A 72089-nucleotide genomic window follows, 5' to 3' on the forward strand; every position below is an offset into this window, starting at 1 on the left:
GACACATGCAATATGAATTTAGTGATTAAATGTGAATAGGTAACAAGGATAATCCCATGCTATACTTGCCTTACACACCGATCCTTCGGTAAGCTTTATTCTTTGATGTCTTTCTTCTTCTTCTGGATCACCACGTGTATCTCACCGACTGGACAATCGTAGAACACCACACAAACATCCATACACATACATGCATAGCATACAGTTGTATCTATATCAGAACAGTACACCAATCATAGAAAAAATAAGTAAAAGAGATTGATATATGATTCTACGCATCACTACGAACACACAGTCGCGAGAGGCACGCTAATCAAAGCTACGGTTGAAAAGTTACATCTACCGAGAGATTTGCGTTATATGTGGAAAAATAAACTATAGGCTTCATTTATGTTAACTATTTGAATTCATATACAAAAGATATTTTATAAATAATATAGATTATATTAAGTCAACTTTAGATTTGAATTATAAAACAAAAGTAAAACAAATCATATTTTATGTATAAAACCTAGTTGCATAATTATTAATCAAGATATGATTTAAACTATGATTTTTATGAAATAGTAATGTAGTAAACATCATTACTAATACGTAGATCTCGACGTTATGAAACAAACGCAACTTGAACGGACTATTTCAGAGTTGAAACGAATAAGTTACGATTTAAACAAGTTTTACTTTAATTAAATAATAGATTAAATCTACTCATGAATTTCAAGTGTTGAAAACATGCCCAACAGTTGTATAAACACGTAGATAACGTAAATACGGTCCTAACGCAATTTGAATGGGTCAAATCGGACTTAAAACGCAAAAGTTACGCATGAAATAAGGTTCAGTGGCATTTCTGTAAATATTTGAACTCATTTTTGAATTAAAACAATTAAAATTCTGAATTTAAATGCATTTTGGACTGGGCATACTATTTCTGGAAAACACAGGGTCTAAAGTGAATAAAAACAGGACTGAAAAACAATTCTTTTGAACTAATCTGGACTGCGGGTTTATTTCTAAAAACTGCAGGGGCTTTTCTACAAAACGGGCGTGGTTTGACTGTTGGCTGACCGCGTCGGCTGACCGTACAGCCACGTGGTGGCTTATGATGGGTGCGGTGCACCATGCGGGTGGTAGACGCGTGCTGACGCGGCGATGTGGACCGGGTCCACGGTCCGCGGTGGACCAGTCACTTAACCCGAAGGGGTATCTAATCGTGGCCGTTCATCGCGAAACCGACGGCGCAGGTGACTGCAGGCGATTTTCGGCGCTGCTCCTCATCTCCGGCGAGGGCACCATGGCCGACGGCGACCGGTGCTTGCGTGTACGGAGTTCTAGGCCGCCATTTGAGGAACGAAGAGCATGGGGAGGTGGAGAATCTCACCGCGATGCTTCTGGAGATGGTTGCGGCGTCCGGGAGGCTCCGAAGCGGGTCGTCGACGGCGGCCATGATCTAGAGAGAGAAGTGACGCATGGTTGAGGTTGAATCTGAGGAATTGAAGGTCAAAACGCCAAATCGACGATACCTACGGGCGTGTTGGGTCATGGCGGAGCTCGAGGTCACGTCGACGACGAGGATAGCGCTCAGGAGCGGTGGATTCACCGGCGGTAGTGAGTTGCTTGAGCACGAACGGAGAGGGGCAGAGGAGAGGGGAGAAGACGGGGGCTCGGTTGGGGCTTAATAGGAAGGCGGCTGCGGCGTAGAAGGAAGGGGAGCGGGGCGGATAGGTGGCCTTCCCTGCATGCTTGATGGTGGCGGCGGCTTGCCATCCGTGGCTGCGCCATTGATGGGCAGAGAAAGGAAAGGGGCATCGGGGAAGAAGGAAAGGAAAAAGGCAGGCGCGGCTGACGGATGGGGCCAAGTCGTAGCGAGAGGGAAAGGGGAGAGAGCGGCGGGCGTGTGCGGTGCGCGCTGACGAGCGGGTCCCACGGCGCAGTGAGGGAGCGGACGGCTCATGCGGGCGGGCGTAGACATGCGGTGAAGGGCCGGGGTGCTGGGCCGCGCGGGTGAGTGCGGGTGTGGGCCGAGCGCATGAGGGAGGGAAGAGAGGCTGCTGGGCTGGTTCCGAGGTTGGGCCAAAAAGGGCAGAAAAGAATATTTTTCAAATAAAAATCCTTTTCTATTTCTGAATTCTATTTCTTTTCTTAATTCAAAACCATTTCAAATATGAACCAAATCAAGCATAAATATGATTTGAAATATACTTTCTAATTCCAACATAGATGAACCAATTTTTGGTAAGTTTCCAAAAATAACTTTTTAAGTTCTTACATTTTCCAATTCCTTTTCTTTTTCTAATCTTCCAATTCTAAGCTAAATTCAAATCCAAATTCAAATGTAAACCAGTTGCAAATTCAAATAGAGTTTTGAATATACTTTTCATTTCCAATAAAAGTGAGCAAATTTTAGTAAGTTTTCAAAAATAATTTATACAACTTTTTAAATTCTTTTATTTCCTAATTTTCTTTTCTTTCCTTTCTTTTATTTCAAAGCCATTTTCAAACTCTTTTCAAAAACATTCCAATTTACTTTGGAGTTTTGGTTCAACACCATCCATCACAATAAATAAGATGCAACAACATGTATGCTCACACATGTTACTACCTTATGTTGAATTTTAAATTAATGAAAAATTTTATTTTTCTATATTTCATGTGCACAAAATTCATGAATAAATCATTTTAACTCGATTTCAAAAGAGGTAATTTTTAGGGTGTTACAATTCTACCCCCCTTAAGATGAATCTCGTCCTCAAGATTCAGAAGACGTTGACTAAGAGATGGGAATACTCTGTCCTTGGATTCTTCTTTACTTCCTCATGTAGTTCCATTGTCTTGATAAAGATCTACTTTACTTTGCATACCTATTGCTCTTACTCCAAGTAATTTGCCTAACTAATTCCAAAACTTTGACAAGTACCTTGAACAACTCTCCGATAACCCTAATCACTAGGCCATAATTCTCTTTTCTCATATGTTCACCTTTCAACAAAGTTTCCTTATGTTTTTGGTCCGAAAGATGATCTACAACCGATCTTCAAAACATTGATGATCTTGGTGAAGTTGCTCAAACTAGGAATACAACTCTTAATCCTTAGTGTCATCCAAACCTTCTTAGCACAATTCTTCATTGCTAAGGGCATCCACCATGACTTCGCTTCTCGAAGTGATAGCACTTTTCCAAGTCACCATCAATCTCATTCCAACGAGGATATCACAAGCTCAATACCAACTTGGTGAAGGTATCCTATATATTCTTATGATCCTCCTAGATATTACTTTTACCTTCAAGAAGATGGTACTTCCATGCATCGCAATGGATAACTCCAGATAATAGGGTAGTTCAACTCATGCTTATAAGAACACATCCTACACCTTCACAAGATGCATTATTGTAGATACAAAGCTCTTGTCCTGATCTGACAAAGCTAATACCTAGATTTTATGTCAACCTCTTCTTAGATTTCTTCAAATATTTGGCTAAGATCTCTTGATCCAAACTAACTTAAAAGCTTCTCCAGTAGCTCTACCAAAATCTTGATGATCTTGGATAAAACTTTCTTGGACTTCTAACCAAAACTCATTGAAACTCTGAGTTCTCTCTTACATCCTTGAGTACCACCACGCTTTCGCTACGCACTCTGATTTCTGTTGTGCAAACTTGAACGCATGATACTTTATCTTACCAATTCTTCCACTTGGCTACCCCCCTTAAGATGAGACAAACTAGGGGACACCAAAGTATAGCTTGCATCGTCTTGTGATTGTAGTCTATTGTTGTCCAGAAATTCCTCATGACTTTTGATCGTCCAAAATCAGAGATATGAACCGATAAAGATAGGCTGCTCTGAAGACAGGATAGTAAAAATAGTAGAACGATAACCCAACTATTTATTTCATTAATCCTTATACCTTAAACCTATAAACTAAATGAAATTGTGGGAACACCCAACAAAATCATTGCAATCATTACAAAGATGCAAAACAAGCATAACATAATGACAAATCAATAAAGCACTTAAAGATGCACAACTCATTCATCGACTCAACTTGCGATACTATCGTTTTTATTACATAAGGGGCACAACTCCTAATTCTTAAAAATGGCATGATTACAGGGACATCTCTCGCATGGGAGTGACACGTCATCCACTACATCAATTTCATCATGGGCTTCTCTTGTATTGTGTGTGTCACCATCACTTGCTGGTGGTAGTCCTGTATTGACCTAACTCTGGCTACCTCCATGGCATAATTGTTGATTCTTCTATGGGCAAGATTTAACATAATGTCCTTCCTGCTGGCAATGATAACACTTTCTCTTAGCTGGATCTTTAGTGATGTCATACTCCACAGAATTGTTGCTTAGAGTATTGTCATCTTGCTGACTCTATAAGTTCATCTTTGTTTGATTGGACCGCTTTTTAGCTCGCTTGATCTTTTGGGGTTGAAACTCCATGTAGGTGATTGTCCACCCATCTATGCATACTTCATGTGGAAAGATTGGAGTAACCTTAGCTTGAGAAACTTCCAATTCTTTAGAGTCTGAGTTTATCTGACCGGGGATTGGAGCTAGATGTGACGATGTAATAGAACTCGAATGTTGATTGCTTTCCAATTCTAACTCTAGTGAGATCTCCTTTCTCTTCTTATCCACATTGTCCTTCGGTACAGACTGAACACCTTTTCTATTTCTGAATTCTATTTCTTTTCTTAATTCAAAACCATTTCAAATATGAACCAAATCAAGCATAAATATGATTTGAAATATACTTTCTAATTCCAACATAGATGAACCAATTTTTGGTAAGTTTCCAAAAATAACTTTTTAAGTTCTTACATTTTCCAATTCCTTTTCTTTTTCTAATCTTCCAATTCTAAGCTAAATTCAAATCCAAATTCAAATGTAAACCAATTGCAAATTCAAATAGAGTTTTGAATATACTTTTCATTTCCAATAAAAGTGAGCAAATTTTAGTAAGTTTTCAAAAATAATTTATATAACTTTTTAAATTCTTTTATTTCCTAATTTTCTTTTCTTTCCTTTCTTTTATTTCAAAGCCATTTTCAAACTCTTTTCAAAAACATTCCAATTTACTTTGGAGTTTTGGTTCAACACCATCCATCACAATAAATAAGATGCAACAGCATGTATGCTCACACATGTTACTACCTTATGTTGAATTTTAAATTAATGAAAAATTTTATTTTCCTATATTTCATGTGCACAAAATTCATGAATAAATCATTTTAACTCGATTTCAAAAGAGACAATTTTTAGGGTGTTACACGTATGAACAGAGGTATAAGCCATGATGGTACTTACAGCAAGCAGTGGAGGTCGACTGGATCAATGCAACTGTACTTGCTGAAGAACTCACCAAGATCTACTCTACTCCTACTCCTAAGGGGTGGCCAGAGCCAAAAAAGTAAATGACTTGTATATTGGATTGATTATTGTCCTTTTTTACAATAGCCAAGGTTTGATATTTATACCCGGGCCCTGTGCATGACTCCTGTCTAAGCACGACTCATTACAATTTTTGAAACTAGAGAAAACATTCCTAATTTAAGATAACTTGGACTCTAATCTTTCCCTTTTTGTAGAGTCCAACATGTCTCGTCCTGGCGCCAATCATTACCTTTGTCATTATCCGCTGGCGCTATCTAAAGAAAGCCGATTCCAGTTTCGCGTTCAAATCAGCTGGTTCCGATCATGCAATTGGTTCCTTGATGACATGATCTTGGGAGCTTTCGAGTCCCTGTGACCCTTCTTCCAAATTTTTGTGTAAAGACATGCCCCCCAATTTTGGGATAAAAGAAATTTTATTCCAAAATTATCACGTCTGTGTCCGCGATAGGTCCGCAGTCAAGGGTAAAGAATCTTGATCTAGGGTCTACTGTTTGTCGCTGTCTATGCCAGTTTATGAGTCCATGCTTCAAAACTTTTATAAGAGCATCATTGCTTCACGGGCACTTGGATTCATCCTTCTAGGCCGGCTATAAAATGTCTATCTGACCCTGGCGAGACTGACTCAACAATTCAGCCATGTTGCCCTTCTATCTGCCTCTTCGAGTGCTCCCAACTCCGTTGGACCCTCCATGGTCTATCTTATGAAGATCTCAAGTGGTTAGAAGAATTCTTGTGCATAGGGTGATTGTGTCACTTATTCTAGCGCCTCGTTGAGCAAGAAGACCAGCCATTGCGGTTAGAAGAATTCTTGTGATATCACCTGAGTCTTCTCTCCATGCTCACAAAGCTATTCTAGTGTTTTGTGAGGGCTAGAATGTGTGGACACCTTCCCCTTGTAGCTCCTCCAAACGCCCACCGAGAAAGCCTCAGGCTTCTTTCCCATAGTTTCTCAATTTTCCAAGAAATCTGCTAAGCATATGTTAGGCGAGCGACCTTTCCTCTTCTCTGGTATAATTTTATCGATGGGCCGATGTGACTTGGTTCACAATGAGTTTTGCCCTTGTGGAGATTTGGACTCCCTTCAATCCAAAGAAGTCTTGGTGGGTTAATCTCTGATCAATGTATCCTTCCCACGATATTTTGTAATCTGGGGAAGCAATAAATTTGAGTCCGTTATCTCTTCATTATCCATCCCCTAAATTTCCGGAGTGTTGATCCATTTCTGTTTCTGATTTCAATTTCACACCTCCATTGAAATCTATATTCTCACTTTCTTGGGCTATATATACAGGCTACGACTATGGATCAAAAAACAACCCGCGTCGTCTCAATCCTTTTATGTCTTTAGTATATTTCTTGCCTTTTCATAGGTTCGAGGTCATGGAGAACAACAAGAGGTTTGCTGAAGAAGCCCTCAATGGATCTGCATCATCACGCCAACGCCTTCATCGCTAAGAGGATGCATCTTGGGGTACTCTCATTGCTTTGGATCAGAGGGCTGGCTCCACCCAGCCTTCAGAGTCATCTTTGGCACCAATTCACCGCCAGCTTCCTCGTTACTCAAGGTGACAGATCGATAATGATGATCTACTGGCCTCCATCGATCGGACTAACTAGCATCTAGCCAACTGCCTCTCCCTAGCGGAATCGGCTTTGGCGATGATTGAAGACCGATGCCCCCCAAGGTCGGTCTAGTGAGAGAAAGGTTGGCCAGGGCTGAAGCTACAATCATGGGTGAGATGTCTGCCATTATCTCTCTGTTTTTCTTAATTTTGCCCTCAAGATTTTTGATAACTCTTTCCTTGAATATTTTAGATCTAACTACTCAGTTGGAGAGTCTTCGATCAGCGGCGGATCATGCGGCAGGATTTGTCAATGCTAGGGGCGCCGTTCCGGTGGTTCACTTGCATGACATCCCGAATCATGTTAGGGAGGTCGCTCTTCATGGTGTTCGTCATGGCACTGAAATGGCATTGGCTGCTACACAAGCCTGTTCGGGCCTTAATCTTCGGCTTCTTCCCCATGGTTTTCCAAACGCAACATACCCTAGGGAGCATGAGCGCTTGGTTGAGGATTTTATGAGTGCCGCCAACTCTATACCTTTTAATACTCTAGCCGATGATATAGTAGGCAAAGTGTTTTCTGGCCCGTAGCTTATAATAGGTGACATTTAGCAAACAACCTCCTCTCCTTGAGTGATTTCCCTTTGTTTCGTGCTTCATACCCTTCACCTCGTTCGTGTTTGCTTTGCTTCTATAGGCGATACACATTGTATCGGCTTTTACTCCTTTGGGTTCATTTTTGCACTGAAGACGATACCTTTCTGATATCGGCTATTAAGGCTATCGACTGAATAGATCGCTTATTAAGTATTGATCCAAACGCTTGATCCAAACGCTAGGATAATATTTCTTTAAATAATTCCTGTTGATTGCTCGGCCAAATTCTTCCTCTTCTTTTAGTGTTTCCAAAATATAAGTATTACCAGGCGCACACCATTTGATCCAATAAGGTCCTTCCCAGTTAGGTGACCATTTGTCGAATTTATTGTCCTTTGATCTGATCAGCAATTTCACTTTCTAGACCAAGTCTCCTTCAGAGAATCGCTTAATCTTGACCTTTTTATTGTAATATTTCACAACCCTCAGTTTATTGGCTTCAATATTTTCAAGAGCACGCAGCCGAAGGCAACTCAAGTCTTCCAAATTGTCTATCATAAGATTCTTGTAGACTTCAGCTGACAAATCATTCTGTAGCGTAATACACCTCGATCCAGTCCGAACTTCCCAATGAAGAACTGCATTATGGCCATACACAAGTTCGTAAGGTGATGTTTTAATTGATCCATGGCAGGCCATCCTATATGCCCACAGCGCCTCATTTAGCGTCGAATGCCACTTCCTTGGTTGTTCCTTGATCTTTTTCTTGATCAGCTTAATCATAATCTAGTTGGATGCCTCTGCCTGCCTGGCCATTAGCCTGGGCATAGTAAGGGGAGGAATTCAATAGCTTAATTCCCATACTGGCAGCAAAATCCTTGAATTCTTCTAATGTGAACATTGTCCCTTGATCGGTAGTTATGGTTTGAGGAATCCCAAAACGATGCACAATGTGTTCCCTAACAAAATCAATCATGTTCTTTGAGGTTACCATCTTCAAAGGAATTGCCTCAACCCATTTAGTGAAGTAATCTGTTGCTACCAATATGAACTTATGTCCTTTGCTTGAAGGCAGAAAAATCTAGCCAATTAAATCAATTCCCCAATATCGAAATGGCCATGGTTTGATTATTGATTTCGTGGCCGATGCAGGCAATCTCTGGACATTGCCAAAACGTTGGTAGTCCTAGCACCCCTTGTAATATTCAAAGCAATCTTCTAGTATCGTTGGCCAGAAATATCCAGTTCTGCGAATAATCCATTTCATCTTATAAGCCGATTGATGAGCTCCACATATCCATTCATGCACCTCACCCATCAACATCTTAGCCTCTTCTTGGTTTAAGCATTTGAGCAACAACCCATCGATTGTTTTATAATATAGCTGAGCATCTAACAAAACATACTTAGCTGATTTATACCTTAGCTTTCTGGTAACTTTCTAAGACGGATTTCTAAGGTAATCGGCTATTTCCACTCTCCAATCATTACTTGAGGTTTCACTACTCAAGACTTCTTGAAACATTCGATATCCTGATGCACTTTGAGCTAGACGATTAGCCTCTTGATTTTGTGCTCTTGGAATATGTTAGAAAGAGATACGAAGAAACTCCTTGAGCAACTTTTGGCACTCATCATAATATCCTTTGAAAGTCTCTTCTTTGCACTCATACAGGCCGACTAACTGATTAATAATTAACTATGAATCTCCAAATACTTCAATTGCTTCGACCTTTGCTTCATGAAGAAGTTGAAGTCCCTTGAGAATAGCTTCATACTCCGCTTGATTGTTAGTGATCATTGGTTCAGTCAGAAAAGCAAACTCAAAACTTGCCCCCTGAGGTGAAATAATAATAATACCAATGCCACCACCCTGCTTGCATGATGACCCATCAAAGAACAGCGTCTAAGGCATCGGCTCTACATAACTAATGCTTGGCTTGTGATGTTGGGTGATAAAATCGACCATTACTTGTCCTTTGACTGCTTTAGCCGATTCGTACTTCAAGTCGAATTCTGATAACGCAAGAATCCACTTTCCCACTCTTCCATTTAGTATTGGCATTGATAACATGTGCTTAACCACATCAGCCTTGGAAACAACTGTATACTTGGCCGATAATAAGTAGTGTTGTAATTTAGTGCAAGAGAAATATAAATACAAGCATAATTTTTTGGTGGGAGAATATCTCGTTTCTGGATCCAGTTGTCTTCTACTCAGATAGAAAACAACTCTCTCTTTTCCTTCAAATTCTTGCATCAGGGCTGATCCAATGGTCTTGTCATCAGTCGATATGTACAACTTAAATGGCTTACCTTGCTGAGGAGGGACCAGCACAGGTGGACACTTCATATATTATTTTATCACTTCAAACGCCCTTTGTTGTATGTCACCCCTCTTGAATTCTTGATCATTTTTCAACTTCAACAAGGGAGAAAACGACAGGATCCTTTTCGACAAATTTGAAATGAATCTTCTAATGAAATTAATCTTACCAAGCAGAGACTACAATTCTGTTTTGGTAGTCGGGGGAACTGCTTCATCAATTGCCTTCACGCTTTTCTGACCAACTTCGATTCCTCTCTCGTGGACCATGAATCCAAAAAATTGTCCGGCTGATACTCCAAAAGCACACTTATTTGGATTCATCTTTAGACCATGCTTCCTCGTGCATTCTAGAGTCTCATGCAAGTTAGCCAGGTGTTCTTTGTACCCTTTGGATTTTATCATCACATCATCGATGTAGATCTCAACAATCCTACCGATCAACTTATGGAAAATGTAATTCATCGCCCTTTGATAAGTTGCACCGGCATTCTTCAGACCAAAGGTCATCACAACCCACTCAAATAGACCAATTGCGCTAGGGCACCTGAAAGCAGTCTTTGCTATGTCTTCCTCAGCCATGAAAATTTGGTTGTATCCTGCATTACCGTCCCTAAAGCTAATAACCTTGTGCCCAGCTGCTGCATCTACTAACATATCAGCTATGACATTGGATAACCGTCCATAGGTGTGGCTTTGTTTAGATCCCTAAAATCAATGCAAACCCTCAATTTTCCATTCTTCTTATATATAGGGACAACATTTGATATCCACTCTACATATCGGCATGGTTGGATAAATCTTGCTTCCAGTAACCTTTCAGTCTCCTTTTTGATATCATCAAGCATGTTCGGGTTGAATCTCCTTAGAGCTTGTTTAAACAGTTGATATTCAGGTTTGATTGGCAACCGATGTTCAACAATTGACCGGTCTAAACTAGGCATCTCATAGTATTCCCAAGCAAAGCAGTCTTTAAATTCCTTTAATAAATCAATTAATTCCCGCTTATACTCTGGATCCAACTTAGCACTTATGTACGTCGGCCTAGGTCTATCTCTAGGACCAATATATACTTCTTCTAATTCATCGGCCGACGTGAAGCCATGTCCTAGTTTGCCATCTATACCATCTATTGGATTATCCATTAATATGAATTTTCAAAGCCGACTGCTTGGATCGGCTGTTGGCTTTCATCATTGACTCTAAATTTTGATGGCAACAGAAAAGCCATTTGGATATTAGCTTGGTACGCCATACTTGAGGTTTACCGGATGCCCGAGTCTATTCTATCTTTTTATTCCTTGGGCGTTGCACCCTTCTCTTCTGGCTTCTTGTCAAACCTCCTGTACACCATTGGCCTTCCTGCCAAACATACTTTCTTTCGTTGCCTTCCTCTTTATGATCAGCCTAGTCCTAGTCAACAACTCTTTCCAAGCCGATCATGAACACTTTTATTTTTTAAGCGCTGATCCATGTTATTAGATGATATGCATCTTGAGCATGGATAGACCGGTGGCTGGTTTGAGACTGCCTATACTCCTAATATTGATTGCTATATTCTGGACAGTCATGTCTAGTAGGCAGCTTCAAACCTTTATTCCAGCAATGTCTGAAGAAAGGACAATTTCAATGTAATTCAGCTTGTTTTCTTTCATACCTCTCTTCTTTTAGTTGATGCTAGTACGCTTGATCCCTTAACCAACGCTGATAATCCTTTTCTTTCTGCCGCTGCCACTTATTCAATAGAATCTGAGATGTAACCCATGGCTTTGTCGTCTCTACTTTTGACGTCTCTCCCTGCTCGTATTGGCTCTTTTGCTCAGCACGATGTCTCCTAATCTCTTTGTACTCGCCAGCCGATATTTGCATCTTGGGATCGACTGTTCTAGCTTCTTTTGATTTGGTTGATGTTAGGACCTTAGTTTTTCCTTTGAATTGCCCAGCATCAACCATGTTTAGATCTCCTGGAAAGGATTATCGTTAACTTTCATTTTCCAAGGTGTATCAAATTTGAGCCTCCCCTACTGAATAGCCCTCTGTATATTCTGCCAGAAGATTCTACATTCGTTGGTGGAATGAGAAGTAGCATTATAGAATTTGCAAAACTTATTATTCTTTAATTGATCAGGGGCAACATGACATGACCATCGGGCAACTTGATCTGCCCTTTCTCAAGTAAGAAATCGAAGAGCTTATCTAATTTGGTGACATCAAAGTCATAGCTCTCCTCAACTCCTCCTCCCCAAGGATTTGACACCATCACTATCTTCTTGCCCCAATTCCACTCAGCCGCAGCAACCTCCTCTTCTTTGTCTTCATAGCCATCATCGATTGAGTATGGATCATAAGCTTTGGCTACTGTGGTACTCTTCTAGAACCGAGTATCTCTGCGCATACTCTAGAATTGGCTATTGAGCACTGCTATTCGTTGAGCCAATTGACCCAAGTTGTCAAATTCTTATCCCAACAGCTTTTCTTTCCACATCGGCAACATTCTTTGAACAGCTAAAGCATCTAGTTGATCATCAGCCAAGTTTTAGTAGAAGCACAAGTTCCTGGTTTCTCGGAACCTCTGTAGAAATTCAGTGTCCAATTCATTAGTCTTTTATCTTATAGTTGTCAGATCGGTAATCTTCTTTTCTCTAGTCCTAGTGTAAAAATATGTATGAAATTTCTTCTCTAGATCAGCCCAATTTGTAATGGAATTGACTAGCAATGATGAAAACCAAGTGAAGGCTGACCCTGATAAGGACAAGGAGAAGAAACAAACTCGATGGGTATCCTCAACTGATGCTTCGCCCAATTGTGTAAGATTTTGACTGATATGTTCTATCGTGCTTGTACTGTCTTGGCCAATGAACTTAGCAAATTCTGGGAGCCTATAATTTGTTGGAAGAGCGACCAAATCATACCATTCTAGATATGGGCGTTTGTACAAAACGGTCAGCCCTTTTGGCTTTAGACCGAACTAATTCTTCATCATCTCGGTCACCCTCAGCAGTAATTCATCAGCTTGCGGATTTGGATTTCTTTGCACCTGCTGACCCATCTGTGGATTGAAATCCCATGTGCCTTGGTATCCTAGATTTGGCATCATGTGAAGGGTGTTATAATCCGTGCCATAGTGATACCCTTGTGGACTCTCGATCTGCTGGGCCCTTTGCTGGCTTGCTGCTTGAAGTCTCTGATTGTAGATATAAGGATCTATATCTCTACAGATCCTTTGAATTGATGGTGCTATTTTTTGAGCCGACGACGGTAGGTGGCCTGATATACCGAAATTGATCACCTGGTTCTGACTTTGCCCCATCAGCTATTGCATATGCTGTACTGATGGTCCAAGATTGTACTATATCTGATTTGCAGTAGTTCCTTGAGCCTATTCAGATAAACCCTGAACTATCTGGACATCACCACTACCAGCTGGTGCTGCTTCTTGATTGCTGGTACTGACTTGATTAGTCCCTTGGGTTGATAGATCTGGAATGTTGTAATAAGTCGGTCCACCTTAACCAACTGAAAATCCATGAATCACCTCTCTCATGGCGTTGTGGAATATGTCCATGAAAGCTTCATTATGGCTTGATATGGCATCACGAACAGATTTGTCTACAACTTCCTTAAAGAAACACCATCTTTAGTTGTATCTGTTTGCCCGTGTAGTAGAACTCTTGGTAGTGGAAATTTCTAAACAATTGTGTTGTCATGTGCTTTGGTGTAGGACAATAAACATTTGTCCTGAAACTCTTCTGTAGCTTTGCTGATGATACCCTTATCCCCATCAGGTAGATCTTCATAATGAAGCATAAGGATGTCGTTGTTGTTGTGAACCACCATGATGATTGTGCGGTCTCACCGAGCGTGCTAGAAACGTGTGTCGACACAGAATTTTCATCCCATGCCGAGGACACATGCAGCAAGCCAGAAGGGTCTGCTCGATAGAGCTGTAGATCTGCCTAGCTTTAGCGCAGGAATGGTCGATCCTACGCACTCCTCCTGAGACGTGCCAGTCAATTTGACCTTGTAATTGATAAGGTGAGAAAGCTTATCAGTAATTAAGGGCAGAACTTGCCGGTGTTGCCAAACAGTCCTGAATGTGTGGCTCTGAGAGCCGATATGAAAGGAGATTAACTAAACAGTCGATTCCAGCATATTCATGAGAATAAATCGGTTAAAGCTCAATGGGTTGTATAAGAAGAATCGGTTACCATTCAAGATAAATGTCGTTATTTGAGTAGATATTAATCAATGGCAATAAGATGTCAACAATGATTAGTTTATGCTGAGCCAATGATTACAAGCAACCAAACCCCTTTTATATAAAGAAACAATTCAACACCATTTAACCGTTTAATAAAGATAAATCTAATAAACATATTAGATCTCATCTATCGCTATGACTAGTGGGGCATGAGGCAAAATCATGCAGACTGTAATACAATAATAAGATCATGGGGCTAACACATCTTTCAACCTATCTTTACTTCAATGGTCTTGTGATGCGAACTGCTAGTGAAAGCACTCGATATCGGCTAAAACAGTCGATTCAGGCATAGCGCACAGTTAAAGTCATGCCTTATCAGGAATAGATCTATCGAATAATGATCCCACTTGATGGTGCTAATAGTGGGGTGTGAGGCAGAATCACATAGGACGTGATAACGGCCATGGAATGGGTTTCGCTAGCCAATAAATCTACTCAAGATGCAACATGCTTTAACCGCACGCTATGCACGATCAAGATTGATGTAAAATAGCAGATAAAACGTAACTCATTGTTTAATGTACAGATTAGATCAGTTTTAGATTAACAAATGATGGGCTAAACAGGATATAAGGCCGATCTAGATCAATCCCAATCGGGCAGAGTGATATTGCTGTAATTTAGGTGAATAATGAAAGCAATAAGCAATATCTATAACTTAATGAATCTACCAAAGGTTGCCATTCTAAGGTAGAGCCAATAACTTGACCTTGATCTAGATCATGCAGTGGGGGTCGATCGGATCAATGCAGCCATACTTGAACTAGGCAAGAATCGATAACTAACTTATATCAGAGTCGCAGTGGAGGTCGACCGGATTGATGCAGCCGTACGAACAGAGGTATAAGCCATGACTGTACTTACAATGAGCAGTGGAGGTCAACTAGATCGATGCAACCATACTTGCTGAAGAACTCACCGAGATCTACTCTACTAATCCTCCTAAACGGTGGCCAGAGCCAAAAAAGTAAATGACTTGTATATTGGATTGATTGTTGTCCTTTTTACAATAGCCGAGGTTTGATATTTATACCCAGGCCCTATGCATGACTCCTGTCTAAGCATGACTCATTACAATTTTTGAACCTAGAGAAAACATTCCTAATTTAAGATAACTTGGACTCTAATCTTTCCCTTTTTGTAGAGTCCAACATGTCTCGTCCTGGCGCCGATCATTACCTTTGTCATTATCCACTGGCGCTATCTGAAGAAAGTCGATTCCAGTTTTGTATTCGAATCAGCTGGTTCCGATCATGCAATTGATTCCTTGATGACATGATCTTGGGAGCTTTCGAGTCCCTATGACCCTTCTTCCAAATTTTGGTGTAAACACATATGCACGTCCTAGGAACCCATGGGATCTAAAAACTATCAACAGAAGTCTGAGGAAACTCTTCGTGGGTACATCCGGCGCTTCTCCCAGTAGTGCAAAGAGTTGCCCCACGTCGCCGACGCCAATGTCATAGGAACTTTCCTGTCTGGGACGACCTGCTAGTCCCTAGTTCACAAGCTAGGACGTAAGGGCCTATGAACCACCAAGGAGCTCCTTGACTTTGCCACCAGCCATGCTTTGGGTGAGGAGGTGGTCGGGGTGATTTTCGACCACCCCAAGGGCAAGGCAAAGTGGGACGAGGATGTCGGCGAAGGTGCCTCCAACCGCCCCAATAAGAAGAAGAACAAGTAGCAGCGCAAGGGCTGGCTTGTGGCCACTGCCGACCATAAGGGGGTTAGAAGCCCACCGAGGGTATTGCGGACCACTTCAAGAAGCTGCTTGAAGGGCCATGCCCAAACCATGCTTTCCCTATCAAGCACCTATACAAGGACTGGGTACTTATGAAGAAGTTCTTGACTAGAGGCTCCAACAAGGGGGAGCATAGCAAGGAGCCCAAGCTAGCCGTAGACGATGCCAAGGGGAAGGACCATGGATTTCCGACACTAGATGGCTACCTCATGATCTTCGAAGGGTCGGCGGACTATGACTCCAAGCACCGCCAGAAGCTTGTGCGCCATGAGGTCTATATGGCCGAGTTAGCCGCGCCTTCCTTCCTCCGATGGTCAGAGTTTGCCATAACCTTTGATCGGACCAACCACCCAGAAAGCGTCCCACAGCCGAGAAGTTACCCACTCCTGATCGACCCGATCATTGGCACGAAGCTGCTCACCAAGGTGCTGATGGATGGAGGCAATGTCCTCAACATCATGTACGCTGAAATGCTCGATGCCATGGGCATCGACCAATCGCGCATCCGACCGACTGGGGCACCTTTCCATGGCATCATCACTAGAAAGCAGGTCATACCACTTGGGCAGATCGATCTGCCCATCACCTTTGGGAATCCGACCAATTATAGGACAGAGACCCTTTTCTTCAAGGTGGTCAGGTTCCATGGGACCTAACACACCATCCTGGGACGTCCATGCTATGCGAAGTTCATGGCCATCCCTAACTACACCTATCTGAAGTTGAAGATGCTGGGTCCATGTGGGGTCATCACCATTGGCACCTCCTTCCAGCGCACCTACGAGTGCGAGGTCGAGTGCTACAAACATGCCATGACAATTGTCGCCTCCAAAGAACTTGTGGCCATCAGGGAGGAGGTCATCAAAGAAGCGCCCGACCCCAAGCAGTCGGCTGGGTCTTTCGAGCTTGTAGAGGGCACAAAGGAGGTCCTCATAGATCCCAGTGGCTCTGAGGGCAAAGTGGTGCTCATTGGCACCACACTTTCCTCCAAATAGGAAAGCGCGCTTGCCAACTTCCTCCATGCCAATAGAGACATCTTTGCATGGAGACCCTCAGACATGCTAGGTATTCTAAGAGAAGTTGCTGAGCATGCCTTGAAGATTAGGCTAGGCTCCAAGCCGGTGAAGCGACGCCTGTGTCGCTTCAACGAGGAGAAACATAGGGCCATCAGCGAGGAGATTGCAAAGCTTTTGGTAGCTGGGTTCCTCAAGGAAGTATACCACACCGAGTGGTTAGCCAATCCCGTTTTTGTACAAAAAAGAGTGGGAAATGAAGAATGTGTGTTGACTACATGGGTCTCAACAAAGTGTGTCCAAAGGATCCATTTCCTTTGCCATGCATAGACCAAGTAGTTGACTCAACCTCAGGGTGCGAAACCCTTTGCTTCCTTGATGCGTACTCTGGGTACCATCAAATCATGATGAAAGAGTTTGACCAGCTCTCGACATCTTTTATCAACCCATTTAGATTGTTCTGCTACGTCACAATGTTGTTCGGCCTGAAGAGCGCGGGGCCACGTACCAACGCTGCATGCTTAAGTGTTTTAGTGATCTCATTGGGCAGACTGTTGGGGCCTACGTGGTTGACATTGTGGTCAAGTCCAAATGGGTTGACCAAGTTGTAGCCGACCTAAAGTAGACCTTCATGAAACTTTAAGCAAACGACATCAAACTCAACCTTGAGAAATGCATTTTTGGGGTCCCAAGGGGTATGCTGCTGGGTTTTATCATCTCTGAGCATGGCATCGAAGCCAACCCAGAGAAGATCTCTGCCATCATGAGGATGGGCCTAATTCAGAACATAAAGGGGGTACAATGAGTTACAGGGTGCCTCATCGTGCTCAGCCGCTTATCTTGTGCCTCGGTGAATGAGGTCTCCTCCTCTATTAGCTTTTGAAGAAGGCTGACCATTTTGAATGGACGCCCGAGGGCTAGGAGGCACTTGACAATGTCAAGTAGCTCCTGACGAAGGCCTCGATCCTAGTCCCCTGACCAACGGGTAACCACTTCTGCTCTACATTATGGCCACCACACAAGTGGTCAACGTCGCCCTAGTAGTAGAGCAAGAAGAAGAGGGACACACCCTCAAAGTGCAACGTCCTATGTACTTCATTAGCATGGTCTTGTCCGATTCCAAGACTCGCTACCCCCAAATCCAGAAACTCCCATACACCATCCTTATTGCTAAGAGGAAGTTGCGTCACTACTTTGAGTCGCATTCGATGATGGTCGTGACATCCTTCCCTCTTGGTGAGGTCATCCAAAACTAGGATGCCATAGGAAGAATTGCGAAGTGGGCACTCGAGCTGATGGGTCAAGGCATTTCATATGCCCCTCAGAGGGCCATCAAGTCCCAAGTGCTGGCTGATTTCATTGCAGAGTGGACCGAGATCCAAATGCCTCTAGTAGTCGTCAACCAAGAGTACTGGACGATGTATTTCGATGGATCACTGATTAAGAAAGGTGCTGGTGCGGGGCTGGTCTTTGTTTCACCCCTTAGGGTATGCATGAGTTACATGGTTCACATCCATTTCCCCTCCTCCAACAATGTGGCCAAGTATGAGGCGCTCATCAACGGCCTACACATCGCCATCGAGTTGGGTATCCGATGGCTTGACGTCCAGGGCGACTACTAGCTGGTCATTGACCAAGTCATGATGGAATCAAGCTGCCACAATGCCAAGATGGCTATGTATTGCCAAGAAGTCTGCCAGCTAGAGGACAAGTTCAATAGTCTCGAGCTCAATCACATCCCTAGGTGTCTCAGCAAGGCGGTCGATGGGCTGGCTAAAACAGCGTCTGGCCGAGAGCCGATGCCGAGTTGGGTATCCGATGAATCTAGGCATTCATCAGTGGCATGGTTCACCACCCTCATGGCCACATGCTCTAGTAGCAATGTGATAGAGTCCTGGAAGACTAACCTCGCTGGTAGCTCGATGAAGCCCGCATCTGGCCACATCACGAGATGCCCTAGGATTAGGAACACAACATCAACCTCCCCCATGGCCTCCTTGATGCATTACGTGACCTCACTATCGTGGAGCAGCCCCTGGGCAAGCGTCATCCCAATGAGTTGCGCACTAGGCATCATCCCGTACAGTGGGAGGACGTGCGAAATCAGTGGCGCCACCCTCCTCGCATGATACCCCCCAATGTTGCTAGCCCCATGGAGGCCGTAGGTCTTCAGGAATGCGATGGCCTTGAGGAGGTCATGCATCCTCTTCTTCTCCTTGATTGGTGGCCCCCACGACCATGACGGTGGTACCTCTTCGATTAGACGCCTAGAGAAGACCAGCAAGGGAGCGACAAGGTTGTTCTTCATGTAGAACCAATGCGAGTGCCACCCCTTATTGGATCTAAAGAGCTGGCAAGGCATGTACTTGGCCATTTGCTACCCCTGGAGGTGGATGCCCATGCATCCCATAGGCACCGGGGTCTCTCGTCCTCTCTCCTTCTTGATTAAGGAGATAGAGAAGAAGTATCTCCATAGCTCGAAGTGGGGCTCAATCCTGAGGTACCCCTCACACATCATGATGAAGACTACAATGTGTTGGATCCCTTTGGGGTTCAAGTGTTGCAGGTCGATCTAATAGTAGTGCAGCAGACCCTAGAAGAATGGGTGGGGAGGAACCGCGAGTCCATGCTCATGGAAGGGTGCGAAGGAGACGATGTAGCCATTGGGCGGTGCCAACGCATCCTCACGGCCGGGCACAAGCTACTCCACCCATCGATCCTCCTACAGAGAAGACCATGCTTGACGAGGCCTTCCATCCATGCATGGGTAACATTGGAGTGGTACCACAAATCCATGGAGGATGGAGGCAGCTATAGAGAAGCAAAGGCGGTGGCGAGAAGCGGAAGCTATAGATGTAGGGCTCCGACGGTGGATTAGCAAGCACAACAGTTCCAAACGGTGGTGGCAGAGAAATGGAGAAGGTAAGGCTATGGTTTTGGTGTGTAAAAACGTGAAGGGGAGGCTGCTATATATAGGATAGAGCGGGGCAAGATGGAGAACCATCCACCTAGATTCACGCGCCCGCTGCGCCACATCATGTCACCTCCCTCCGAAGATCGTGTGCACGCTATCTCTGGCCGCATCCTCAAAGGACACGTCGGATGATGGTTCGCTCATTCAATGGGCCAAGAACCATCATAGGTAAGGAGGGATACAGAGCTAAAAATGCTCCTATGGCCCATTCAGGTCCAAGAGTTCGAAGGCAGGCCCACCGACGGGTCCACAGCCGCTCTGGGGCACCTTTAGAGCAAGGAGAGGAAAGGGATGGGCCCACTAGCAGCTAGTACCTGGGTGCACGAGCGCCATGGGCATCCTAGCCCATGTTCGAGTCTTGGTCGGTTCTTAGTCCATGGTTTTTCCTTGAAGAAAGGCAACGAGCCCTTGGGACTGGTCGAACAGACTCGAGAACTATATGGATTGGCCACTAAGAGTCTTGAGTCTATCACTAGCTGACCCATGCTGGAACCCATGAATGGGAAGTTAGGGCCACACTCAGACTAGCCCGTTAATAGCTCACCGAGCACCATGTTTTGTCCATTGAGGAAAAATGTGCATGGCTCAACCCCTCCGTTTTATCAAAAAACGCTTGAGGGATGATGATCACAAAGACGAGTCGACCCTCGACCGGACCCCTGCTACACGTGGGGGCATGAGGTAAGTTGGACTCACAAGGAGACCGAACATGCTATCATAGTATGATGACAGACTGATCAAATCCTAGGGGACAGAAATCAAGAAAAATCTTTCTGACCTCCCAAATCCTATGGTTACATGGCCCCAAGAAGACTAATCGCAACAAAAGGGAATCACCATCCTACCAGGACACACCGTGGGCTATAGAAAGAAGGCCAAGGCCCTCAGAGTCCCCCCATCCATAAGGGCCTCCAAAGGATTATTCTACTGCTCTACAGGCTCAGGGCTACTGTCGGGTATCGATATTAGGGATACCCAAAGCAAAGGAGTTAGCACCCACGCTGACTCCCCTTGATGGCTCGAGACGTATTAAAAGATCCTGCCTGACCCCAAGGCCACAGGCTTCGTCTTGTCCAACTTCAAGGCTATAGGCTTTGTCTTGCCTGACCCCTTAGATGTGGGCTCTGTCTCATTCGACCTTAGGGACACGGTTTCCATCTCGCCTGACCTCAAGGCCATGGGCTCTGTCTCGCCTGACCCTTTGGTTGTGGGCTTCGTCTCGCCTAACCCCTTGGGTGTGGGCTCCGTCTCTCCCAACCCTAAGGATGTGGGTTCCATCTTGCCTGACCCCTTGGGTGCGGGCTCTGTCTCACCCAAGGTCACAGGCTCTGTCTCGCCCAACCTCGAGGACATGGGTTCCATCTTGTTTGACGAGGACCCATACCACCGCCAACCAGTCTAGGTCCAAGCGTATGGGCTGGGTCAAAACTCTAACACTAGGGAAGAGGCTGGCATGCCTCGATGTAACCCATGGCCATGATGGGCCATACCTAGGGATTCACATCAAGAATAGTGCCAGACGTGCCGGTGCTGTTCTGCCTAATCCTTGTACGGATGCTGATAGGCGCGTCAGTTCACCATGACATCCACCAGGATAGAGTGGAATGCCATGACCGACAGATGATGCCGGCGCATGGCGCTAGTGATGAACAGGGCCATCCCTGTTGACATCTATAGGATCAGCGGGACCCGCATGAAGGTGAAGGACCCGACAACCCTAGAAGCCTTCTTCTCTCTCTCATTCTTCTACTTTTCCTCCTCTATAACACTCGATTTCCCTTGGTCTATAAAAGGGGAAGCAGGGTGCCCCATGGTGGGGATCCAAACATGGAAAATCAGAACACAAGAGCATGACACGAGCATACGGCTGAGCGGCAAGCAAGCTCTCAGCACCCATTCGCTCCTTTCACCAGAGACTTGGGATCCTCTCCCTCTCTCGCCTATTTGTAACCCCTATTGCAAACCAATTGCTGGTAACACGAGCAATAGTGAACTGGACATAGGGACATTCCGCCCAAATCAGTATAAACTCTTGTGTCCTCCGAGCAAACCATCCGAGCTAGACGCACAAATACAAATTTACTCATCGGTGGTCCGAAAACACTGACATAGTGGCAGATGCCCTATCCCGACGAGACACCACAGAACCTTCACTACTAGTGCTGTTAGAAATTACCTTCCAATATTTGACAAACTCAAAGTAGAAATAGCTGCCAATGAAGAGACCGGCAATTTAGTAGCCTCCATCACTAAAGGGAATCTTTCACCATCATGGAAATTTGAGGATGGCCTCATCCTTTACAAATAGTGGGTACACATCCCTTCAACCTCTCCAATTCTACAACATGTACTCCATGCCATCCATGATGTTACATATGAAGGATTAGAAAAAACACTCCATTGATTTTGTCTGACTTTCCACACTCCTAAAGTTAAGCAGACAATCCAACAATTTGTCAGTGACTGTATGGTATGCTAGCACAATAAAACAGAATATCTCCATCCTATAGGATTACTTCAACCACTACTGGTTCCAGAACAAATTTGGGATTTATAGAGGCCCTACCCAAGCTGGGAGGTAAATTTGTCATACTCACATTGGTGGATCGCTTATCCAAATATGCTCACTTGATCCTCTGCCACATCCATATTCAGCAACAATAGTAGCTCAAAGTTTCTTCTCAGAAATTGTCAGATTACATGGGTTGCCACACTCTATTGTTAGTGACAAAGATGTATTTACTAGCAGATTTTTGACGGAATTATTCTGATTGTTAGGAGTGAAACTACAAATGACATCGGCCTACCATCCGTAATCCAATGGGCAATCAGAGGTAGTCAACAAAATTATCACAATCTACCTACGATGCTTAACTGGTGATAAACCAAAATGGATTAGATGGCTTCCTTGGGTGGAATTTTGCTACAACATGGCATATCAGCAATCCATAGAACAACACCGTTTAAACTGGTTTATGGAAGGGATCCACCACACTTGAAATCATACAATCTAGGTGATGCTACAATTCAGTTAGTCGATGACTTACTAACAGAACTTGAGAACTTTCTGGAGCAGACCAAAGCTCACCTCCAATGGTCCTAGGACTATTACAACAAGCATTATTATAGCAAGCATACTAATCCGACATTCCAGATAGGCGACAGGGTATGGCTCAAACTGATGACTCAATCGGTAGTAGCCATTTCCACCCTACATAAAGGCAAGTTAGCTCCTAAATACTTTGGTCCCTTCTAGATCAGTGAATGCATCAGCTCAATTGCTTATCGCCTAAATTTACCTACCAAGGTTTAGATTAACAATGCCTTTCATGTGATCACGCTTAAGAAGTACTAGGGTAAACCGTTGTAACACCCTAGTGTTAAGCTTGCACTTTGCACTTGCACTTGCATTTGCATGAGCATAAGCATCACTCATTCATTCATGAGCACTCTATGTTATCACATGTGATGCTTAATTATACATGTATTTGCTTGTGATCATTGTTGCTAATGAAAGTGAGTGTTGTTTGGTCATTAAAACACCTTAGACACACTTAGGATGGAAAATGGAACCATGTTTGTATTCATGATCTAGCCCAATTATGCTTCTAAGTGTTGGTTTACTTTGAAATGCCTTTTTCATGATGCTAGTTTGACCAAAGTTGAACAATAGCTTAGAGAGCTTGCATGGCTATGGGACCTTAATAAAAGTTGTAGCTTACCTTATGTGGAACAAACTTTGTTTAAGGGCCAAGAGCTAATTCAGTGCCTAACATGGTCAAATAGAGCTCATAAAAATCAATGAAATGTTGTTTGGGAAACTTAGAAATTTTCTAAGTCTAAACCGATTTACAGTTTTCATGTACCCTACTTGGAGCATTGCAGTTTGAAAACCATGGCAAATTAGATGAAACTTTCTAAAGGAAAGTTGTAGTACTCACATTTCTCTACAATTTCTATTAGTGGTCTTTTTGATATATCGAACTGGATTAGGAGATATAGAGGTGCAAAGTTGGCTCATCAGATGGCCTGATCGGCACTTAGCCGATTTCAAAACCGGTCATTGTGGTAGACCGGCACCAGGGATTGCCCACCACGTAGTGCTGCATGCCTACTATGTCCCCATGTTAAGAGGGAGAATGAGCCGGGCATGACCTCACCCACGCTCACTCTCACCCTTACTCTCTTCCTCCCTCGTTCACATCGCTAGAGCAAGCCACCGCACCACGTCATCGCCACCGTACCCTCGTCGACCGAGCATGCCACCACTATAGCACTACCACCCAATCCGTCTCGCACGTAGCTCTACCATGACCAACTCCACCTCCCTAAGCTGCTAGCGCCACCATTCGAGCTCAGGTGAGGCCACATTATGCCACCGCCATCGCCGCCATGGTCGTGGTGCATCACTGAGCTTGAGCTCGCCCATGGCCGGCCCCAACTAGTGCCTCTTCGACCCTCCTCTCCCTTAGTTTGCCTTCACCATAGGTCCTAGAGGCTAGTGTCAGAGCCCATTGAACCGCTACCGCCTCGTCGGCACCGGAATGCGCATCCACACCGTGCATGCCTGCCATGGCTGCGAGCACGAGCTCGCCATGGCCAAACCTAACCGGTCCCCTTCTCTCCTTCTTATGCTCATTTCTGCACCGCCTTGAGCCCTAGTACCTTAACCCTAAGATGAGTGCATGTCGCTGATAGTCACCTCATCAGAATGGCAAGCACCGCCATCATGCACTGGGCACCGCCCGACTCTGCCCATGCGGTCGAACCACACCATTGCTCAACCATGGCCCGATCCGAACCCTCGCTCTCCGCTAGAGTCCCCTAGAGCCATAGATGAGCTTAGGCGAGCCCACCATTATCGTGCTACTGCCCACCATGGCCATCGTTGAGCTAGCTCTGGCGAGCCTCTAAGCTAATCGTGAGTACCAGTCGACGTGGGACGGCGAGTAGAGTCTGATGGTGAAGATGTTACCGCCGGTGACCTCGATGTCACCGAGATATCGCCGATCAAAGCTCTTCCCTATTTTGGTGCTAATGACATGTGGGGCCCATTAACCCATGGGACCCAGCTGTCGGCGCCTATGGGTGTACTGTGCTCGGGTGCATCTAGTATTTTGGGGTTATTCACTGATTTAGTTTATTTGTTTTCAGATTTTGAATGCAATCTTGCAAAAATCACATCTTGAGCTAGGAGTGTCCAAATGGAGTGAACCAAATTTTGTTAGCTTCATCTTGAAATGCACTATTTGATAAAAATATGAAACTTTCTATTTGGAGTAGTTTTCTATGTGAATTAAATTAAGTTGGATAAGTGTTTTCAAAAAGGCCTTTATCTTGTAAAATGCATAACTTGAGTTCGAAATATGAGAAAAATGTGATCCCAATTTTGCTAGTCTTGTTTTGATATGTTGTAGCTAGGAAAAATATGAAACCCACAGTTGACATGCTTGGGATATGATTTCTTATTTTGGCTTAATGAAATGCTAGTTCTTGTGAAATTAATCATGGTAGATTTATGTAACCTATGGACATAAATTAATTTTCATAGTATACTGGTGTCATAATGAATATAAGAAAAAATAGTAAATCTATTGCTTGACACATTTTACTATGCTAAGTATGTTTAAGTGGCTATAAAGCATGTAACTTGTAATTTTTGTAGAGGTTGTTGTGCTTGTTCAAATGGCATGAAATTTTAACAGCAGTCTCTTGAGAGCATGTATAAGCTGCTGTAATTTTTACAGCATTTTCTGTGCAATAGAAGTAGAAGTTCCAATTTTCATCCAAATTAAATAAATTAATAAAGGCTTATATAGAATTGATTTAGGTCCAACCATTATACCTTTCAACATGTTGGTGACATATATAATCTGTTGGTATAGTTGGTTGTGACCAATTTTTATTGGGTATATGCAGTTATACATTTATTGCTCTATAATTCAATTGCATCTAGTCCTTAAATTGTTTGCTTTGTTTGAGCATGATGCTTGTTAAATTAGATGATTAGGCTAATTAAGATAAGTTGTTAGCTGCAGGTGATAGACATCTTAATGATGATGAACAACTCTATCTTAGGTTGCTAAAACATGGTGAGTGTATGTTGCTTTACTAGAGAGGAGATATGCACCTACTTAGTAAACTAAAAGTTATCTACTAGAGAAGAGATATGCGCTTACTCAAATAAAGCAAAGTAATCTTGCCATCATCTTGTTATGTTGTTGCTAAAATGTATATGCATTTTGTCATACCATACTTACACTTCATCCCTTGTGCATTCGCTATATTTATCTATACCTTCATACATATAGGATCGCCAGAGGGGATAACGCTTCTGGAATTCGAGGCAGTGAGAGAGAAGGACCAGCAGAAGACCCAGCCATAGGAAGTTCTAGAAGGCAAAGAATTTGTCCCGAAAGATTTACTTGAGTTGACGAACCATAAGCCCTCGTCTTACTTGAAAGGCAAGCCCTGGAGCATTCTAAGCCTCCCATGTTTTATAAATATCAACTTGAGTCCTTTATGTTTGATGCATTAGGTTATTGGAGTTGATTGAAACCACTTGATGCATATAATTTCCTTGTCCCAAAATATACCTTGAACCCTATGTAGGTCTAGGATCGAATATATGCTTAGCCATGCTTAGTCAATAGAAGTCGGGTGATTTCCTGTCACCTACGAGATATAGGTGGATACCAAATCACGATTGACTATATTTGCTATTGTGTAAAAGAACCATGGGATGATGTAAATGGAGGCCAGACAAAGTCTATGTAGTAGGGGAAACTAATGTGATTTTGTCTGTGCCGATTAAGGACCGCATTATTGTTGGTCCTTGGTCATTTTGAACACATGCCTCTCACTTAGCTGGCCAGATAACTCATTCCGACTGTGAAGCCGAGTAGCTCCACTCAGGTCGGGCCCTGTTCTATAAAAGTGTGCACTCTAGATGGTAGCAAGGATGTGCGTGGAGCCAGACATGAGCCCAAGGGTAGGCTGGGCCTGACCATCCCGGCAGCTGGTTGTCCCTGGTTGTGCGGCGCTGATCGAACCTGCGAAATATGTACCTGAGTTGTATCAAAGGTGACCTAAGACTACCTTGGCATAGGTATATCTAGGTTTGTTTTTGGAATACTGCCTAGCTGGTTGCAATCGATTCAAATCACTGTCTCTCCTAGATAGTGAGAAACTTGACTGAGCTTCTCTCTATCGTAGTGATTAATGGCAAGTGGAATGGTTATGTGGATGATAAAATAATTGGCTATGGTTACTATTGTTATGCTATTTAATTATATAACACATGTTTGGCATATCTTAGTTGCTAATCTAGAGATGAATAGCTATAATTAACTTGGTGACCGAATTATAAAATGTGTAGTTCAACTAGTAGCTTTTTATGCAAAATGATGTCAAGCTAGCTCCACTTATAAAGCCTTGCATGATCCTTGGTGTCACTTTATTTTTTGTTCATGATGGGTAAGTCTAGCTGAGTACCTTCTCGTACTCAGGGTTTATTTCCCACTTGTTGCAGATGGTACTATATACCATGGGTATTGCAACGATTGCTTCTCTCCCACCGTGGACGAGGAGTAGGGCCACATGTAAGGCTCTTCTATGTAGTCTTATCTATGATGCTTTTGTTAGACTTGATCACAAGCTAACATGTATTTGAACAAGTGGGTGTAATGTTGGTTTTAAAACTATTTTGCTTCCGCTATTGCAGTTGAACTTGGTATTGTAATAACTATATTTGAACTTCGATGTATGTTGAAGTACTTGAGAACTTATGTAACATGTGGCTTGTATGTTGAATCATGTATGATCTTGGTTGTATGTTGGATTATTTGAGATCCTTCGTGATACTCGACGGACTATCGGGTTTATATGGGCTTAAGTATGATAGTGCGATCGCTCCGGTGGTTGCCATTGTACTTGTGCTCTTATAAATTGGTCAGTTCTACCACAACTGCCTTCAGAGCCACCATAGATACCAACAATGCACAACGGAGTTGCCATCCAGCAACTAGAACTTATGCTCAAATCTCAATTACACTAAGGATAGCTTCAGGTCTTAATCAAATGGAAGAACTAGCCAGCTATAGAATCTTCATGGGAAAACTCTAAACTCTTCTAGAAGGTCTATCCAAACTTTTAGCTCGAGGATGAGCTGATTCTCTAGGTGGGGAGAGATGTGATGGATTGACAAAACCTATACCCGAAGGAGACAACATGACAAGGCTACATGCTAGTTAATTAGTGAAGGGCAATAGGCCCAGTTGTTATAGATTTAATCTAAATAGATGGTTAGTCTCTTGGTCTAGGCCCATTAGCAATTGTAACCCCCTTATATATATACTAGCCATTGCTGCCCGCGCTTCGCTGCGGGTGATTTGCTTGGTATAGGAAACCTCATATTGCTAATATGTTTTCTCATCATATTAGTACTTAAGGCTGGTGAGGTTGGTTGTCATTACATGGTGCCTATTCTAGTGGAAAGAAGTATTTGATGGAGTTGGGTTCAAGCAACTAACGCACTTAGATTTGAAGTACAACATTGGATAGCATTACATTATAGGCAAAAATAGGGAAACTAAAACACAAATACTTTCCCTAACGGGAGGGTTTACAAAAAGTGATTCAGGATTCACTGTTCTTAGGTGAATCTACAACACGCGTCCAATAACTACAGGATGACAACAACGACAAGAGGAGCATCCCAAAGCAACTAATCCACCTTGAAACCACGCAGCTTGACTCCTATGCTCGGTGGCTTCTTTTATTGTACTGGATATGGATCTGCAACTTCTCGCGCTAATGTTTGAGTGAGAGGAACTAAGGGGTCTGCTTCTAACACTTCTGAAGGTGGAGGCGCCGGCAGTTCCACATCAACGGTTCTCCTTGTTTCAGTTGGGTGGATAGGGATCCCCTCCAAGATCGGGGCATCCCGCATTTCATCAACCAGCGCCCTCCTGCTTGGCCCTAGTAAACAAATAGGCCTCACCCAGTTGATGAACATGCCGATCTTCGGCCTCCTTCAGAGCTTCTGACATTGCAGCCTCCCGGCTCTCAGCAGCTGCAGCACTGGCATGCACTTCGGCGAGCTGCACCTAGAGCATCCGAGTGAAGATCTCGGCTTCTTCGGCAGCGCCGGAGGCACGCCCTCAACTCTAAGGCTTGCCGGTCATACTGCTTCATCCAGAGCAAGCAGGTACGTGGTTAAGTGCACCACGGTAGGACTATCTTCTTGCGCATCACGACCTTGCAAAGCCTCCATGCGAGCCATCCATGGCCGCCGATTCCTATCCAAGGGTGGAAAGAACTTCATGGGGGTACGGGCAACGGGCTCTTCATAGAGCTGGCAAAGGTACCGCAAAGCTTTGCGGGCCACAACCTGGTAAGTGTCGGTGAAGCTAAATCCGGTTGCGGTCACACTCCAGCCTTCGGTGATGTCGGGGAACTCTTCACTCTTCCCAATGTAAACCGTAACCTCACACCGATCGGTGCCATGTTTTTGATACTCACGGCCCTCATACTCGGGACGATACTTGATTCCGAGCTTTTGCAGGGTGGCGTGCAGGATTCTAGGAAAACCCTGAACGTTTAGGCAGTAACTACTAACCCAGGTTCCTGCCATTTCTGGTCGTGGCTACAAAGAAGGGCCAAGTAAAAAGCTTGCTCAAAGAGAAAACCTAAGCGAACTAAAGTGCGACGAGTGGTGGTACCAATGGCCAAGGCAGGCTTTGCTTATAAAGGCCGAGCGGTCTGTGGGCCTGGCGTGGTTCACTAGGGTTCTTGCGCGGGATTACTACGAACGAATCGACCAGATTTCACTCGTTCGAGGCGAGCGACGTGTGGTGCCATTACTGAGTAGTACGACTGTAGGGCAAGGGTCCGACAAGAGCGTAGAAAAGGGGTACAAGGAGGCATGGGTCACTATTGACGTGGCTCATGGGCGAGCGCGGAGCACAACGGCACAGTGTAGACCTAACTATGTAACAAGCACGAGTAGGCCATGCAGACTACGGCACGTGTGACACCTATGGATGGCGTAGCTGCTAGTAATATGGGATAACAATGCACAAACAGGCCATGCATTAATGCACGTCCTATGCGTTTGAGGTGAGCGATGTCTGAGGCCATTAAAGACTAATACGGTTGTAAGACAAGGTTCCGACAAGAACTCAAAAAAGAGTGCTACCGGCTAAGGCAGGGTCTGCTTATAAAGGCAGAGCGGTCTGTGGTCTTGGCGTGGTTCACCAGGGTTTCTACGTGTGATCACTATGAACAAATTGACCAAATTCCACGCGTTCGAGGCGAGTGACGTGCGGTGCCATTACTGAGTAGTACGATTGCAGGGCAAGGGTCCGACAAGAGTGCAGAAAAGGGGTACGAGGGGACGTGGTTCACTACTGACGCTACTAACGTGTCAACGCGGACCACGAAGGTACAGCGCGAGCATATTTCTGTAACAAGCAGGCGTAGGCCATGCACATAACGACATGTGTGGCACCTAAGGATGGCGTGTCTACTAACAATACGACACAATAATGCGCGTGCTACGTGGCTACACCTCAACTAACCACCTAGGTATGTAGTAGAATTTACAAGATTCTGTTCTCTGTGCCAGCATGCTGGCACTTACTGGGCCTCATCATTGTATACATATAAGTATATAGTTCCATTGATGCGCACGTTCGTGTGTTCACCAGAACGAAGTACATTGTACCGGCCATTAAGGACTAATACGGTTGCAAGACAAGGTTCCGACAAGAGGGAAAAAAGCGCGAGGAGACTTGGGTCATGGTAGGCGTAACCGCAAGCGACGCTAAGCACAAAGCCATTATGGTAGATGTAGTAATGGCGATCAACCTCAACCACCGACCATCCTGGGAGTAACGTGGCCATGCATGTGTCCTAAATCGTAGCAGTTTAAATGGTCGTGCATGGTCCTGCATATTACTTAGAAACTACCACAACGTCCCGACGAGTGCATACTACCTAGGTACTATTACAAATAGTACAGCTTGGACGGTGAATCGTTTTTATCTGATGGTAAGGAGAAGCGACATTAAATGTGTCCACCAACCACAACCACCGTTCCTCGCGCTTCGTTGCGGGTGATGTACTTGTTGTAAGAGATTCGAAGCGTTCCAAGTAGAGAGAGAGTACAACTAAGTGGCAAATGCCTTAACCTCTTTAGCGAGACGGCTAGACGATTTTTAGTACTAAGAAAAAGCACTGGAAAGTTCGGCCGGTAGAACCAGAGGGCTCCTGGCTACGTTAATGGCTTGTCACGGAACGGCCTCTAAGGAAAAAAAAATTGGGCCCGCAAAGCTAGGTCTGGCCCATTGGGCTTGTAGGGTTCCTGTCCCAGCGAGGTAGCGTGAGTCAAAGACCGGTCGCATCTTCTCCCAATCTCGCTGGGTTCGCAAGGCGGCCACACGCCGATGCCTCCAACAACACTCGCTTCGTCGTCTCCGCCGTGGTGCACGCCACCATGGTGGCACCGGCCGCGCGCCTCGTGGCCCGCCGCCTCCTCGGCCTTCGCTTCCGCGTCTGGGTCGGAAGTAATCGGCCGTCGTCTAGCCTCGTCTCCGGTTAGCCCTCTTCTCTCCCAAACCCTACCCCCACTATTTCCCCTAGACTAATCGTCTGATGTCCTCTGCGGGAAACTTTCCTTCCAGATCGCCGCAGCCTCTGGGGGCTCTGTCTCCAGCACCAGGGCCTTCTCCACTGGCTCCTAACTACGTGAGCACTTCTCGGATGCATTCCCCCCGCGTTTGCCTGATCTGTTTAGCGGTTGATAGGTCGGTGAGGTGGCAGACTGGCAGTAATGGGACTATATACTGGTAAGGCATCTGTTCAGTTTCTTTGCATAATCCATGATCTCCTAGCAAGGAGTATCGACTAAAGGAATTACTTTCTGGAATAGGGAACTTATTTAAGCAGGCCACATGAAAATAGAGTTTTGGTCAGCATAGAGTATCGACTAAAGGAACGATTTGTGCATGGCAAAATTTAAGCACAGCATCAGTGGCAGCGATCAGTGAAGCAAAGGTAGCTAATAAATTCCATGGAAGTTATATTATTATATCCTTTATATTGTAGCACTCCAGGGAGGCAAAGATTAACCTCTATGTGAATCGAACGAAGATGAATAATGTAGTCATGGAGAAAAGAGCTTTCGTGTTTTGCTATAACCTGAAAGTGATTTTGAGAATGTGGATACATTTTTTTTTCCAGCAAACTTCACGGCTTTGATTGGGCAGCAAATGCCATACAAGTAATCTTTAGCTTTGCCATTACCAATTTAGAGCATTTGCTAAAAAGTGCACTTGCTGGTGTTTAAGTAGCTGGACATGAAACCACACTACAATTAGTGAATCAAATTAAAAAATTTCAATTTTGAATTCATGGCCGATTCTTATCCAATCTTTATTATACCTGAATTTCTCTGAGTGCATGAGTGCTTCTCTGTTCTCTCAGGTCTTATTCAATGATTTCTTAGCCACTTTACCACTAGGAACATGATTCGGTGCATACTATTGATATATGAGATTGATCAACTGGTTATTGATGTAAGAATGACCACTTTACCTATGCTCAAAATTCAAGGTATAATAGTGTGAATATTTTTTTTCCCTGATTTTTCTCTCCAAACTGTGCAGGTTTGCAAAGAATTCTTTCCAAACTTATCCATTGGATATAAAGATCCTCGTGTCCGACTCCATGTTGGTGATGGTATGTTGAAAAGCTGGTGCCTGGTGGTATTTTATATGATTGTGATAGGTTGTAGGATATGCCACTATTGTTTATAGCCTCAGACATATCGTTTTCTGCAGGTCTTGATCTCTTATAGTTCATAGTATACTTGCTTTTGTTTTGCAGCTGTTGATTTCCTGAGGAATTCTCCTGAAGGAAAATATGATGCTATTATTGTCGATTCATCAGATCCAATTGGTGGGTTCTTGCTATCACATATTTTAGTAATAAGAAGTATAGAACTCTCTTGTACATTCGTTTATCACTTCATCCACATGTCATTCTTGATAAGGTTGCTTCTTGTTGATTTCTTTTGTTATCCTGTTATCTACAATAGCTGGTTTAGTATGCATGGGCACATTTGGAATGCAATATTTCATATGAAATTGTTCATTTACATGTGAGGGAACTTTTGTGGTGGTTCCAAACATAACCTCGCTATACCTAGTTGATTTGCACCTGTGGCCTTTTTTAAAAAAAACTAATATGCATTCGTAAAATCCACTTAATTGATACCTTTTGTCTGCACACTGTTTTAAATTCCTTTCATACTAATTATTACAGGGCCAGCATAGGAACTCGTGGAGAAACCATTTATTCAGACAATTGCTAGAGCTTTGAAGCCTGGCGGTGTTCTTTGTAATCTTGCTGAGAGCATGTGGCTGCACACACATCTAATCCAGGATATGCTTGCTATCTGTCAACAGACATTCAAGGGTGCCGTGCACTATGCCTGGACAAGTGTTCCAACATATCCCAGGTATTATGCACTAATATCCCAGGACATGCCTATTGTACAATGACCACAGGAACATTTTGTTTCAACAAGCTCAGCAACTGTTCAGGAAGGTTTTCTTGAAAAAAATGCACCTGCTGGTGTCTAAGTAGCTAGACATGAAACCACACTCCATTTAGTGACTCAAATTAAAACTTACCAATTTTTAATTCATGGACGATTTTATATCCAATCTTTATTGTAGCTGATTTTTTCTGAGTGCACGAGTCCTTCTCTGTTGTCTCAGGTCTTATTCAATGATTTCCTAGGTACCATAAATTCAGGGCCTGGCTCTGTTCAGTTGGCTGAAAAAATGACCGCTGCTGATGCTGATGCCCGTGCGTAACCGGCGGCGGCGGTTCCGCATGGAGGTAAGAACCGGCTGCTGTGGCTGCATATTGAACCTAGGGATTGTGATGGCACGACACACGGAGGCAACGCTAACCGGCGGCTGCTGTGCAGGGAGGCTCAAATGGGAAGGCCACGCCTACGACCGCAGCGGTGCTCGCCACAGGCTATAGGTGCTCATGTAAGTTTCTGGCTCCTCTTGCTTGGAATTTTACAAGAGTGCTAGCTAAGTCCACTGTTTTCGTGCCCCATGCCAGTAATTGTTGGGTGAATTTTGGCGTTGCGCATGTTTGTATTTGCCATTCCAATAGATGTTTATGGCAGGGCTTCAATTGCCAGCGCCAGGCGCGATCACAATCGCAGTCAACAAATAGATCTTTTGTACCTAACACCACACACAACTAATTTTCATTGGACATAACACAAGAATGGACAGTGGGTGTAACATACGAAGAACTATTTCTAACCAAAAAGGAAACTACAAACCCAAGGGGTAGTCCCTCTCAAAACAACTGTTCAGTGCCTAAGCAGCTAGGAAAAATGCTTCTTGTTGATCCCACGATGGTCGTTAGTTAGGGTGGCTGCCTCAACGCCGGCGGTGGCAGCAGCACCATCAGTACCTGGCACTGTCGCCACCAGAGGTGGTGCCGGCAGCACTCCTGGTACCTCGGTGCACACGAGGGGTGCGAGGAATGGAGCACACCTTCGGCCGTAGTCTGCAGCGATCACCCTGATGGTGGCTATGTCGAGGTGGATGCGAAGGTGGTCAGGGATGGCAGGGCGCTGGACGTCCGGGAAGTTGAACTTACGTTGTCTGGGGAGGCACTCACCATAGAAGCAGAACATGGCGGCATCATATGCCAGAGCCGCCTCAAGGGCATGCCTAAACCTGCCGATCCAGAGCCTGAGTCGTGTGTGTGGGATGCGGATCTCCGTAGCCCAGCTGCCCCAACTCCGCTCTCGTACGCCCGTCCAGCCTAGGCCCTTCTGTGGGCGACGGCGGTTGGACATTGTTGGCACCGTAGCGAGATGCCCTCCGCGGTGCTGTTGGGAACGTCCCCTCTTTGCTGGTGCTATGTTGCTGGTTGGCGTGGCTGCTGCGGGCATAGCTCACCACCTGCAGTGTGCAAGAAACTTGAGCGAGGGCAGAGTGGTGGTGTTGAGTGGAGACGAACAGGAGAGAGGGTGTGTTTTTAAACGCGCGTTCAGAGACAGGCCGGTGTACTGGTACCTGCCTGGCCAATTACTGAAGTACGAAGTAAAAAAACGGAGGGGACCATATTTCGATGTTTTGTAAGCACTGACTGGACCCTGAACCTACTGGTGTGATTGTGCTAGATTCTCTCCTCAGATAGTAAATGCATACACACATCGTTTCAGGATTCTATAGGTTGTTTTATTTGCTGGCAAACGTAGTTTTCTGGGTTTGTTCTTGTTCCTATGCTTGCTACTTGCAAGGCATTAGGACCTGCACCTCTTAGATCACAGTGGTTATTAGCACACAAGGTAAGTGGTGTTCTGATAAAGGTTTTTGGCGTGGGTGTATTGAGAGTGTTTCAGCCGGCGTTAATTTAGTTGTTCCGTTTTCTTGTATTTGTAAACAACTGATTAGAGGACCACTAAAATGAGCTGTCATTGGCCAGGCTCCAATGTGGCTGGGCATATTACCAGAGAATATATCTGGATTAGGGTGCGGTACTGCCGTTCCAATATAGAATATATGTCATCACAAGCACCCAACACACATATTTATCTCAAGGTGGCAAATAAGGCCATTGGACAGTACATATGCGAGAACACGCAAAACCAAAAGTACACACATAGGTAATTAGCAACACACATGCTAGAATAGCATAGGAGCCTAAGCATTGCTAAACAACATCTCGGAGACCGAGACTCTAGGTGGATGGAATGAGGCATGGGCTTCTAGCTGCACATGTGCTGGTATTAGCGATGAAATATTCGCTGGATGCTACATAGCATTGTGCCATAGCACTAAGTTACAGCGTGCTCACGAGACTGGTAGGATAGCATAGGGCTTTAGATGTAGCACCTCCGGACTTCCTAGAGAGCTCTGGTGACTGTGTCCCTGGCAGGGAGTGCATAAGTACAGGTTAGCGAGTCATTCGGAAGGAAACAGAAGAGTGTTTGGGACCAGGCGCAAACCAAGGAGCATGCATACCTTTAAAGACTCCCAGAAGGGATGTACATAGGGGTGCTCTCCAGGACAAGGCTGAATAGCTGTTCGACAAGCTGGACATACCGTGGGTCTGGTCCAGGACAGGGCTCTGCTCCAATGGACGTAAGAGGAGCCGCTAACGAAAGGATATCACCATAGCTTGAACAGATGGAGCCGAGGTGGTCAAGAAGTTTTTTATGAGATTTCAATAGATTGTCCGTCTGTACGCGCAGCATATCATACCTGGTCTGAACAAGCTGGGACCAGGACATGAAGTGGTTCAGTTGCCTGTATGTCTCCTTAAAGGCAGGATAAGTTAGATCATTGATGCAAATATTCAGCCTCGCTATAAAATAGCAGATTGCTTGCTCAGAAACACTTTCTTGTGCCTTATATTCGGTCATGCAAGGGATGTTGTGGAAGGTCTGAACTTCCGGTAAGCCCTTGCTGCCCGGTTGGGAAGGAAGCTCAATGCTGAGCCAGTGTAACATCATAATGGGCCAAGTGGGCCCAATCCAATTTCAGTATGGGCCGGCGCTACTGTAGCAGAGGGTGTCGGATACTGCAGCAGCTGGGCTCCAGGCTAATGTTCACCGGAACACTGTTCATCCGAAAAATGGGCCGGTCAAATTCGGAGTACTGTTCACGCGGTACTGTAGCGTCGCGAAAACACTGTGCAACCAGGTTTAGTACCGTACTGGAAATCTTGAAATCGCCGGATCAACTTAAATACCAGGCCCAGGAACGCGTAGTAACCTTCGGTTAACCGTTTTGAACGAAGCGAGGACGAAAGTTCAAACGGGTTGCTACGCGGGTGGGACCACTCCTAGGAAGAGTGGGCCTGGGCCATGTATGTCGGGACTGGACGTTACATTTGGTATCAGAGCCGACTCTCGAGGTTTCACAGGCACGTGGGGACAACTGCGCGGGTATGTTGTGTGCATGTGCGTGGATCCGTCGTGGTCACGGCATGGCATACACATGCGCCGGCACGGGGCCACACAAACGTGTTGAAGAGAGGCGGATCCTGGGGTAAATGTCCCGAAAGGGTAAGCTGATCTGGTATTCGACGGGGACGTCGAATCTTTAGGGGGGATGATTGTAACATCCTAACGGGCCAAGTGGGCCCAATCCAATTTCAGTATGGGCCGACGCTACTGCAGCAGAGGGTGTCGGGTACTGTAGCAGATGGACTCCAGGCTACTGTTCACCGGAACACTGTTCATCCAAAAATGGGCCGGCCAAATTCGAAGTACTGTTCACGCGGTACTGTAGCGCCGCGAAAACACTGTGCAACCAGGTTTAGTACCATACTGGAAATCCTGAAATCACCGGATCAACTTAAATACCAGGGCCAGGAACGCGTAGTAACCTTCGGTTAACCGTTTTGAACGAAGCGAGGACGAAAGTTCAAGCGGGTTGCTACGCGGGTGGGACCACTCCTAGGAAGAGTGGGCCTGGGCCATGTATGTCGGGACTGGACGTTACAGCCAGGCCATGGTTTTCTTGTTATCCACCTTAACTGCGCCCTCGGTGCGAATAATTGCGCCTATCTTGGGAAGGATCTGTCTTAGAATGCCTGTGCGTGATATGTCAAGTAAAACTGGATCCTACAACAAAGTTAAGCAAATATGAAGAGTCAGAACATCTGCGCGTGTATAGGTGGACCCAGAGAATTAAGCCACCACCTGAATTCATTTAGGCACGCGGCCGGGGTAAGCCAATACCATCATTCTTCATTCAAAGCCAACTAAATAAAGTAGTACCTGAGGCACGGGGACATGGGCACCCAAGCCGCCCGATGGAAGTGGTGGCACGGGGACATGGGCACCCAAACCAGACGATGGAAGTGGTGGCACCAGATCATGGGCATCCAATGGAAGCGGCGGACGCTGGATCCTCGATGATGCTCTTACCCTTATCCATGTTGACGATGATGCTCCTACCCTTATCCATGTTCCTGTCAGATGAGGGAGAACCTACTTCAGTGAGAAATATAACATACACTGGTGTATACATAGACCACATAACTTTTATATCTAAAACAAAAGCAATTATAGTCACGACTTCATGTTTGTAGTTATATTTGTTCAAAATAAGAAGCGTCACCGGCACATGCTAAGCCCTGAAAAGAGGACCAAATAAGATAAAGCGGCTGAAAGTTGCATTAATGGTTTCACAATGTATATTCTTGTAATTTATCTAGTGGACCACTGCCTGGCACATGGACCACAGCAAGCGCTGCTTTGGTGTCTATACCAGGAACCTATCGCAAGGAGAAATTTGGAAGGCTGAGTGACCCAGTGCTGACCTATGCCTGCCTGCAGGTCGCCGGTGTAGTCCTAAACGTGGAACGTGCCATATAAATAGAGAAGCCTGCGTAGGTGTAGTATTGGCGGCGAACATGAACCCATGGGTAGGTGAACTACATGCACGACAAGGATGGCCTACTTGAGTAGACTGCGGGATCGGTAACAGTAGGTGTCTTCAATGAAATGCGCCTCAGGCACGCTACCAATTTGGGAGGGATGCAGCGCATCGCTACGAACACTGTTACGCACGAGTGGGTGCATGTGTGACTGCGATTAAACGAGTGGTCCTTTTGTCCACTGGCAGGGTCACCTGAGACCCTTCTAGGCGCCGCCTCCTACCCTACATAGGCTTCTAGGAGTCTGTGTCAGTGTGCACCAGGCACACCTAAGCTGTCCCGGTTTGGGCGGCTACCCTAGATAGGTTTTTAGGAGTTTGTGTTGGTTCCATTATGGGCACACGTGCACAGAGAAGTACATTTTTGGCCGGATAGATGCATCTAGGCACGTGCTGAGAAAGCACACATTAGGTACCCCTTTTGTATTAGATCTCTCACCCTGCCGATGGTAGCGCGAATGCATGGCCATATTTCACTCACGTAGTTGATCTATTACTTGCATTGACGGCCTCGTGTACTGACTTAATGGTTAATGGTGGAAGACTCATCCGTCAAAACGTCAGCAGGCAGCAGTAACCTATATTGCAGGCTCAGACTGACTCGGTATGGTGCCATGACCTGCACACACACAAAAACAAAGATATCTAACAGCACACTAACGTAGCTTGGCAGCCCTTGCATCAAAGTTTGATGGATGCGATATTTAGAAGCCATCATCATGCCTTGTCCATAGAGCTAAATGGGTATGGTGGATGAGGAATTGGGTTCACCAATTACGACGCAGGTCCATCGAAAGGCCATGCTGCCTCTTTCCTGGTCGGCGAGAGGAAGCCCCACACGCGCTCAACGTGTTGCTGTTGAAGTCTGTGGAGGGTCTGACAACAAAAAAACAACACGTATCCAATGAAACGTATGAACACTTGATGGGACATGCATAGAAGGACAAAAAAACACCTGCTCTTCCCAGGTAGGATAGTTACTGCGTTAGGAGAGATTTACCCCACATGTCTTCTTCCCTTATATACAAATTGACTACCAGCCGCTCATTTACACGCACGCAAACTACTATCAGCTAGTGCATTTCTTTGCACGGGAAAAAAATACTACCAGCTACTTCTCTGCGTGCAGGAAGCTCACAGCTGGCGGCAGGAATTTACAGCGCATCTAATGCCTTGCATGAGGCAGATGAAACGCAAAACAGGAACACAGCATGCAGGCCGCTCTGAGCGACAATACAAGGTACGGTTAGGTTACTCATAACTCCTCCTTTTGTCCACACCTATGGACATGCTAAACAATAAGATCTGGCATCAATTAAACATAGGGGGTAGTGAGACTGGTAAAGCACAACCCCTACTCCATCATCCTTGTTTCTACAATCTCAGCGGCGAAACTTTTCCGTTCTCTCTTTTGTTCCCATTCACCAATCAGAGCACAGCCAAGAGGTACAACCCTCCTGGGGAGCAAACCACACAGACTTATATTGATGATGATGTTCTTACCCCCATCCATGCTCCTACTAGATGAGTGGGAACCTACTTTGTGAGATATATAACATACAGTAGTGCATACATAGGCCACATACCTTCTACATCTAAAACAAAAGCAAATATAGGTACGAGGCCATGGCCGTAGATATATTTGTCCCAAATAAAAACTCAGACCAGCACACGCTAAGCTCTGAGAAGAGGACCAAATAACATAAAACCGGTGAAAGTAACATGAATAGTTTGCCACTGTGTGTTTCTGCATTCTATCCACGGGACCACATCCTGGCACATGGACCACAGAAAGCGCTGTTGTCGCAGCTACAGGAGGAACCTATCGCAAGGAAAGATCTGGAAGGCTGAAGTACCCACCGCTGAGCTATGCCTGCTTGCAGACTGCTAGTGCAGTCCTAGACACGGAACCTGGCATATAAACAGAGAAGCTTGCACAGGTGTAGTATTGCCGACCTACATGAACCCACAGGTAGGTGAACTACATGCACGACAAGGATGGGCTAGCCGATTAGATGCTGTTACTGCTAACAGTAGCCACCTTCAATGAGATGCACTCCAGGAACGCCACCGTGCGTGGTAGGTGCACCTCAGCTGTCTCACACCGCAGTTAGCTCTGTGCGCACGTGAGCACAGAGAACTACTATTTTGGCGGGGTACATGCATCCACCCACACCATGACAAAACACACGCTAGGTACCCTTTATGTATTAGACCTTGCACCCCACAAAAAACGACAGCACCTAACAGGCACCTATCTCGCAGGCACACACTCATTCGGCAAGGTGTCATGACCTGCACACACACAAAGAAACATATCTAACAATACATTCATGTAGCTTGTAAACCCTTGCACAGCTGGATGGATGGGACATTTAGAAGCCATCATAACGGACTGTCCATAGAGGTAAACGGGTAGAGTGGTTCAGGGACTGTGCTAACCAATTAAAACCTAATTCCATCGATAGGCCATGCTGCGTCCTTTTTGGTCGGTGAGAGGAAGGCCATATGCGGCAGATGCGTCGCTGTAGAGGGTCCGAGGATAGGGACCATTCCACAAACTTTGTCTTAACAAACCCACATGATAGATGTGTTTCTGTCCCTTACAAATTTACCATCAGCTACTCATTTACACGTAGGAAGATCTCTATCAGATACTGCATTCCTGTACATGCACAAGAGTAAATATCAGCTGCTCACCTGCATGCAGGGAATTTACTGCCGGCGGCAGGAATTTACAGTGCATCTAATGCCTTGCATGGGGCACCCGAATCGAGGAACAGAAACACTATATGCAGGAAGTTGTGAGAAGCAGGCAAAGGTACGGTTAGGTAGGGCATAACTCCCCTTGCATGACCACATTTATGGCTAGAGTAAATAATAGGATCTGGCATCAGCTAAACATACGCAATGGTGAGAACGGTAAAGCGCAGCCATCGTACGCACTAAACATCTCACTTTGATCCTTGGCATTTTTTTGGCAGGGCTCTCATGCACAGGCCATCCAAATTCTGGGCAACTAGGCAATGTATACTGCTAAACGGCAGAAACAGCAAAACAATCAGGTCAGCATTCATCGCCCCTACTCTACTATCCTGATTTCCACAATCTCCATGACCGAAATTTCCTGCTTTCTATTTTTTTTACATTCACCAAACAGAGCACAGCCAAGAGGTACAATCCCCATGTAGACCAAACCATAAAAACTTATTAGCACATAGGACTCAAGGTGCGAGTGCAGGCACTGCATAGATAGTAGTATAATGTACAAGGAGCTGGATACGTTCACAAGGAAGACAATTAGACAGAACACTTTAATTGACCTGAAGCCAGCACACATGGAGGTAAAACAAATAGGGAGGCATACAGACCATTTGCTCACCAACCGAAGACGCCTGGTGGCAACACAGCACCAAGGCACTCTGGCCGACAGGTAAAGGCCCTAGTTTAGGCACTGCACCTAAGACAAAAACATAAAGTTGCCTACCTACTAAACTGACATAGCGAACAAATAGATACATGAGCCCAGGGCTCTCCAAAGCTCAACATAAGTAAGGACTCATAGGCCAAGTTCATACCACAAAGGGACACTACCCAGTACATGACACGCCTAAAACTGGAACAACGACTATGGCGCCAACACGGATCGCATAGAGCAGCATCAGATTCATTGGTCGAAGCTGTGTAGCCACAGGGGGTTGACGGTGGAGTCCAAGCACGTAGGCCTACTCATCGCTGGAAATTAGAAACACTTTGTCAGCAAACTGATGGAACCCAAAGCTAAAATAGTATAAGAACGAATAGGCTACCTTGCTCCGGCTTTCTTTGCAGGGAATAAATCCCTGCGAGCAGACCTCGGTCTCTTGCCTAGAATAGTTCTGCAAGAAAAACTATATAAGCAAATCAGCCATACAGGGTCCGTACTCCACCCGGGAAGGTGACCATAGCCATACTTAACGTCCAATGTTGGAGGGACCTAGTGTAATACCTTCTAAACTAATTTCGAGGGGTGTGAAGAGTGCAATACGTGGATATGGCAAATGATTTAAACTACTTAGTACACAAAGGTACATACCCATGCTCTTCATGGACATCAGAGGGTACCTCCTTCCCCTTGCTGGATGAGGTTTTGGTATTAGCCACTGCGGCAGGGGTAGGAGGAGGGGTCGAGCCACCGTCTGCGTTCTTAGGAACCTCAGGAACGACAAGAACATGTGTCTGATCATCTTTTCCAGAGGCAACACCTGATGTCCCAATCTTGTCCATAGCTTTGGTATCCCTAGGACGATGCGGCGAACGTTCGGTGGGACCACGAGCCTGACCAACCGTTGGATCGGGAAACACCCTCCTAGCTTGGAAGCAAAGCTGGCCAGTCCTAAACGTTTGCTCACTGATAACCACCTGGAAGACGTACTTCCGACCAACAAGGCCGCGAAGGGGTGCAGGCAGCAAAATTTGATTGGATGAGCTTTCTTCAACAAGCTCAGCAGCAGTCCGCCGGACAACCTGTTCAGCTACTCCTCCAAAGAGAAATATTTTCACGCGGCCAGTGCTATCCTCGATGATCACACTTAGCTTATAGCTTGGGTAGGCAAGAAGAAGGCACATTAGAAATAAGTTAGCGGCCTTTGTTTCCTGGGTAGGACCAGTTACGTCTGAAGCAAGGATTACCTGGGAACAACCACTGGTTTACCCTCATCGCAGTTAGTGCATTCAAAGCCATCGAAAGTAGCCTTCAACCCCCGCTTGCATGTATTGCAACCTTTATACCACCAACCATTGGAAACGTCTATTTCTCTTACAACTGCGTCGCAGGTGAAACGAACAGCCTACATGGAAGGGCAGATTAAATTGTATTAACCCGACGTGAGTAGGGCATATAGGTAATTGGTATGAAGGAGGCAATACATTGCTGTCGTGGGGATCCAATGCTAGGAGCTCGGCAACAGTTTTCCTGTTGGCGCCTGCTTCATCACCCAAACCCGCGTCTGCATCATCATCGCCGGGCAGGAACACAACTTCGGAGCCTCTTCCTTGTAAACTAAAGACAAGGACAACAGCCATTTACACACCCTGCAAATCAGTAAAGGTTGAACAGCAGGAAAGCCATATTACCTAACACGAAAAGCGTTCACTTCTGGAAGGTCAATGTTCATGTACCATTTAGTGCCATCACCGCTCGCACATGTTGTGGCACCTACGTTGGCGGTGGGCTGGACAGGTTATATCAGGAACTAGGTGTAATGCAGAGGATACATAGAAACGATACGATAAATAGCATGCACCTAAGTATTGCTTCACTTGCACCCCAGCAAAAACCATCACAGCAGGTTCATCTTTATCAATGGTTTCAATAAGGTCCTGGTCTTCAAACGAAGTTGCATGCTCGCCCCATAATGTAATTTGTAAGAGATGGTCGCTGCAAGCATAGACACAATAAATTGATGCTAACCAGAATACTCATAAACTACCATGGAACCAACCTTAAGTCACGTAGCTCCACCACCCGCCGCACGCACACACCATTTAGGCCACTAGATCGCAACACGGGATGTATGACTGCAAGCTGCCCGATAACATCTGTTTGGAATGCAAACACCACGTTACCTGTGAAGTAAATCAGGGAAAATAGGAAAAGGGAGCTTGCACAGGCAAGGCAAGGGCAGTGCATACCTACTAGGCCATGACCGCTCCCCCGTCTATAAGTTAATTCTTCAAAGTCCACAAAATTGAAAACATAAAGGGGAAGCTGGGCGGCCATCTCTGTAGGTATCTCCTCTACAACAGTCCACGGTGTAAAATAAATTGTCTGTGGGTTCGGTACAGGGCTATACTTCCTTGCCTGCTTGCTAACTTGGAACTTTTTAATCATATAGGAGCTGCCTTCAACTAAAGAACCAGCAAATTTGTTAAGGTCTTTATGCCCGATGCAAGCGGTAATACCCACGCCCTGATGTAGAGAGTCTCAGATTGCATGGACACAGTTAAAGAGAAATAGCATGTACCCGCATGTAGCAAGGGACATACCTGTTCATCAACCAGAACAAGTTCCATGGCAGTTACACCCTTCCACTTAGAAGTCGAAGATAGTTTCCACATCCTAGCAACTCTAACCTTGATGGTCCAATTGTGCCTTGATGGATTAATCTGTGATACCAAGGTGTACTCCATCTGGTGGAGAGCCATCACCAAAAGGAAAAGAATTGTATTAAATGAAGCACCACAACACAATTAAGATAGGAGACCGTGGACTGAAAAGGCGTGGGGCCACCATATATAGGGGCAAACAATTTACCAGAGCGTCCGAAGGACTTCTTTGTACACAATGTTTTCAGTAAGGTTAGAGGCTAGACCTGTGTTGTCGTCAATCAAAACACGCAGCCCATCTCTAGATGTGACACGGGATATAGCAACATACAATTGCCCATGAGAAAAAACTGGGCGCGGTAGGTATAGGCCAACGCTATGCAAAGTTTGCCCTTGGCTCTTGTTTATAGTCATTGCATAGCACAGTCTTACTGGAAACTGGCGTCTGCTAAGAACAAATGGCCATTTAGTGCTTGACACGTGCAACGAAAGCCTAGGGAGCAGAACCTTGTCGCCAATGTGAGAGCCAGTTATTATCTGAGCTTCCAACACGCGGTCACCTAACTGGGTTATTATAAGACGTGTACCATTGCAAAGGCCAGCACTCTGGTTTAGATTGCGCAGCAACATTACGGGCGACCCAACCTTAAGCATAAGTTTATGAGAAGGAATGCCCTTGAATTGTAGGGAGTTTAGGAATTCAACAGGGTAAAGTAGGTCTGCGTTACCATGGTCCTTGGAGGTTTCAACCAAAGAATCAGAACTAAGGTATACCTTTTCACTTCCTGGGATTAAAGAAAGGACTGCAGTTATTAATATCATTGATGGTATCATTTTTTGGAGCAATGATAGCCCGTTCCCTTAAGTAGTCTGGGTCCGAGTACAATGTGTCTAAGTTGGGATAGGTACATCTTATGATATTATCAATAGGGGACCCAAGTTTTGGAACCAAGATGTCATGAGGTATCTCAACCAGCTCAGAGTCTCCATCATCAGTATGATTACTACCCGCAGCAGTGCCATCCCCAATACTCAACACCCAATCACTAAATGCTCTCACCTTATCAGTTGGCAAACCATTGCAAGACATCTCAAGTAAGCGCATATTGATTGTTAGCTTTAGGATCTTAACATGTTTCCATAGATAAGAGTTAGTTATGGACGCATCAATGGTGTCTAACCTGCTGCCGCCCTCGACCACAGGCAGCACTTGGCGGAAATCTCCGCCGAGCACCACGGTCTTACCACCAAACAAGTTATTAAGACACGACGAGTCTGTCTCCCCAAGAATATCACGCATGCTACGATCTAAAGATTCAAAGCAATGTCGGTGGGTCATGGGCGCCTCGTCCCATATGATCAAAGAGCTATGCGCTATTAAGTCGGCAAGAAAAGTTCCCCTCTTAATATTGCACACGGACGACTCGTCAATGACTATAGGAATTTTAAATCGGGAATGGGCAGTACGGCCTCCAGGCAGTAGTAAGGAAGCAACTCCAGATGAGGCCACAGCGAGGACGATAAGTCTTTCGGACCGCAGGCGCGAAATAATCGCATTCCAAAGGAATGTCTTGCCGGTGCCACCGCATCCATACACAAAAAAAAATTGTCCTGATTTCCTATAGACCGACTGTGTGACAACATCATAAACCTTTTTCTGTTCAACGTTCAGCTGACTAACGAGGGTACCATGGATTCGCACGAGATCCTCACAGTCATAGGCTAGTTCCTCAGCTAAAAGCCTATTTGCAACTCTACTACGCATGGTTCGATCAGGCTCTGGTAAACCATAATCAGTCATTAAACCACCGTTTTTGACAAACAAGGAATCCAGTTCAAGCAATACATGGTTTTTTAGTTGATCCTTTGGAACATTATAGGTAGCCAGTTGCACCACCCTTTTTATGCTGTAAAGTATATCATCAGTAAAATATTCATAGAATTCATTGAAGAGGGAGGCTGCGTCGCAGACAGAGCAAAAAAGGATTATAGTAACAAGAAGTTGACGCATCTGAGCAGATGATCCCCACATAGATGCTTCCCTAAGGGCCTCACGCCACTCACTATCATCGCCAAGAAGACCCATAGACTGACACGCATCCTTAAATGTTGGATATAGAACACCGTTAATAGTTCGGAGGTCTGTGTAGGAAGTAGCACCCTTGGCAACGTTGAGGAGCATACGAAGGTAATACAGCTCACCACAACTAGGATTGATATATATAGCTCTACCAATTTTTGTAGGCCCCTTGCGTGGGCGCCATTCCTTGTACTTTTTATGCCAGACCCACTTTGCTGGGAATTCTATATACGTTAACTCTCGAGCGCATGGGAACTTCCTATTAGCAGAAAACCATTCAGTGAGGGTTGTCTGCATGTAACTATGGTCATGTACAATAGTAGACAAGGGTTGGTTAGCTGGGTAAACAACGCTATTCATGAAAGGAAGGTGCACAGCCAGCCGTTCCACCGCAGGAGTCCTATAGTGAATATCAAATTCAAACAAGCGCCAGATAGCCTCATGCGAAGATAGGTAGCGGCAATCGATGTACTCACGGACCTCATCGACATCCTCAGCCTGCCTCTGGGAATCTAATGGCTGGGCACTATGGCAGCTACTACCAACCTCAGCGTGCGAACTGTCCCCAGCTACGTTAGATGCACACGTTTCAATGACAGCCTTAGCACGGTCCGGCCCTTTTGTAATATACTTAAACAAGTATTTTATAAGATGTGTCTTGTTACACCATTCAGTATTTATATGTGCTCTAAATCTTTTCAACAACGTCATATTGTATGGGACAACCCAATCATTGTCAAGTTTAACACCGTATCGCTCGACAAAGTGCCCTGTGCCAGGACGGCGCCTATACTGCACAAAGCCATCCTCACCAACAATCGTGTTTTGTTGAGTGCCCTTTGGGAAGAACTTGGAACACTTGTTGTTTTTCATGCACGGGCATTTCTGATTCAGCTGACCACAAGGGCCATGCACCATAAATTCATCGACAAGACTATAACCTAGTGGGTCACATGCCCTATCCGGTATCTCTGCACATATTATTGAGTCAATAAAAGAAGGATGAGGGTCTTTAGTGTTACCTTCAAGCCAAACCAGGATATGAACGTGGGGCAGGCCACGCTTTTGGAACTCGATGGTGTAGAGCACTGAAACAGGAAACGGCGGTATCAGGATTAGAACGATGGTAGGCAATCAAAGAAGTCATTCCATGGGAGACTGTCTCGGTGTATGTGCCTAACTGGATGGTAAGGAATAACATATGGGACCACACCTAGGCAAGTCAGCTACCCAAATAGTTTTCCCTGGTAAATCCATTGTGCAGTAAGCATCCACTAGATGCCTAGGGAAGACTCTTTTCCAAATAGGAAATATAGTGATGGAGGGTGGGAATTGCCAGCTATACCTGCACGCGCCTTCCCAAAATAAGTTCCTTTCTTCAACCCAGAAACAAGCTCGGCCACCTTTAGCCTGAAGACTCGACTAACTATATCAGGCCTAGCGTCAGGCCTCTGTCCTGGAACAAATGTAAGGGCATCAGCTATTTCTTGCCACTTTGGATTACATGTAAAAGTAATAAACATATCTGGAGGCCCATATGATCGGCAGATGGCCATTGCATCCTGGTAATTCTGAACCATATACCGTTTGCTCCCTGTAAAGCTAGCAGGCAAAATAACCTTCTTACCAAGGCCACTGCCATCAACATCACCCCTGCGAAGCGCATCCTCGAGGCCCTTGTACACCTCTGACCTCAGGTTCCTATTGTTTCTAACTATAAACCTAAGCCTATTCTCCTCCACGGATGCGAAGGCGTCAACAATATATTGCTGGAATAATCGGTCACCACGTATCAACGTCGTTGCCTCACATCTACGCTGCTGTAATCTATAAGCATAGTACTCAAGCATTGTCACCGCGCCTCTAGCTCCAACCCTCAAGGGCGCTGACCTTTTGTACCTAATTCCTATTTTGAAGCCCTGGTCCCCATAAGGGAACAAAATCGGGTACTGCAATGCCATATAGTTTGCATGTAGGTTGCTAATTCGTTTAAGGCCGCCACCCCTAGCCTGAACGATTATATCTGGGCTCTTTTTTTCCTCAGAAAAGTCCCCAACTATCAAAGCAGCTATCTCAGACCCTGCCGGCGCACTATACTGGGGCGCGTTCTTGGACCTATCATGTAACAGCCTAAGACGTAACGGTTGACACTGACTATGTACCAGTAAGTCCCCAGCTGCCCTAAATGATTTTACCAATGAATTTGATTCATCAAACATTCGTACCAAGCCTTCAACTATCCGTTTGTCAACCTGCCTACCATCGTCAGACTCCCTATGCCTATCAAAAATCGCCATTCGATTTTGAACTTCATTTTCAGTGTCAAAAATATAGAGCTGTGCATAAACTGGGGACGCACCCTCATCTGGCAGCAAAGAGCCAATTCTATGGTGGACCTGACCATTAATCTTAAACACATATGGACCAGGCCCCTTGTTTACACCTGTGTCAATTTTAGCACCAAGCGATGTGAAAGCAAACATAGAATTGTAGGAGCGAACAGATTTGATAAAATATTTGGAAAGAACACCACCATTCGGATTCAACAGCCCATCTAGGAATGGAGGAGGGTCTTTTTGGAAAGGTAAACTGACCTTGCCTCCTCTGCAGCAAAGATGGGAACGAACAGTGCCTGCGTCACCTGGATATGACCTTTTAACACGCTCTTGGTACCAAAACTGCGCACCACAGTGCTGGCACTCATGTGCTGGAGGGCCGTAATACGAAGTTTCGATGGAAAGGCAATCTGGACAAGGCACAAGCCATCAGACAACCCAAGAATCTATGTTATGACCACCTAGTACATATGTCTGTAGGGTAATTGTAGACTTGTAGGCCATATATTGGCACCTGGTTTTTGCTGAGGCCCACCGGAACTTCCTGCGTATGGAATCAAAACTCGCACGTTAACATAAGGGGAAAGCAACGCAACACCTACGCACACACACCTATACAAACGAGAAAGTACACAACCAACCTTTTTTCTTTAGCCGTCTTTTAGAACTTGGACGTTGCTGCCTCTCACGTGGTGTCCCCTCAACTATACCTAGAGGCGGAGTGCAGGGAAGACAGCCAGAGCGAGGAATGTCTAATTAGTGCTGGGACTAGCGTAAATGAAAGGGACACGGTAAGGTAAGCAACCAAACACCTGGAACTGAAGCTGCACTCTCCCCACGCTGCCTCTTGCTTGCCCGGCTAGAGGAAGCTCCTTCCATGTGCCATCAATGTGTGCCTGCACACATCGTTCGGAGCACCACAGAAATTGCAGAACGACGAGACTAAGGTTAGGAGAGGAGAGGACCCACGCAAACAGACGGAAAAGAAAATAAGAGAACAGGAAACCAGATGCACAGCAGCAAGGCCACGAGCAAGGGTACAGCCGCCACCTCCCAGGATCGAGATCAAGCGCTAAACACACGTTGGCAAAGTGAAACGCTTTGTTCGTACATGATCAGAACACGTCTATATGCACAGAATGTGCTTGTAACGTTCATATGCGCACGCTGACTAAGCGGCGTCTAATTCAAAGGCTTGTCAAGCAACTCGGCACGTTCATAGTTAGGCGTTAATTTTATAGAATCTTTCATTACGATAGGTTCACAGCACAGACCTATTGTGTCGTGCTTCCTAGGCAGGCTGTGCTGACTACGCCATTAGCTGTTCCTGCGAAAGCCCACCGTGTCTACGTGACAGTTTTAGTGTAACAAAGCCCAGGAACAACAGATCAAGGTGCTGTAGGGCCACGCTATGTGAACTACAAGGAGGGCAGTTGCAAGCAATGGCAGGAAGCGATGAAGCACCGGGCAGCAGGCCACGTGCTTATATAGGCAAGAGCTGGAGGCTTGGATGAGGCATGGGTGCCTCCGCTACCAGTAGGTGCAAGGACCTCATCAATGGGAGTGGGGTCCAAACTAAATAAGGCGCGCATGCTCGTTTGGATGGTCATGCAGTGCATGGGTACGAAGACGTTAGGGCCCAGTGGGTGCATGCGCGGCCGCGATCACACGAAATGTACCTTTTGTCCACTGCCAGGTTCACTTGAGGACCCTTCTAGGCGGCGCCTCCCACCTTACATAGCCTTCTAAGAGTCTATGTCAGTGTGTAGCAGGTGCACCTCAGCTGGGCCATACCGTACATAGGTTTGGGCGCCCACCCTAAATAGATTTTTAGGAGCCTGTGCCGGTTTCACTACGCGCACGTGTGCACAGAGGACCACATTTTTTACCGCCTACATGCATACACATTAGGCACTCCTTGTATACCAGACCTTTCACCCTGCTGATGGTAGCGCAGGCGCACGACAGCATGTGGCCACAGTTCTGAAGCGAAACTACAGGCGCAGACATCAGTTTCTGTTTTTTTTAGACAACCATTCGAAAAGGCAAACTTCTTGGTCCCTGCTGAATTCCGCTGGAGAAACAAGCCTCTGGTGTGCCCACAACTGATCAACAAGCGGTGAAGCTTGTAATTTGACTGCTTATTAGGCACAAGGCTGATCTTTACATACTCAACAACAAATCATGCGTTAGCCATGGCACCGACACCCAGCTGTACTGTGAACCATCGCAGCAAAGAACCAAATTTGGCCAGCGGAATATGTTTTTCGGATTACATTGATTTGAAGCTAGCTGATTACAATAAGATCTACTATTTTTTTGCTATCTCCAGTTCTACTCGCAAATGTCTAAAAGGGCCTGAGAAGGAGCTACCTCAGCTTGCAGCGTTTGGGGAACTACATCCACAATCTCCAGGTGTCCAGATTCACACCGAGCTTGTGCGACCAGAAGTTCCCCAATCTAGGTAAGGGACATAAGCAGGGTTTCGTTTTGGGCCTACACTCGTATGATATAGGTGAAGCCTAGGGTGCAATTTGGTGTTTCCTTTTATCTGTCTGACATCCAGAGTTTGATATTTGGCTCACAACCTGATGACAATAGCTTTCCCATTTTATATCTCTGAACAAGAACCTTTTTTTGAAAACAATCTGTATGTTGCTAACTTTAGTTTTTTTTACCAAGAATGCAGCAGATCTGTTTATCATTATATTAAGAAGGGGAAGGGGAAGAACCCTTACAAACCACACGCTCACACTCCCACAAAATGCTCTTCAACTCATCTTCTCACCTGTTTGTTGTATGCTTTATTCAACAAGATCTACATTTTAGATTAGCTACTATATGCTCCTTAGCGATATATTGGTTTGACCTTATGTTCTTTTCCCTGTTTCTATGACTGGTATTGTTTACAGGGACGATGAAGCTGTAAGCATTTCTAGATACGCATGTTGTTCTGGTGAGAGGTGCTGCTGTAAATCCTCTATTGGTTCCAAAGGCCTGACCTGCACTGCAGCGACACTCAAACTGTGGAGGGTCTTCCATCATGAGAAATGCAGCGATATAATGAAGGTTCTCCCTACAACCACCACTATTTTCTTAAATTATGCGAAGGTACCCACAATATTATAAACCCAAGCATGCCATTGACTGGAAAGTTTAGAACCAATGATAATATCGATAAGCTTTGACAAGCATCGTCTACAGTGCTAGGCTGGTTGGTGTTGTGCATAGTTTTAGATGCAGTTAGCTCTAGAAGTACTAAGTTACTTCCAGTTTTTCCCTTCCGCTGTAACCTGTATGTTCAGCTCTCCAATAATCACTGAAATGCGTAGAACCCATCTCCTAGCAGGTCTTTTTCTGATTTTCTTCTAATTTACAAAATAAAGCAAGAAAAGAAAAGAGCGCCGCTCACTAAGGAGCCTGCCGCCGCTGCTTGCTGATCCCACCAGAGCCACAACTGCCCTGTGCGCCGAACCATAGACCCAGCGGCAGAGTGTAGTGGAGGCGAAGCTGGGCCTCAGGGCCCCCCGTGTAGCGCTGTCACAATCACATCTGCTACTTCTGGAGGTGGCTGCAAGCAACAGGACAAGGTACGGTTTGGTAGGTCATAACTCCCCTCCCTTGTCCACATTTATGGCATATGACAGTTTGTCCAATATACCACTCGGGTTGTCCACATCTATGGGACACCACAGGTTCTCTAGTATACGATTGCCATTTATGATGTACCCTAGTTTGTCCAATATAGCAATACCACCAAGTCCCTTAAGTAGTCATTCTCGGAACCGCAGTGCGCAGACAGTTCGTGCATCCTGCGAATCGAGTCCCCTTATTAGAGTCTAGAACAGACACTGTGCAGCATGCTAGGCGCCGAGCGCATGGCAGCGTTGGTTGGTAACCAGTTTTGCCAGCCATGCCCACTACACCATAGAGCCTGCAACTACATCTGCCTGGATTGCCAAGCACCACATCAACAAGCTCTGTGCCTACACTGCCGAGCAGACCATGTATCCCACCGGACCGTACAGGTTCTAGGATTCCCCCTTTATACACAACTCTAAGCATTTCTTTATCGCTATCCCTAAGTAGGTTATGTTGAACTGAATAACCGCCGAACTCATCATGCAGGTGCTAAAGAAAGCAACGAGAGACGTGCTACGTGTACAAGATGTGTCGAGTCTTATTGACATATCGGGGGTGCAACAGTGTGTCTGTAACAGGGTGCAAAGTCGTCTACCTCAAGAAATGGTTTGGTAGTAAAGGCTCGGTGTTTAGGCCCAAGCCTCGGTACCACTGGATGTCTGCATGCGTTGGTTGCAGACGAAGACTGAAGAGCGCATATAAGTTTTGTTCCATTGGGTGCAAACATGTAGGTGCCTGTTTCCTCGCTTTTAATAAACAGTCATGGCCCTAAGCCTGCTGATCATTTCTTTGAGGTATTGTTGTGTAGGAAGGGGCTGCAACTCACACGGCACAGGACGTTGGCCTGCCCAAGCACCCATTCAAGGTGGAGGATGCCGCTGCATCTAGCCACTCAGCGCTTCCGAGGACATCACGCAAGGGCCGCCCGATACGCGCGCCATTTTTTTGACGCATACGCAGCGGAGGAGGAGCGTACAGCTGGGAGCCAGTATGGAGAGCATAGGTCTGTAATCAGATACGTCGTTACACGTCTATCGACTTTTGTAATATATCGGTGTTTGTAATATACGACTGCATCAAATTAGACCTTGTTTTAGTAACAAACCAGGCTACTGCATCACACGGGCCAACTGTGCGCATGCACCGCTGGTATGGTATCCATCTCTCGCTTTTCAGCACGCAAACAATGCGTGGGCAGGAACTAATTGCGGTTCTAAGAATGGAAGCAAGGGCTCGCATAATAGGTTTTACATGTGTTGGTAGCACTATGTTTTTCGGGCATGTGCGGGCAACATCTAAGGCTTTCTGGATACGGTGACACCGCAACCGGCCGACTTGCCTGGCAGGGTAGGGCCCAACCTACCAGAGGTGCAAGCGCGCGGCTTCCGCCTGGAGGTGCCCGCGAGCAGGTGGTAGGGGCCAGCGGCAAGACCGGGGCGGGGCCTGGGCTAGCAGACAGGCAACCGGCCTCGGCGCCGAACTGGGGCCTGACTAGCGCTTGGTCGCAGGAACCCAGCAGCCGGGTATGCAGGCAGGCAAAGCTGGGCAAGCAGCGGACGAGCAGAGGAAACCTAACCAACTTCCCTAGCTGAGACCATGATGTCATGGAACATCACCTATATAAGCCCTAATAAACCACGATCATACGATCGAACCCTGGTTTGGATGAAGCTTCGCAAGTAGAGTCATTCTTCTTCTAAACAAACCATCCTAGCCATCGACTAGACCAAGCATCTTTGTCATGATGAGTGAGTAACCACCCACAGATATTGGTGGACTAAACAGGTAACGAGGAGTGGAAACAAGGACGGGTTGGGGCCAGGGCACTGCATAAGGGAACGTGCACATAAGAATCGACCAGCGATGCATGCATGCAAAGAAAGTACGGCCCCAGCAGCGTGCATGCACGCGTACTCGGATGCATGCCAACCAGCATGCTAATTAGGCACCGCCCATGCATGCGACAATCCAGCGTCGCTTCGTAGGCGCCACCGTCCATTTGCATGCCGGGTACCATGAGAGGCACCGTACATCATTTAATAAAGTACGGCCCCAGCAGTGTGCATGCACGCGTACTCGGATGCATGCCGACCAGCATGCTAATCAGACACCGCCCATGCATGCGACAATCCAGCGCCGCTTCGTAGGCGCCACCGTCCATCTGCATGGCGGGTACCATGAGAGGAACCGTACATCATTTAATGTGACCACTTGCTTATGAAATAGTTTTTTTTACATAAAAAACACGTGGAAGCACAGCTATGTAAGTGCCGATAGCAGCAAAGTTGTTTACGTGAAAGGCGCAGGCAGATGGCTCATACATGCATGCACAGCAAGGGCCCAGCAGCATGCAGACAGCCGTACTCGCATGCGTGGCGACCACCATGGCACGCATGCCAAGAATCCACCGCCATTAATGATTGGACTGCTCTAAGTAATGGCGGTGGATTCTAGAGCTCGGCGAGAGATAGAACAACTTGACAAAGCACTACTTCTCATGTTTTCAATTTTTTTTGCAAAACAAAGTTAAGCTCCTCGGATAGTACTCTCATGTCGCTCAATGTGTTATATATCCTCACCAAAGGCTCAAATAGTTTGCCTTCTTCTATAGCACCCTAAAGTTTCAGTTTGCATAAATAGCTTCAAGCGATTTAATTTTGTTTAGCTTGCTTGGATTTTATATAGGAAAATAAGCGTGGTCAAAACTAAAGTTAGAAAGGACTATAAATTAGGGACCATGTACGGTGCGTTGGCGCTGGTTGCACCTTGTGTTTTATGAGCGATGAAATGCTTAAATACGGTTGGCCATCATCTAATCCTTTTCGGGGTTTTTTCGGATACAAATATGAAAATAGTTTATATAAATCTAAGGCAGAGCTCATGATTGTTTGACTAATCGCTAGCCGAGACTTCCGTTCCCTCTGGGACCGAGGGAGTATGGAGTAATATTGCCAGGTAGAGTAGTAGTAACTTTTAGGCAGATGCCGGCTTTACTCTTGGCAGTTTGTGGAAAGTACTCCAGTAAGCAGCAAACCAGGCCAACTCCTGTGGACATTCTCGTATTGCCAAAGTTCGTTATGATTGAACAATATGTACAGTGTGCTTCTCGGATTGTTTAAGCGCCGTGATGACGTGGAACTGCTCTGTAACACTAATAACCGTACTTCAGATTTAGTGACTCTGTTTGCCCTGCCTTTTTCCTACCAATCAAAGGACCAAAAGCATATACGTACCAATGGGCTACATAAAAAGCCTACGTAGCAAGCATGGCCTCGGATTTATGAGGCCGAGTTTACTACAGCGAGACCTGTCTCATGAACCCGTCAATGATGCACTCACGGACGCCGCCGTTCCATGTCGCGAACTGTTTACCGCCGGGTTCGCTAGCAAGCAAGCAAATGGGCATGGCGCACAACACCGATGGCGAGGCCAACCAAGGTTGGAACATGCATCCACGCACTGTTGCTATCCGAGGAGGTAGCCAACCATCCGTCCGATGGATGCAATCCAATCAGGGAGCGAGCCGGCCGTGCGGTAGAAAATTAACTGAGGCAGGTGAATCCGTCCAAGGATTCACATGACCGTCGCTGCCGCCATAACTGTCCTTCTCCTTTGCACGTGGATGGATGCCAATGGCACGCCATGGTCCCGGCGCCCGTGCACCCGGCCTGTGGACCAAACTGATGCGAGTTCCTTTCTCTGCCGTCTCTCGGCCTTTCTCATTTGGCTTGCTGAGGTCTTCTAGGGTCGGGAACTCCTCCCTCAGGAGCCTCTCCAGCTGTGGAAGTTTATCTAAAGGTCCACCACTTGGTGAGGCTCAGCGCATCGTGGGATCGGACGGGACAACAGATCATCCCATACCGTTCGGTGTAAACAGGAAACAAGTTGTAAACGACAAATATGGATAAGACACCAAGCATAGGCATCATCAATATAACTATTGTAGCAGTACCCAAGATAAAGGATGCGATATCATTAGATACATAGCACAGAATATATAAGCATCACGTATAGCAGAGCTTGCGCCCTGACATCGTGGTTCTATTTATCCATACATCATACAACCATTCATTACAAACATGACCAGTCTATCGAGTCGTACACCACAGTTCATGGTCGGAATTCATGACTGCAGGCATGAAGTTTTCAAAACACAGAGCTGGGCAACAACCTAACATGCCACAGCTATGCAAACACATAAATAGGTGTCTACAGCTGGTCTCGTCAAGAGCATTGTGATCTTCATCTTCTGGAGATGAGGCATCTTTCATTGCACTATAAATAGGAAAGGACATCACCGGATACAAAGTGCTTAAAGGATCTAGACAACAATAATAGAAAGTTTTGCATGAATCAGCAATTTAGTAAGAATACAAAGTGATTAACATAATAGGTTGCCATAATACCTGGTCAAGAATAAAAGCAATTTTTCCTGTCTGGGCCATGCAACCAAATGTTTCGACCTGATAAACAACCTGGTAGTAACAGCCATGGATGGTCAGAACCGACAAACAGTACTAAAGAATGACAGAAACATTGTCACATAATATGGAAGTACATGTCCTCAATTCTAGTGCAGTGCAAACTTACAGCAAGCTCTTGCATCAAATCAGCAGCCTCGTCAATCTGTCCCTGCTCCTCTATGATTTTAGTAAGCCTTTTGATCAATCCTGCTCTCTCTATCTCAACATAAATCTGCTGACGAACAGCTGTCAGATTACACACATAAAAACAAGGAATCTTGAAAGGGAAAAAAAATCATCAAGATGGAAAATTCTCACTTTGCCAGCAGAGACGCCGCTCAGTGTTTTGATTAGTTCGATGCGTGTGTCAATCTCTAGTGTCAAATCAATGTAGTCCACTGCTTTCTGAACCATAGCAGTTATGGGCTGCGATAAACAGAAGCGACAGCAATATAAGTGGATAGTAAACAAAAAGTAGCAAGCGACATACATGGTCAGCGTTCCTTTCTATATGATTATCAATTTATAGGTAAACAAATAGCCAAAGATGACTTATGAATCTGGAAAAGCAAGATAAATAGTTAGAGTAATGCTTTGGTACAGCATAGGCTCCCATTTGAAAGCAAGTAATAAAGAACTACTTATATTATACTTAATAGATTGATCTAAAGTGTTCTGGTCATGGGCAAAACATTGCTCAAGATGATTGTGAATAAGACTCAAAACTGGCAACTGTATGTCCAAGCAACTAAAGGTCAAAGCAAAATGTTGCAGATAAAGATTTCACATTGTGGTTGTTCAACAACGGATAGGAACAATGCAAACTCCAGAAGTGCAATTATTCGCTGATGCTAAGAAAATAAGTACCCTAACGAACAACCAAATGGATAACAACTCAAGCGAATTGCATCAGCATACATCTAGACATCACTATGGTCATGGATGAGAGCATTCAGATTGCACACATAGTGCAAAGGAATCTTGAAAGGGAAAAAAATCATCAAGATGGAAAATTCTCACTTTGCCAGCAGAGACGCTGCTCAGTGTTTTGATTAGCTCGATGCGTGTGTCAATCTCTAGTGTCAAATCAATGTAGTCAACTGCTTTCTGAACCATAGCAGTTATGGCCTGCGATAAACAGAAGCGACAGCAATATAAGTGGATAGTAAACAAAAAGTAGCAAGTGACATACATGGTCAGCGTTCCTTTCTATATGCTTATCAATTTATAGGTAAACAAATAGCCAAAGATGACTTATGAATCTGGAAAAGCAAGATAAATAGTTAGAGTAATGCTTTGGTACAGCGTAGGCTCCCATTTGAAAGCAAGTAATAAAGAACTACTTACATTATACTTAATAGATTGATCTAAAGTGTTCTGGTCATGGGCAAAACATTGCTCAAGATGATTGTGAATAAGACTCAAAACTGGCAACTGTATGCCCAAGCAACTAAAGGTCAAAGCAAAATGTTGCAGATAAAGATTTCACATTGCGGTTGTTCAACAACGGATAGGAACAATGCAAACTCCAGAAGTGCAATTATTCGCTGATGCTAAGAAAATAAGTACCCTAACGAACAACCAAATGGATAACAATTCAAGCGAATTGCATCAGCATACATCTAGACATCACTATGGCCATGGATGAGAGCATTCAGATTGCACACATAGTGCAATCTAAGGAATGTAAAGCAAAAAATAGTAAGCACATCATGCGCATGCTTCATAGTCAACGCGGAAGAATGGTGAGTGGCGTTGCGTTTAAAGGAAAACCAGTCAGCATTGTTAAGTAGAACTAAATCATCAAAAAACAAAAACACAAAATGTTCTGCAAATCAATGGCCGCTGCAGGCAGAAAGAATGTATAAAAGTAAGAAATTATGTATTTCTAGCTTTCTTAATAATTACAACTGCATCAAATATTTATTGGATGGATAAATCATACTCCGACCAACCACTATATTAGTTTAAACAGGCAACTTCGATTCAGAAAGCTTTCTCAAGTACAGTTTCTTTTAACAGGCAAGAGTTCAACAGATGTTTTGGGGTCAATACCTCGAACCAACACCAAAAGTACAACAAAGCTACGGTAGTAAAATACTTCAGTAGCGCGTTATGCGGCGAAAATTTGAAGCCTAAAGGCCGGTCTGCCTTCGTACAAGCAAACTAATTACTAAAGCACCTCCAAAGGGTCTCATACACATATACTAATTACAGAACCCAATCGAAGATGTAAGAGCAAGGCGGTGAATACTCGAGACCCGAACCTGCTTAAGCTGGCCTCTCCTCTTGGAGAGGAGAACGATCTGGTCGTTGAGCGTCTTGCACGCGCCGGCCTTGTAGCAGAGCTCGACGATGTCGATGACGGCCTTCCGCGTGCCGGCGACATCGCCGGCCAGCCTCATCTGCTTCTCGACGTTCAGGAGCGACTCTATCGCCGCATCGAGGTTGGTGTTCCATACCTTCGCTGCCACAGCGTCGGTGGCCGCCGCCTCCTGTGCGCGGGCCTTCATCAGCGGCGGCCCGCGTCGGGGTAGGAGAGGAAGACGGTGAGGTACCACCAGATCCAGGCGCCGAGTTTCGTCGCCGCCGCCGCCGACGGAGAGGAAGAGGCAGATAGGGTTTCGTCGACCACACGCGGACCGGCGGGACGAGGCAGGGCCGGGCGAGACCAGGGGCTCGGACGCGGCCGCGGACACCGGCGTTGGACGGCGCACCATGGCGCCGTGCCGGGGAACGCCGCTGCGCCGCGCACAGGGTGCGGGGAGCCTCGGCGGCGGCGACGAGGAGTGAGGGAGAGAGCGAGAACGACAGCGCGGAGAGGAGACAGAGCGCACGGAGAGGAGAGAGAGGAGGGGAGGAATGGAGATGGGGACGGGGATGGGATGAGAACCGGAAATGAGGACTGGATGCGGCCATGGGGCACACAAATCGACCATGAGACCCGAACCTGCTTAAGCTGGCCTCTCCTCTTGGAGAGGAGAACGATCTGGTCGTTGAGCGTCTTGCACGCGCCGGCCTTGTAGCAGAGCTCGACGATGTCGATGACGGCCTTCCGCGTGCCGGCGACATCGCCGGCCAGCCTCATCTGCTTCTCGACGTTCAGGAGCGACTCTATCGCCGCATCGAGGTTGGTGTTCCGTACCTTCGTTGCCACAGCGTCGGCGGCCGCCGCCTCCTGCGCGCGGGCCTTCATCAGCGGCGGCCCGCGTCGGGGTAGGAGAGGAAGACGGTGAGGTACCACCAGATCCAGGCGCCGAGTTTCGTCGCCGCCGCCGCCGACGGAGAGGAAGAGGCAGGTAGGGTTTCGTCGACCACACGCGGACCGGCGGGACGAGGCAGGGCCGGGCGAGACCAGGGGCTCGGACGCGGCCGCGGACACCGGCGTTGGACGGCGCACCATGGCGCCGTGCCGGGGAACGCCGCTGCGCCGCGCACAGGGTGTGGGGAGCCCCGGCGGCGGCGACGAGGAGTGAGGGAGAGAGCGAGAACGACAGCGCGGAGAGGAGACAGAGCGCACGGAGAGGAGAGAGAGGAGGGGAGGAATGGAGATGGGGACGGGGATGGGATGAGAACCGGAAATGAGGACTGGATGCGGCCATGGGGCACACAAATCGACGATGCATGCATGCAAAGCGAGGACGGCCCACCAGTATGGATGTACGCGTTAGGCACCGGCCATGCATGTCACACGTTACTGCCTCACCTGGGCGGTCTAGATGCGTTTCATGTGAGTCGTAGAATTTCGATCTAACGCATCAAATAAAAAGAACTGACGTGGACAGCCTAGAAGGCCGCCGATTCGGCGTGCCTTCATATCTTTAATATATGAGGGAGGCAGTTAATGAGAAATCAAGCAAGTTTAGGGTTAATCCCTTTTATCTCTTCCCTCTTCCCCTCTCCCTTCTCTATCTGCTGCCACCTCCTTCTTCTCTACCGATGCCGCCGCCTCTCCTCCCTTCCACCACTCCCTGTGCCACTCCTCTAGCAGCCGCTAGCTAGGCCAGCGCCTCTCTAGCTAGGCCACTGCCACTCTAGCTAGCCAGGCTACCGCCTAGCTCACCACCGCTGGCCACCTAGCCACCAGATCAGCCCCCAGCCGGTCCTCTCATCTGTCAAGGTCATCATTAGACATGTGACAGTCGGACTTTGAGATTTTCTTAGAAATTTTAGGATTTCTTATATGGGCCAAACCCATTTTAATTCCAACATGAGAGCGTCTCGGTCGAGTCGAAAAGGAAGGCGGTGAGGCAGGAGCGGCGACATATAAATTTGTTGAGGGTGCACTATGATAAGCTGTGGGGAGAGAATTTGGGAACTTAAAGCATGATCATGATTTTGGATCCCTGAATACCTTTTATAGAGTGGAACGACTTATTGAAGGTGGAAACGAACACATAGTTCAAGTTTAGGGGACAGGATTAGATGCATTATTTTGCAAAAAACATGCAATAATATGATAAGATAAAAATTCTAGAAAGGCTGGTGATGAGATTCTAACATATAGGTATGTTAAGCCTCGAGATCAAAGGTTTCTGACCAGCGGACCCCTCGATCGACCCTTCTAGGATTGCCTGGGGGCACGTGGGCTATACCCATTGGGTACGCTTGTGCACACCCTCAGGTCAAGGAATCAGGCCGAGCTCGAGCAAGCCCACGGTCTTTGCTCCATGCTCGGGGCATGCCTGAGCCTAGGGCTCCCGATCGATGGAGCCTAGACCTGATCCTTGGCCTTTGCTTAGCCTTAGGCGCTGGCCAAGGACTGGGCAAATGAAGACATGCCTCAAGCCACCAAGGCTCTAGGGCTCCCCGACACTGCCCCATGGGCGTGGCTCTATCAACCGCTCCCCTGACAGGGTCATGCATGGGGCATGACATAAGAAGACAAGCCTCTCCATGGCCTCTAGAGGCTTAGGGGCTCCTAGGCCCATGCGTCAGCCCCTCAAGTTAGCATCCTTTGCCACCAGGAAGCCTCCAGAAGGTGCACCTAGGGAGGCCAGTCCAAGCCAACACAGCCTGACACTCAGTGTGCCAGAACAGAGCAGCCGGACAACACCTAGAGCTTCTTTGGCTCCACAACAATGCCATAGTCCACAGCATGTTGCTACAAGACGCTCCTAGACTCTAACACATGTAGACCATAGGCTCAACCCCCAAACCACCATGTACCTGACGTATCCCGAGATATAAGGGATAGGTCAGATCCTAGAGAGGGGAGAGGACGATCCAAGACAGATCATTCCATTCCACACTGATTTGCTCATGCTCAGCACCAAGAGCAGAGCAACCTAGAGAGGGCCACCGAGAGCTCCTTCCCCACATCCGTCGTCTTCCTCTTCTCCGATGAGTGGAAGACTCCACCGGTGGTGAGGCAACCTTAGGATTAGCACCGAGCTATCCTCTACCAAATCTCTCTCTTTCTCCTATACACTCTATTGTAACCCCCCGATTTTGGGTGCTCTTGAGTATAAGGATCATTAGCTGCTAGATGCAGGGCATCGATTGGCCCGAACTAGGATAAACCATTGCGTCCCCTCTATGATTCTTGTGTTCTTGAGTCCACCGGAGCCACCAGAGACACGTACTCTGACACCACCTTGAACAACAATGCTTGCTATGATTTTGACCCTGTGACAGCTGGTGTGCTAGGTAGGGGGCAATGTCAAGTGTGATTCAGGCTCTACAGTGTAGGAGCCACCCTCCTTGTGGCTAGAGAAAGCGCTGCCGCTCCAGACAACGGCATCCGCTTCCCCAGCGAGTTCTTCATCACGGCTGGCGCCTTCGCTCCGGGCTAGGTCCTCCACTTAGGGAGCCTTGTCTATGTCGCCGACTGCTATGATGAGATTTGTCCACTCAACAAGGCTACATTGGTGGACAATGAGTCCTTGGTGCCGCTCTCCCTCCTAGGACTGGCAAGGCCTAGCCCTAGAACACGCTCCTGCTAGATTTAGTGTAGATCCACTATGAACGGGGGGCCCTATGGTTTGAGCTCGGAGCTCGCCCTTGGGGTCACCTCCAAGGAGAAGAGGATCTCTGCTCACTGTTTCGATCTGTTGAGGCGGGTGGTGTCCTCCCCAGTTCATGGGGGAACAAGCCACAGGGGAGCCCACTCTCGGCACAGCTCAGGTCTACCGCATGATCTTTGGTGAAGGGCCACCCCAGGTTTCTCTGTGCCCCCGGGGGCTACTCTATGAGATGTCAACATGGCAAGGCTGGCACCTCATCGGCGTCTTCGCTGGTTGGGGATCTTGGTTGGCTTTAGCTAGAATGACTACCCTTGACATGTGCCTAGCCCAAGTCATTTTCCCTTTGTCGTCGACCCCATCATCAGGCAGGCATGCCTCATGAAGGTGCTGATGGATGGAGGAAGCAGCCTCAATATCCTTTACGCCAATGCCTTGGACTGCATGGGGATCCTGAGAGAAAGCCTTTGCCCTAGCGGAGCCCCCATCTTCAAGGTTATACTCAGCATCCGAGCCATTCCCCTTGGGAACATCTAGCTCCCCATCACATTCAGGGATTCCACCAACTTTTGAAAGGAGGTCCTTGACTTTGAGGTGGTCGACTTCATCAGTCCCTACCACGCCTTGCTAGGGTGGCCCTGCTATGAGAAGTTCATGGCATCCCGCATTATGGCTACCTAAAGCTCAAGATGCCCAGACCGTAGGGGGTCATTACAGTAACCTCCTCCACGCCCAAGGCCTACCTCTACAAACAAAAGGGCATAGCCCTTGCCGCGACCAATGTCGCCGCTACCAAATTCGCTCAAATTTGGCACCAATCGAAGGAGGAAACCACGCCTAGCATGATGGGGAACCCTGCGATTGCATTCCGCTAGGACAGTGACACAAAGACATTCTAGGCCTTCTAGCAAGACCCTGACAAGCAGCTCTATAAAGGCACTAGCATGTATTTGGACATGGAAGCTGCCCTTATAGTGTTCCTTCGCAACAATGCAGATGTCTTCACGTGGAAGCCCTAGGATATGCCCAACATCCCTCATGAGATTGCCAAGCATTCGCTCAACATCAAGGCTAATGCCAAATCGGTGCAACAGCATCTCTATCGCTTCGATGAGAAAAACCAGAAGGCGATCGATGAGGAGCTCGCTAGACTCCTACCCACTTGCTTCATCAAAGAGATCCAACACCCCGATTGGCTAGCCAATCTCATCTTGGTCAAGAAGAAGAATGTGAAGTGGAGAATGTGCGTTGATTACAAGGGCCTCAATAAGGCCTATCCGAAGGACTCATTCCCCCTTCCCCAGATTGATCCAGGTGGTCGACTCAAGCACTGGTTGCAAGGCTCTTTGCTTTCTGGACATGTACTCTGGGTACCACCAGATTTTGATGGATCCCTCGGATCAACTGGCCATGTCCTTCATCACCCCCTTCGGTGCCTTCTGCTACACCTTGTTGGTGGTCCTTAATGACCAAATCCGACCATCAATTAAGATCTAAAACAGGAGAAATAAACAAACTTATGACACATATGCCCTTATGATTGATATGGTTCTGCTTGTACTATAGGATTACTATTTTGTAGGACTTATACTGGAATACAATGGAATTATAATCGAAATATGCCATTAGACAAAGCGTAATGCAAATCTAATACTAAAGAATGAGAACACGGCCCATCCAACCAACCTATCTAGGCCAAACCTCACCAAGGCTGCGCTCCAAGCCCACCAAGAGACCCACCAGGTAAAGGCGGTGGTGAAGAGGGCTAGCCCAGGGTGCGACCACACCGTCCCTAGCCCTGCTTGGCCCCACCTCGCTCTAGCGGTGCATTGATTACATGTAGAGGCGATTTTGGGATGTTTCCATGTTTACCTCCCCCCAAATAGACCATGGAGTAGTATATAAGGAGGAGGAGAGCTCTCATTTCAACACACACCATTTGGAGCCTCTACACCTCACACCACACTTGTACACTTTTTGTTTTAGTTGTCTTTGGAGCTAGCAAAGCTACCAAGGAGAGCTTGGCTCCTTGGAAGAAAAGAAATCTTAGTTTGAATAATATGAAGAATTCTTCCAAAGCCTTGCTGTCATTTTATCAATATAGTTGTGCTATAGAACTAGAGTATAGTTTTCATGTTATGATCTTGACATGAACTAGCATATAGTTTCTTTGTTATGAGCTTAACATGTAGAACATTTTGCTTAATCATTCATATAACTTATATGATTAGAATTAGAGCTACGTTGAGGTGGCAGTTCATCGTGCCTTCAGGTGTGCCCAAGTCTTTTACTTGTCAATCCATAGGGTTATAGTCCCGTGGGGACTTGGGTAGTTTCTATGTAATCTAGCGTGGTGCCTAGGTACATGGAACATGTGAATGCATTTGCTACTCCACGGTTGAGGGGTAGGTGGCAGGTGGTGACAGCCCTATCCATCCCTTGTAATCACCCACGTTCGGATAGGGTGTAGGAGTCTAAATTGTCACATGAGGTTGCTAGCAGACCAGTACTTGGTGGCCTCCTAACCCAACTCATACCTAGCTTTAGCTCTAACCATGTAATTTGTATGATCATCAACTGTTCGTTGCATGGCTATATTAGAACAAGCCTGCTCCGCTTAGGAACATTCTTTTATTCTTTGTTTCTCTTTTATCCTTGAGGTTGGCCCAAGTGTGTGTCTACTATCCTAAAAATACCATGTTTACCCCGATTATAAACTTTGGTTCACTTTTCAAGCATGCAATCATGTTCATATCTATGCTAGAATCTTTACAGCATGCCTTCCTTTAGGAAAATATAAATAATGATACCCTAGATCCTTTTGGGTGAAATGCTACAACGATAGTTCTGTGTGCTTGCGGATATTTTTTGTAATCACTAAGAACTATCGTGTTGGTGTTCTTTGGCGGCATTGCTAAGATTTATTCAAATCTTAGTGATGGTGCTAAGAAATACCAACATGTATTTCTAGTGTTGTTTCTGGGGATGGATTCTATCTCCATACTTGATGATTGCACTAAGAAATGCCAACACACCTCCATGCTCTTCAGCCTCCAAATTGTTGAGGCCACCTTCCAGCGGTGCATGTAGAAATGCTTCTAGGACCAAATCGGCTACAACTTGGAGGTCTACGACGATGACATTGTCGTGAAGACCCAGGTCACCATGTGGCTGATCGCCGATCTAGAGGAAACTTTTTCCAACCTCCACGCCAACCATATCAAGCTCAATCCAGAGAAGTGTGTTCGAAGTCCCTACCGAGAAGCTCTTAGGCTTCATCGTCTCTGAGAGCGGCATCAAGATCAACCCCAAGAAGATCTCTGTGATCATGGACATGGAGCTAGTCAAGAACCTGAAGGGAGCGTAGAGGCACGACAGATGGATCAGAGGAGGGCTCCCCCAACCACCGAATGGCTCGGGGGATAGGACAATGCCCTTCCTCGACTTCCTAAAGCAAGGGGTCCTCCCCGCCAATGTTGTCGACGCCTGAAGGCTGGTCTGACATGCCAAGAGCTACCAGCTCATGAGCGGGTAACTCTATCATCGAAGCACCTTCAAGATACTCCTTTGATGTGTCTCTCTAGAGGAAGGGAAGAAGCTACTCCTCGCCGTCCACACTGGCATCTATGGGCACCACGCCGCTCTGAGGGCCCTCATCAAAAAAACTTTCAGACATGGCTTCTACTAGACAACTGCCCTCACTGATGCTCGGGACCTTGTCAGGACATACAAGGGATGCAAGTACTATGCCAAGCAGAACCACTTGCCAGCACAGGTGCTTCAGACGATTCCCATCACCTAGCCATTCGCGGTCTGGTGCCTCGACGTGGTCGAGGAGTTCAAGAGGGCCCCTAGAGGTTTTGACCACCTCCTAGTCGCCATCGACAAGTTCACTAAGTGGATCAAGGTCTGACCCATCGTGAACCTCATGTCGAAGCAGGTAGCCAAGGTCGTCTAGGACATCATTTATAGGTTCGAGTTTCCCAATCGCATTATTACCGATAATGGCACTCAATTCATAGGTCACAAATTCCTAGATTTTTGCGACGCCTGGTGGATTCGAGTGGATTGGGCTTTGGTTTATCACCATGAGTCCAACGACCAAGTCAAGCGCGCTAATGGGTTGGTCCTTTAGGGGATCAAAACCCGCATCTACATCAATCCTCAGGATGAGCGTAAACCATTAGACCGGTTACACGCCCTTCTTCATCTATGGGGCTGAAGCGGTCATCCCCTCCAACCTTGACTTCAATACCCCCTGGATCCACTTCTATGACGAGCAGCGGCTGAGGAGCAGCACAAGGCGGATGTCAACATGCTCTGCCGCTACCATGTCAGATGGGTACGCGAGCATTCCTTTGTTGTAGGTGACCCCGTCCTCTGGAGAGTGACTCCATCCAAGAGGGGCCACAAGTTGTATGTGCCCTAGGAAGGTCCCTTTCGTGTCTCATGGGTGATCCGGCTAGGCGCTTACAAGATCAGCGACATTCGGGAAAGGAATATGACAATGCATGGAATATCAAACAGCTACGTCATTTTTACCCATAGCCTGTTTCTTCTTGTATTTCACTTCCATACCTCTAACCCTCTGGTAGGATCTCACCCCTCAGATGGGCGCAAGGGACGCCCCTAGAAAAGGTGGGGGGCGTCGCCCGGGTTTCAAAGCTGACTCACCTGAGCTTTAAGGTTGCCCCGAGAGAAAAACTGAAGTGCGAGGGTGTTGGTGATGCTTAACTCATAATTCCTACCACCAACATTTTAACAAAAACAAACAAATAATGAATACCAATACCTAGAAATAGGTTTTTTAACTCACATTCTTCACAAGTTTTGGTGTTTAAGTATTTTGCAGGACATAAACACAAATGCATGGAAAATCTCATCGAAAGGCGCTTTCCGATGCTGATTTGCGCAAAGGAATAATAAGAGAAGCCCATCAACTTAAGTTTATCCGGGCAAAATACCCACTAACGAGCAGGCTAGGAGCCATCACCGACCCACCATGTGAAGGTGGTGGCGAGAGGGCCAGGCCAGGTGGCAAGCGACCCCACACTGACGCCTCTCTATCGCTCCTTCGAATGGCGGTCACATGGCGCCATGTAGAGGCGGTGGAGACCAGTCTTCGTGCTAGAATTAGTTTCTACATTGCCTCAAACCTTGTATAAATAGAGGGGCAACCCCTCCTCTACAACACACAACAAGAGAGCAAGAAGCGAAGATGAGCATCATTCCTACCTAGGCCTTAGCTAGAATAATAGGGAGTGAGAGAGGGAAGAGTTGGAGAAGTGTTGGGGCTATCGGCAACCTCCCCTAGTGTACTCACTACACCTAGTGGAAGGAGTGTCGGAGCTAGCAACTCCTCCACTTGTACCTCTACGATCGTCTTACTAGTTGAAGTAAAAAGTTCGTGTTCTACTTTGGAATTGATATCTTAAGAAAGTTATCTTTGTTCATTATTTACTTGCGGAATCGTCATTCGTCCTTACGGTGGATACTCTAGTAGAAGGGACATGATAAGGACAGATAACCCTTACATGCGCACTAGAGTAGTAGTTGATAGCATAGACGTGGTGTCTAGGCTCGAGGCTACCTTAGTTTGCCTCATACTCCATGGTTGAGGGGTAGGCGGCTGGTGGTGACACCCCTATCTGTCCCTTGTAACCCCCACGTCCGGATACGGCGTAGAGCTATATGCTGGAAATGCTTGGTAGACCAAGTATTATCCGGTGCCCAAAGCAAGTCTATTGTGGCAAAGCTATCTTAACTTAGGATCTATATCGTTAGAAAAACCTCACTACCCGAGCTATCCTTCTTCTTGTTATCTTAGGCAAACTAGCTAAGAGGATTTACACATCCGTTCCTTTGGGAAAATACAATACCCTAAATACTTCTGGGTGAAGTGCTACGACGGTATATCCATGCGCTTGCGGATTCTTTCGCTTACGCTAAGAAATACCAACAAACATTTCTGGTGCATTATCTTTCTTTTCTTTTTATTCTTTTTCCAATGGAGCACAAAACAATTCATCAACTTTCTGCTCGCAAGGGTGAGTTCTTAGAGGCACCACAATCATCAAAACCAATCACAACTTCTAGCTATGAACTCTGCCCTCGCTCAACTATGGGAATTTGAGCAGCTCTGTGCATGCCTAACCATTTTAGGCACGTGACATGAAACTCTTCGGTGGAAGATTTTTTCCTTCTCTCTTGATGAGAGGGCAAAACAGTGGTACGCCCATAACATAGGGAAGGTAAAAAGAGATTGGAAAGAATTGAGGAACATGTTCTGTCTCATGTTCTTCCCTATATCTCGAATCACTTCTCTACAGAAAGGTTCAAGATGTCCAAGAGGGGAGGGTGAATTGGGCTAATTCTAAAATTCTTTGCAATAATTAAACCCTATAGTTATCCCAATTAACCCCTTGTGCCTAGAAAGTGTTTTTATTGATCTACCACACAAAAGTTTAGCAACCTATGTTCCAATACTACTCTAGCATGGCAATTCTATGAATGTAAATGACAAGAATTGAATTGCTCAAAGTAAATGCTCAAAGTAAAGAGAGAAGGAGGAACGTGGCGATGTTTTGCCGAGGTATCGGAGAGTCGCCACTCCACACTAGTCCTTGTTGGAGCACCCATGCAAGGGTGTAGCTCCCCCTTGGTCCATGTAAGGATCAAGTGCTCTCTATGGGTTGATTCTTTGACACTCTGTCGTGGTGAATCACCCACAACCGCTTACAACTCGAGTTGGGTCATCCATAAGCTCCGCCAGATGATCACCAAACTCCCAATCACCACCAAGGCGTCTAGGTGATGGCGACCACCAACAGTAACAAGCTCGAACTCTCACTTGACCATGACAAGCCTAATGAGAAGGGTGGATGCACACTTTGCTACTCTTGCTTTCACTAATGAGGGCTCTCTTTGGGATTCTCAAATCTCAATCACCTCACTAGGACCTTGCTCTTCTTGGCACTCTCAAGGGTGTTTCTCAGCTATTGGAATGAGCAAAAGTACCCCCACACACGAATGGAGGAAGTATTTATACACCCATGTTCAAAACAAACCGTTATGTGCCTCTACGGGGTGACCGAACGCTCCGGTCATGTTGACCGGACGCTCTGGTTAGTTCTCCCCGAACTCTAGTGTTTAAGTTGTGACTGGATGCTAGACAGCGTCTGGTCAGCACTGACCGGACGCGTCCGGCCATGATTTTCCCTCTCTGGAACCTTACTAGAGTCGACCGAATGCTGGGACTTAGCGTCTGGTCACTCACCTCTCAACGTCTGGTCACACCAGATGAAATCACCTTGATCAAATGAACTGACCAGACTCTACGCCAGCGTCCAGTCACTTTGGAACCAGCGTCCGGTCAGCATTTGACCCTCCATTCACATCCAACTCTTGATCATATGTGAATGAAGTTTGCTCCAATGGATCTAAGGGCTTTTTAGAAGCTACCTAGTGCCAGATTTAGCAAGTGTGCACCACACCTGACTCACTAGACTCACCTAGGTCAAGCTACCCATCCATACCCCTCTTAATAGTACGGCCAAAGGAAAAACAAAGTCCTAAACTACTCTAAGTGTCTCCTCAACACCAAATGACACTTAGAACTAGTCCATCCTTAACCTTGTCATCCATCCTTTGAAAACTAAAATGATTTCCATCATAGGGGCATGACCACCATGATAGCCTAATCGATCTCAATTACCATGACCTAACTTAATTGCCTCTGCAAAACACATGTTAGTCACAATAATCACATATTGTCGTTAATCACCGAAACCCAACTAGGGGCCTAGATGCTTTCAATCTCCCTCTTTTTGATGATTGATGACAATACCACCTCGAGTATGTGAAAGAGATGAGGTTTTTAACATGCTTGGTTCATATAAGCTTTTGATAATAAGAACAAAAGTGTTAGGCAAGCTTATATGACCCAAGGCAACATGATGTACTCAAAAGATATGAAATAAGCATGAGTACAAGTAATAAGGCTCATTTGCATCGGAGTAAAACGCAGAAGCAAAGCAAATGAGCATAACACAAGTGATATGACATATAAATAATTTGAAGTAGAGAGCACACATGTCACATATCACATAAATATCACGATCACATTAATATCACGATTACGATCACACTTAAGTAGTTCAATGCATAATAGTAAACATGAATGCATAATGTATCACACATAAAACTCCAAATGTAATAGATAAGCTATAAGCTAATAGATAGACTCCCCCTAAATGTAACGCTCCCCCTAAGACTAACATACTCGATCCCTCTCCCCCTTTGGCGTCAAACACCAAAACCTAAGGGTCGGTCGGCGGGGCTACAGCGGACGAGTCGGGCACTAAGGTGCGAGGAGCGAGCTAGAACTATGTGCCATCATCATCTGATCCTAAGCTCTGAGCAGTCTAACCCTCAAGTGCTGGAAGCAATGCTGAAGTGGTCTGAGTCGTATCTATAACTGGCGTTGCCTGCTCTAATGATGCAACTGACGAAGGTAGTGTCTCTATAGTCCCGGTAATAGGTGCAACTATGGAAGGACCTAGGACATATAGCTCTGGCGGAGTAGGCTGCCCTGTCAACTCACTGAATGAAGCACCAAAGGCTCCTAGAAACTAGGGTGAGCACTAACAAACTCTGAGGCAGAGTAAAGCCCATATGAAGAGGTGTGAACTGCAGGGCTAGCACTGGCGAAGCAAACCACTGGGACACCTGCTCTATAGGTGAAGGAAACTATGGTGCTGGTGGTCCCTGACTCTGAAGCCCACTAGCTAGAAAGCTAGAGTCATAGAAGTGGTGGTAGGCTGACCAAGCTGGGGTGAAGGCTGTGGTGGTGGAGCCCCATTAGCTGTCACTACATGCTGCATAAACCCAAGTAGTTGCTGTTGCATGAGAAAGCTGCTGCTGCATGAGAAGCTGCTGCTGCTGTATAGCCTGCTGCTACTATTGGATCGCCTACTGCTGTCGTTGTAACTCATCCTGCCGAGTCTGAAATTGTGCAAATGTAGCAGCGGTCTCCTGAGCCTAGCGAGCCTGATCCTACCTCATCCGCTCAAGTATAGCAAGTAGAGCGAGATCTATCTATGGTGCAGGTGGAGCTGAACTAGAGCTACCAGCCTCATGGT

The 72089-nt window shown here is 46.1% G+C and overlaps 4 protein-coding genes and 1 pseudogene across 4 annotated transcripts; 2 read left to right on the plus strand and 3 right to left on the minus strand.

Annotated features, from left to right (window-relative positions):
• The first annotated feature begins 16592 nt into the window (after positions 1–16592).
• Positions 16593–16895, plus strand: LOC136465581 (uncharacterized). The gene has a single exon (XM_066464256.1). The coding sequence runs from the start codon at positions 16593–16595 to the stop codon at positions 16893–16895; it is 303 nt and encodes a 100-aa protein (XP_066320353.1).
• A 63-nt stretch (positions 16896–16958) lies between these two features.
• On the plus strand, positions 16959–33452 carry LOC136465582 (spermine synthase-like; annotated as a pseudogene).
• Positions 33453–34303: 851 nt separating this feature from the next.
• LOC136465583 (ethylene-responsive transcription factor ERF015-like) lies at positions 34304–34783 on the minus strand. The gene has a single exon (XM_066464257.1). It carries the CDS (start codon positions 34781–34783, stop codon positions 34304–34306), a length of 480 nt encoding a protein of 159 aa, XP_066320354.1.
• A 2652-nt stretch (positions 34784–37435) lies between these two features.
• On the minus strand, positions 37436–44549 carry LOC136465584 (replication protein A 70 kDa DNA-binding subunit C-like). Its single transcript, XM_066464258.1, has 10 exons — positions 44406–44549; positions 44052–44328; positions 43862–43958; positions 43664–43797; positions 43494–43575; positions 43287–43419; positions 43050–43207; positions 42705–42960; positions 42188–42256; positions 37436–37561 (listed from the first exon to the last, which is right to left on the minus strand). The coding sequence occupies exons 1-10, from the start codon at positions 44547–44549 to the stop codon at positions 37436–37438; spliced, it is 1476 nt and encodes a 491-aa protein (XP_066320355.1).
• Positions 44550–45243: 694 nt separating this feature from the next.
• On the minus strand, positions 45244–59499 carry LOC136465585 (uncharacterized). The gene is made up of 10 exons (XM_066464259.1): positions 59254–59499; positions 58007–58114; positions 57305–57412; positions 57114–57218; positions 56930–56998; positions 49396–49425; positions 49140–49291; positions 47891–48660; positions 47568–47633; positions 45244–46424 (listed from the first exon to the last, which is right to left on the minus strand). The coding sequence occupies exons 1-10, from the start codon at positions 59497–59499 to the stop codon at positions 45244–45246; spliced, it is 2835 nt and encodes a 944-aa protein (XP_066320356.1).
• Between the last annotated feature and the right edge of the window lie 12590 nt (positions 59500–72089).

Source organism: Miscanthus floridulus, chromosome 7 (assembly GCF_019320115.1).
Source record: "Miscanthus floridulus cultivar M001 chromosome 7, ASM1932011v1, whole genome shotgun sequence".
Lineage (NCBI taxonomy): Eukaryota > Viridiplantae > Streptophyta > Magnoliopsida > Poales > Poaceae > Miscanthus > Miscanthus floridulus.

Coding starts and splice junctions, on each gene's coding strand:
- LOC136465581 (XM_066464256.1), top strand. CDS start 16,593: ATGGCCATCCCTAACTACACCTATCTGAAGTTGAAGATGCTGGGTCCA.
- LOC136465583 (XM_066464257.1), bottom strand. CDS start 34,783: ATGTCCAACCGCCGTCGCCCACAGAAGGGCCTAGGCTGGACGGGCGTA.
- LOC136465584 (XM_066464258.1), bottom strand. CDS start 44,549: ATGGAGTACACCTTGGTATCACAGATTAATCCATCAAGGCACAATTGG. Junction 43,959..44,051: donor GAGCGGTCATGGCCTAGTAG/GTATGCACTGCC, acceptor CATTCCAAACAG/ATGTTATCGGGCAGCTTGCA. Junction 43,798..43,861: donor GTGGAGCTACGTGACTTAAG/GTTGGTTCCATG, acceptor CTATGCTTGCAG/CGACCATCTCTTACAAATTA.
- LOC136465585 (XM_066464259.1), bottom strand. CDS start 59,499: ATGAAGGCCCGCGCACAGGAGGCGGCGGCCACCGACGCTGTGGCAGCG. Junction 57,413..58,006: donor GCAGCGTCTCTGCTGGCAAA/GTGAGAATTTTC, acceptor TGTTTATCGCAG/CCCATAACTGCTATGGTTCA. Junction 49,292..49,395: donor TGGGCCTCAGCAAAAACCAG/GTGCCAATATAT, acceptor TGCCTTGTCCAG/ATTGCCTTTCCATCGAAACT.